Below are 60,948 nucleotides of genomic sequence, written 5' to 3' on the forward strand. Positions count from 1 at the left end.
TTGTTGCAGTTTGGGGAAATTTTTAATTCTTCTCAAATTAAAAGGCCTTCTGGCACTTGACAGCAGAGTGGTAGTGGCAACTATCAGTCGACACCCTCCCATTTCAAGAATAAGAAGAGGGGTGTCAAGAAGGGGTACCAACCTTATACTTACAGTTCAGGCAACAGTGGTAGCATCTGCAGTTTTGGGCGTGGTAGTAGTGGAGGTGCTAGTTTTCCTTTCTGCCAAAATTGCAGACGTCGAAATCCAGGTGAGTTTCGTTTAGCACCGGGCGGTTGTTTCACTTGTGGCCAGTCGAGTCATTTTGCCATGGAGTGTCAGGCAGCTGGGCAGCAGATGTCGACGGCTAGTGTTGCTCAGCCATCTTATATGAATCAAAGACCAGCTTTCTCTTTGCTGGTGGGACTTTCTCAACCTGCCGCTTCTTTTGGTGGCCAACGGTGCCGAGTTTCAGGAGGGCGAGGTTTTGGTGGCCGTGGTAACGGTGGTAGAGGTTCCAACAGCTATAGTACCAGGCAGAGTTTGCAATTGCAGGGACAGGGTCAGGCCAGAGTTTTTTCCTTAATTCCTCAGGATGCTCGCGCGTCTAACGCAGTGGTGCATGGTACTATTCCAATTTCTTTTGTAGATGCATTGGTATTGTTTGATGCAAGTGCAATCCATTCCTTTGTGTCTACCTTCTTGTCTGACAAGTTGGGTGTATCACCCTCAAGTTTGAGTGAACTTTTATATGTGTCTACTCCCCTATCTGATAGTGTGGTGGTGGATGTTGTCTATCCATCGTGTCCCGTGGTTATCGATGGAAGGGATTTGTGTGCTGACTTGATTGTTCTTGATGTTCTATCTTTTGACGTGATTTTTGGAATGGATTGGCTGGCACGCCATTATGCTTCGTTCGACTGTCGAGGGAAGTCGGTTTAGTTTTGGATTTCGGGTGATCTACCTTTTGCTTTTTAAGGTGTAATAACCCGAATTTTTGGAGTTATTAAAGTAAGCTATATGTCGTAATTTGGACAATCGGAATTATAAGAAGGGATATTTAAATTCAAATGGAGAATTTAAATACGTAGGGAAGCCCATAAAAATATTGGAATCATAAGAAATTATTTTGGAAATTTTTTGATAAATATAATAATATGACAATTTTGGAATGACGAACTTCCAAAATTCATATCTTCCTATTCCGACATCGGAATTCGATGATCTATATATCAAATCGAAGCTATCGACGTCCTCTTCTTTTTTATGAATTTGATTTCATAAAATATGAATGAAAAATAGTGCAGAAACTTAAAGAATAATGCAGCTCAAATCGAACCGCTGAGTTCGTCAGGATTTAGATAACCAGAATTAAGAAAACGTATTATTTAAGTTCAAATTGAGAATTTAAATAATCGAGGAAGCTTATTAATATATTTGGAGTCCAAGGAATAAATTTGAAAATTTTTGGACGAAAAAATATATTTTAGCCGGACTGCAATTCGACTGCAGAATTAATAAAGAAAATTCATTATTAATTAAAATAGACGTCCCGAGATAATAATTTGGAAGTTATTATTCATGAAATAATATTTGGAAATGTTTGAGAGAATTAAATATCGAAAATGGTAAAAGTCAATTTTACCCTAAACTTCGATTTATTTACGAAATTGCCACAAGGGCAAACTTTTAATTTTGCCTAGATTAATAAATATACTAAGTCTTCTTTCCCACTTCATTTCCAGCAAATTTATTTTACCACCATTGTTGAATGCTCTCAACTCACCATTTACCCTTAGCTATATTATTTATTTGTTATTTCTCAATAATTCCTTAACGAAAAACGTTGGAAATCACCTGCTAATTACTAATCTACAATTGCATGTAGGATCAAGGTATAATTGCTAGTTCAAAACTTTGTGTTTATTTTCTGATGTTTAATAAGCCTAAAGTATGTGCTTTAGTTGTTGCAATTTGTGGTTTAATTGTGTTTAATTCGGTTTTTGTGTATAATTTTGATATATTCGGTTTTAATTAATTTTTATATGTGTGAAATTAAATTAATTTTAATTTATGGGCTTATGTTAAATACTATTTTTATATATGTTTAAATATGTGATATTCATGGATTAAAAGTGTTAAAAATGGTGGGTAATTAGTTTAAAGAGATGGGTTTCGGTTTTTGGTAGTTTTAAAACTCAAAAATTATTAAAATATGGATATTTAAGTTGAACTTAATTTTTGGGCTGATATATGTTTTTGATAAATTAAATATATTTATTGGTTAAATTTTCATGAGATTTAAGTGTTAAGGTGATGAGTTTTGGTGGTTTAAATATCAGTTTTGATTATTAATTGTTTAATCGGTTTTAAATTATTAAAACCATAAAAAAAAATTTTGATTTAGGGGCTGCTGTTTCTAAAATATTAAATTAAAATATTTATTGGTTGATTTTTGGGTGATTAAAATTGTGTAAAAATGATTATTGAACGTTTTAACGGTTTTAAAGCTCATCGGAACTTGACCGGAATCCGGTGACCGGAACTTGGTGACAGGAGTGATCAAACCATAGTTGGGATTCTGAGTTTGAGATTTGATGATTTATTGAATTTGGTTAGATTTGGACTTGAATGTCAAAATTTAAAGTTTAGGGGTTAAGTGTAACTTTTGTAAAAATAAAGGACCAATCTGTAATTTAATTATATTTCCAGATTATTGATGTGTATGATCTGATGTGAAATGATTTTGAAAATTTTAAATAATTTTGATGATTTTTGAAAGAATTGGATATGTTTGCCGAAAACTAGAGTTTTTGAGTTAAATTGTACTTTTTCCAAAATTAAGGGGCTACATGGTATGTTAGCTAAAGTTTCCAGATTTTGAAAGTTAATAATATGAGATAAAATGATTTTGTTGATTTTGAAATTTATTGATTTACGAAAGGACCTAAATGGTCAATTTTGAAAAGTTTGAGGGTATTTTGGTATTTTAACCAAAAGCGGAATTTAAGCTTGTACGAGAATGTTTTAATAAATTTAAATAATAATTGGAAAGTTGAAAGTATTATTTTGATATAAAGAAATATATTTTATATATAGTAAAGTATATTCATGGAAAATGAAATATCTAGATGAATATTTCAGAAAAATGGTTTTATGTGTAAAAAGAGATAAGTAAAGAAAAATTGCATGAATAAAAATATAGCCTTATTAAATAGGAAATTATTTGGGAGTTGGAATTAATTAATTAAATTAAATTAAGATGGTATAAAGTTAATTCTAGAGTTAGGATTTTATTAATTAAGAGAATTAATATTTTGATCCTAACTAGATTCGACAAGTTGTCGAGCTATCGGGTCGGAGGACCAAGGGAATTAACGGAGCATTGACGGAGTAATACCGTAGTTAAATGGTTTCTGTGAGTACATGTTTTTACATTTCGGTATTCATAAAGTCTCCTATTTTAATATACTGTGTGATATATGTGTTGCGATGTTATATGTTTACATGCCTTGTATGGATGTATGTTTTATATATATACTATATGTATATATATTATTTTGATATACAAAGATACACACATAGTTTTGAGAATTATTATGCATTTGCTTATGCTGGAATGTGTGTTACATCGGTTGGCTTCGCTATCGATGTCAGGATTGTGTGTGTGTGTGTTACATCGGTTGGCTTCGCTATCGATGTCAGGATTGTGATCGGTTGGCTTCGCTATCGATGTCAGGATTGTGTGTGTGTGTGTTACATCGGTTGGCTTCGCTATCGATGTCAGGATTGTGATCGGTTGGCTTCGCTATCGATGTCAGGATTGTGTGTGTGTGTGTTACATCGGTTGGCTTCGCTATCGATGTCAGGTTGTGTGTGTTACATCGGTTGGCTTTGTTATCAATGTCAGGTTGTGTGTGTGTCTGTGTGTTACATCGGTTGGCTTCGCTATCGATGTCAGGTTGTGTGTGTGTTACATCGGTTGGCTTCGCTATCGATGTTAGGTTGTGTGTGTGTGTGTTACATTGGTTGACTTCGCTATCGATGTCAGGTGAATATGGTTGATCGGTTGGCTGTGCTATCGGTCCCATATATTTATGTGTGTTATGAATAAGCTTGATCGGTTGGCTGTGCTATCGGTCCCTTAAGTTTTATGTATGTTGTGGATATGGTTGATCGGTTGGCTGTGCTATCGGTCCCATAAAGTTTATGTTTATTGTGAATAAGGTTGATCGCCGGCTGTGCTATCGGTCCCTTAAGGTTTATGTATGTTGTGGATATGGTTGATCGGTTGGCTGTGCTATCGGTCCCATAAGATTATGCATGAATGACATGTTGATTAGTTTCGCCATCAATGTAGATGGACGAATTTAAGAAATGTGGTTTAATTTAAAGGTCAACGTGTATAATTGATTTCCAATGATATGGAATGTCTTGTCAAAATATGTTATGTACGAGTTCGAGCTTCAACTGTTTTTAAGACGTTTTCAAAGGATTTCGAAAATACATAAGTTATTTTAAATATAAAACGGTTTTCACTTTATGTAATATTTATTTGTAACAGCATGAACTCACTCAGTTTTATACTGACCCACTCCTCCCAACATTTTCAGGGAAAGCTGGTCCGATTTTGAAGGAGGCTTTCGAATGTTTATTTCTTGGGAGTCTATTTGGGCAAAAGACTGTATAGAAGGTTTTAAGTTCTAGTTGTCCGCAGTAGATTAGTATAGTTTTATTGTATTCAAATGTTATAAAGCGCATTTAAACTCTGATGTTTTGTCCCATCAGTTATTTAATAAATGTTTCATATATTTCTATTTTCAAAGCAAAAAAATTATAGTGTTTTTCAGGCTTGCTACGGGTTTCAAAGCAACCACTCCCATTCCCTAGCGCCGGTCTTGACTCTAGATTTCGGGTCGTGATAAGGGGAGAAGGCGGAGACATCCAAGAATCTTATATCTGCGATCAACGCAAAGCGTATGATGAGCAAGGATTGTCAGGGATTTTTAGCAGGGGTTTGAGATGTAGATGCAGAAGTAGGTAGTGTGAACAGTGTTCCGATAGTGAATGAGCTTACTGATGTTTTTCCATAGGAGTTATCTGGATTACCACCTGATTGAGATATCGAGTTTTGCGTTGATTTTGTTCCTGGAACATCTCCTATTTCAATACCGCCATATCGGATGGCTCCTGTGGAGTTAAAGGAGTTGAAAGATCATTTACAAGAGTTGTTAGACAGCGGGTTCATTAGACCGAGTACTTCTCTATGGGGTGCTCCTGTGTTGTTTGTCAAGAAGAAGGACGGTTCCTTTCGACTGTGTAATTGATTACAGACAGTTGAATAAGGTAACTGTCAAGAACATATATCCTCCTCCTCGCATCGATAACTTGTTTGATCAGTTGCAAGGTGCCAAGTGCTTCTCTAAGATCGACTTGAGGTCCGGGTATCACCAACTTCGGATCCGTTACTTCGATGTGCCTAAGACTGCCTTTCGTACGCGTTATGGGCACTTTGAGTTTCTAGTTATGTCTTTCGGGTTGACTAACGCACCATCATCGTTTATTGATATGATGAATCGTGTTTTCAAGCCGTTATTGGATCAGTTTGTCATCGTATTCATTGATGAAATCTTGATCTACTCTCGGAGTGAGGAGGAGCATGCTTACGATCTTACAGACTTTGCATGAGCATCAATTGTATGCTAAGTTCTGCAAGTATGAGTTTTGGCCGGATCAGGTTACCTTTCTAGGACACGTGGTGTCGAAAGATGGGATTAAGGTTGATCCGAAGAAGATTGAGGCAGTGATGGATTGGCAGAGGCCTAGATCAGTTACCGAGATCAAGAGTTTTCTTGGGTTGGCTGGCTACTACCGTCGGTTCGTGCAAGATTTCTCTTGAATATCTGCACCGTTGACTAAACTGACACAGAAGGGTGTGAAGTTTGAGTGGACTGACAAGTGTGAGGCGAGTTTTGAGAAGCTGAAGGAGATTCTGACTACAGGTCATGTTTTGGCGTTACCTTCTGGCATTGAGGGTTTCACTGTGTAATGTGATGCTTCTCGGATTGGGTTATGTTGCGTATTGATGCAACATGGACAGGTGATTGCCTATGCTTCCCGTCACCTAAAGAAGCATAAGGTGAATTATCCTACTCATGATTTGGAGTTGGCAGTTGTAGTTTTTGCCTTAAAAATTTGGAGGCATTACTTATACAGTGGGAGTTGTGAGATTTTCACTGATCACAAGAGTCTGAAATATATCTTTGACCAGCGAGAGTAAAATCTGAGACAAAGGAGATGGTTGGAGTTACTGAAAGACTATGACTACATCATTCAGTACCATCCGGGTAAGGCTAATGTGGTAGCCGATGCGTTGAGTCGCAAGTCTTCGGGCAGTTTGGCCCATGTTTCTGAGGTTGGGCGTAGACCCATGTTTTGAGAGTGGCACAGTTTGATAGCTTCAGGTTACTATTTTCATGTTTCTCAGGGTGGTAGTTTGTTGGCGCATTTACAGGTGCAACCGGTTTTGATTGATAGGATTAAAGCCTTATAAAACGAGGATCCACAATTGAAACGGATTATGGACGAGATCCATCTTGATGGGAATTCCGAGTTTGTGTTTGTGGACAGAGTTCTCAGGTTCGGTTCTAGACTATGCGTTCTGGATCCAGACGGTTTGAGGGACCAGATTCTGGAGGAAGCACATAGGTCAGCTTACAGTGTTCATTCGGGATCTACCAAGATCTACCATGATCTCAAGGGTACGTACTGGTGGAGCGGAATGAAGAAGGATGTCGCTGAGTATGTTTCCAAGTGTCTGACTTGCCAGCAGGTGAAGCTGGAACATCAAAGATCTTTTGGCTATCTGCAGCCACTGCCGATTCCAGAGTGGAAGTGGGAGCGAATTGCCATGGATTTTGTGGTTGGTTTACCACGTACTCCGCAGGGGTACGATTACATCTGGGTAATAGTCGACCGTATGACTAAGTCGGCCCATTTCCTACCGATTAAGGTTTCGTATTCTGCTTCAAGATTGGCTCAGTTGCACATCGACTGGATTGTCAGTTTGCACGGTGTACTAATATCGATTGTTTCGGACAGGGGACTTTTTTTCACTTCGAGATTTTGAAAAGCGTTACAGGAATCCTTGGGTTCTCGGTTAGACTTCAGTACAACTTTTCATCCTCAGACTGACGATCAGTCTGAGAGGACTATTCAGACGTTGGAGGATATGCTCAGGATGTGTGTTCTAAGTTTTGTGGATACCTGAGATACTCATTTTTCGTTGATCGAGTTTTCCTATAACAACAGCTATCATGCGAGTATCGATATGGAACCTTACGAGGTCTTGTATGGTCGCAAGTGTCGATCTCCGATCTGTTGGTAGGAGGTTGGCGAGCGTAAGTTGTCTAGTGCTGAGATTATTCAGATTACCTCTACGAAGCCACAGTTGATCAAGCGTAGATTGGAGACCGTGTTTAGTCGACATAAGAGTTATGCTGATCCGAAGAGGAAAGACATCGAGTTTCAGGTTGGTGACTTTGTGTTTCTTCGGGTTTCGCCTATAAAAGGCGTGATTCGTTTTGGTTTTAAGGGAATGTTAGCACCGAGGTACGTTGGTTTTTACGTGATTTCATAGCGAGTTGGAGCTGTGGCTTATCGTCTGGTTTTGCCACCAGATATGTCTTTAGTGCATCATGTGTTTCATGTTTTTATGTTGTGGAAATGATGTTAGTGATATGCACTAGGTCAATCATGTTTGACCATGTTTTGACTTTATCATTTTGTTATCTATTGATTGGCAGTTTTTATCATTTTATATTAATGATTAAAATACTTGAATGGTTAATTCTTTCTAAGGTCATCAAGTATGTGACTTGATAGTAGAACCCCTAGGTTTTATAAAAGAATTATATTCCATCTATCCCTAGTCTTAATAGAACATTAAGACTAGTATGATGTTGACTGATGATTATGTTTTACTAATCATGTATATGAGATATTAAGTCAAATCATAGGTGCTACTGGATGACCCACTATGAGAATACTACATAGATGACTGTTATAAGTAATTCTCATTACAGTTCTATTAGTATAATCCTTTGACCTTGAAATCATCATGGATTTCTACATAGCTATTTCATATTTTGATACAGTCTTACATTATCTTTAACAGGATAATGGAAAAGATTGATTTTCATTGGATATGCAGGTAACTATGTGAGAAATGTGAGTGACTGAGAAGGAATTTTTCCCTCATTTATTTGAGAAAGATATCTATGGGGCCCTTGAAGAAGATAGACTGAAGGAAATGCATGGCCATGCTAAATGAATTGATAAGGAGTTATCATTTCCAGTCTACTTAGAATCAGGAAACTAATGATTGAATATTATAAGGATGACAGGACTATGCCTTATATTCAATATAGATATCGAGAGACAAAGGGATAAAAATATTATTGTAAATGGTTAAATCGGATTGTCGATATTCGTATAACTTGGATAGTCATAATGTCTTGTTAGAGGCCACTTATGACTTGTGGGCTGAAATAGGAATTTCGGGCCTACTGCCAACGTTATATGAACCTACAGGGTCGCACACTAAGAACAGGCCCAAAACAGATATGGGTTACAAGCCCAATGTGATTAAGTGATTAATTATTATATATATATATATAATTCGTAATATATATATATATATATAATTCGTAATATATATATATATATATAAATATATATTAATTCAAAATTTAAGGATAAGTGTTTTCCTTAATTTATTATTTTTTGAAGATAATAAATATAATAAATATAATAATTAATATATATATGGATGATTATCAAAAAGGAGTTTTTGATAAACATAAACTTGTAAAGTTGCAATGAGATTGAAATACGAATTTGTCTCAAACCCTAATGTTGTTGTATGACTACAAATACACATTAAGGAATGGGTTTGAGGATCACGGAATTCATTATTCACTAAATCACTAAAATTTGAAATTGCTTGTGAAGCAATAGTGCTGGCACACAAGCACTAGTTTTGGCTAAGGTCTGTTCGTGTGCATACTCGTAGAGGACGCATTCTTTTGGAGGCGTTTCTGATCTGAGGCCAGGTATCACCAAAGTGAACCACCTCCTTCCTTCCTACATTGCTGCTGAATTCGACATATAAGTAAGTATTAATTATGTTGTTAATCTATTTATTCAAATTACATGGATCTTGGTTTGGGTTTTAGATAACATTTTTGAAATTCCGCTGCGTTATGAACCTAGAAAACCCAACAAATGCATCTCTGATCCTTCACACGTTACTGTGCCTCAGAGCGTTGAGATTGACCAAGAGTTATCATATGAGGAACATCCAGTTGAGTTTGTTGATACGCAAGTGCATAAGTTGCGGAACAAGAAGATTCTGATGGTCAAGGTTCTGTGGCGTAATTATTCTGTTGAGGAGTGCACTTGGGAGACGGAGTCCGATATGCGAAAGCGTTACCCTTTCCTCTTTCCTTAAGGTATGTTGACTTTATTGCTTATGTGTTTATCTTTGGTTGTTTATGTGTGCTTTTTGTGTGGTTATGTTTTATTTTGGTTGCATTTTAAATCGAGGACGATTTTATTTCTAAGTTGGGGAGAATGTAATACCCTGTGTTATCTATTCGTGTTTTCGTTGAGTGTTTGGCCGTTTCATCATCCGTATCTCGCGTGCTTGGGCTTGATTAGTCCATTTTTGAAGTTCGGAATAAGATTCCCATCGTCGCCGGGTTTGGGCCCAATTTCGGGCCCGTTTTGATATTTTTTTGCCTGCAGGGCGCGACAGGACTGGCGCGCCTCGCGTCGTGCCCTGTCTTGAAATTTCGGTGAAGGGTACGATGGCCCGTTGCATCTTGCGACGCGCCTGCCATCGCGCCCTATTTCAAAATTTTAGCTTGGGGTCTATAAATAGACCTCATAACTCGACCAAACCCTTTTTATTTCGTTTTTTGAAAACCCTAGCCAGCTTTCACTAATAAAGACACTCTGAGATCATCACTTTTCATTCCTCTCGTTCGCTTTTGGATCAAGTAAGTTCTCACGTTAGTTTTCCTTATTATGTTCAATACCGTCACTACCGTTCTTAACTCATAACTCTCTGGTTTTAGCATCGAATCGAGATCCGTTTCGTCGCTACTCCAGCTCTTACCGTTCTCAACAATCCTAAGGCATTAAATCTGAATTTGGTACGTTCTATCTTTCGTTTGAGTGTTTGGTGATCTCCGATTTCTTCATTCTTTGGAGGTTCTTTTTATTTTCAGTATAAATGGTCGAACTGTTTTAAACTCTTAGACCACAATAGTACTAGATGTCTTAGCTAGGTTCTAGACTTATGCTTTTATGTTAGACTTGTACTTTTATTGGAGTGGTCCAACTGTTTTATTATTGTATTGGCATGTATACGTTGTTTATGGATATTCTATATATTGCCATACTGTAAGAGTCTCAGAGTTGAGCCGAACATACTTTGGATATATGTTGTTTTTATATACTGCTAGACTAAGCCGGAGTCTCGGTTTCCCCCGAGCATGTGGTTTTATACAGGTACAATGTTATTATTCACAATTGTATGTTATCCGCAAGGTTAGCTACGGGTTCGGTAAAACCAGACCCATACCCTAGCGCCGGTCACGATATATGAAAATGGGTCGTGACATTCTAAGTGATACCAATAAAATTGTAAATACTCGTTGCTCTCCATTCATCACCATAATGAGGTTGTAGTCTGAGGATCCAAGATCTGTAATTAGCGGCAGATAGAGGCTAGTTTTTGAAGGTTTCACACACCCAAATAGAGGCTTGGTAAGGTTTGGAGAAATAAAGGGGAGCAAAGTCTTGAAAAGGGACAATTGTTTCACATAACTCACAAGGAGAGGTGATAATCGGCCCTGTGACATGATGATCGTCATCAATTTCAGTTATTACCTCTAGAGTTAACGATGATGCTTCAGATCGGTAGGTTTCAATCTTTCAAACTTCCTTGGTGATGGCTTCATTAACTTAAGACATGATGCAAAGCTGAAAAAGGAAGAGATGTTAGAATCGCCAGATATGGACCTGAAGGTAAGGCAATTTGAAAGTTTGAACAACAATAACGTACCAGTTGAAATCAGCGGGAAAAGACGATTTAACAGAGATCTTTGGAATGTCAAAGATTCGAGTAATCCAAAAAAAGAAAGAAAAACGTATATTTACACTGTGAAAGTGACAGTTGCGGTGAATCTGAAAGGTAAATGGACGCTGACCGAGTGGAACGAGAAGAAATGGAAGGAAGCCTAATCTGATTCAAGGCTGAAAATAATAAGCCCAAAGCTTACACTTTATACTTGTTAGGGCATTATTTGCACCGATTCAAGAGAAGACTGGTGGACTCAAAATGTGAAAAGACCTAGAAGATGGTGAAAAGAATTCAATAGGCTCAACTGAGATTTCATCCCAAAAGGGATTCGTATATATCTTTAGTTTTTATTTATATTTAATAAGAGATTGAATTTCATTAGTATTAAGATTCTTGATTATGATTTATTCCTTATATATAGCTAATTTTATTGTATTTTTTTTTATCAATAAATCATTAATAAAAAAAAACTTAAATTTTTTATCTCTCAATCTCCGAATTGAATCTTAATTTAGAATTAGAATTGATATTAATCTCTTCTGAATTTTTGGATTCCCATAATAATGCTCGTAATTTTAGAATAGTGCATGCATCATTTAAAGCTCTGTCACGTTTTTTTTTTAGTCTGAAACAGTTAAATATCTGGACCATATGTTACTCACATATAAATTCAAAAAGTTGAAAATAGACGTATTTCCCCGTGAACAATTACATTAAGTCAGTTAAAGTAAATATAATAGTTCCTTCTGTTACGTTCTTATATTTATTATTAGTTAATATTTACATAATATTTTATTTATTGAATACTGTTAACTTGTACTTCCTCTGTCATTTGGAGCTGTCGTTTTATGCAAATATTTTTATCTATTAATAGTTGTCACTTTAAAAATTTTCTGTCTTTTATAATTGTACTTCAAATATAACTCTCTTATTAAATTATTTCATTAAATAATAATTTAATTTTCAAAATTAAATTTCTTACTAATGGAATTAATAATCACATTTGTAAAACTGAATTTCTTACTAATGGAATTAATAATCACATTTGTAAACCCGTCACTCTAATGTACTCAGTGAGCTGGAAACGCAACTCAAGTCTGATCTTGATGTGATTCTTCTTAGAGAGGAGTCTTTATGGGTTCAAAAATCTAGAAGCGATTGGATTATGCTCGGAGATAAGAATACCTCTTATTTTCACGCTAAAACTATGGCTAGACGAAGGAAAAACCGCATTAGTCTCCTAAAAGACCTTGATGGAAACTGGTGTGATAATGAAGCCTCTCTCCGTGACATGGCTGTCAATTTTTTATGGACTTATACTCCGAAGATCATGCTTCTAGGCCTGTTTACCCGTACAAAGGTTATTTCCCTTCCATTGCAGCTGATATGATTGAGAATCTGTCTAGCAGCGTGAAAAATGAGGAATGTCATCAAGCGGTCTTCCAAATGCAGCCTTGGAAGGCTCCGGGAGCTGACGGAATTCCCGCAGCTTTCTACCAAAATCAGTGGGCTGTTGTGGGAAGTTCGATTTGTTCCCTGGTTCAAAATATTTTCTCGGATGGCGTCATGGATGCGGATCTTAACAGGACTTTGATTTGCCTTATTCCCAAAGTTGATAAGCCCGTAACTATCAAAGAATTCAGGCCTATTAGTTTGTGTACTGTGGTTTATAAAATTGTTACCAAAATTATTACCAACAAACTTAAGCCTGTCATGCCTCTTATCGTTAATCCTACCCAAGTCAGTTTTGTTCCTGGGCGCAATATCACAGATAATATTATTATTTCCCAAGAGGTTATTCACTCTATGAGAAGGAAGAAAGGCAAAGTGGGTTGGTTTGCCATCAAAGTAGATTTGGAAAAAGCTTACGATCGGTTTAACTGGAACTTCATAGAAGATACGCTTCAAGATGCAAACATTCCTAACAACTTAATTAAAGTTATTATGCATTGCGTCTCTTCCTCGCATATGAATCTTCTTTGGAATGGGTGTACCTCTCAAGAGTTTAAACCTTCTAGGGGCATCCGTCAGGGGGATCCCCTATCTCCTTACCTTTTTGTTTTATGCATGGAGCGCTTGTCTCACCGTATTGATCTCGCTATTCAAAACGGTGAATGGCTGCCCATTAAATTGAATAAGCTCGGTCCTAACCTTTCTCATCTTTTTTTTTTTGCAGACGACATGGTTTTATTCGGAAAGGCAAACGAGAACCAAGCAAGAGTCATTAAGGCGATCTTTGATGAATTCTCTGCTAGCTCCTGTCTCAAAGTCAGTTTGAATAAAACTAAGATTTTTTTCTCTCCGAATGTTGATGGCCAGTGCGCTACTACAATCAGTTCTCTTTTAGGGTTCCAAAAATTGACGGATCTTGGGAAGTATTTGGGCGTGCCTCTGTTGCATTCCCGTGTTACTAAAGACACTTATGCATACATCCTTGATAAAGTTAGATCTAAGCTGTCCGGGTGGAATGCTAGTTTGCTCTCTATGGCTGGCCGTCTCACCTTAGCTAAGTCTGTCCTGTTGGCTATTCCCGGATATACCATGCAAACTAATTCTCTGCCAAAGAACCTTTGTGACCAAATTAATCGTGTGGTTCGCAACTTCATTTGGGGTAGCACGGATAGCTCTAGGAAGACTGTGCTTGTTAACTGGTCCGAAATGTGCACCCCTTCCACCCATGGCGGTAGCGGCATTCGGGACATCCGCAAGCAAAACAACGCTTTCATTATGAAAATTGGGTTCTTAGTTCAGACTAAGCCTGAGCTTCTCTGGGTTCAGGTCCTTCGCAACAAGTACGGTTGGTCCCGTCATGGTAACACTTACAAATCCAACGGCTCTAGTTCTAACCTCTGGAGAAATATTTTTCACATATGGAATAATGTCCTCTCTGGCATTCACTGGGCAGTTGGGGATGGTGATAATGTTAGGTTTTGGGAGGATAGCTGGTTAGGTGATCTTGGTCCCCTTAAGCTGTGTGCCTTAACTCCTATTCCTGACCTTATCATTCAAGAGAAAGTTAATGACTATGTTAGCAATGGAACTTGGAATTGGGATAAGTTGGATGGTTTAATTCCTAATGAGGTCCTCTTACATTTGGCCGCATTGAAGCCTCCCTCTCCTTCCGACGGTAGTGATCGGCGTTATTGGGGCCTCACAAGCTCAGGTAATTTCTCGGTCACTTCAGCTTATAATATGCAGGTAAACCATCTCGGTGGAGAAGAAGATACCAAGTGGAAGAGTATTTGGAGCTGGCCAGGTGCTCAGAGGGTGCGAACCTTTTTGTGGCTTGCAACGAAGGGTAAATTCCTAACAAACCATGAACGGAGACGCCGTCATATGACAGAAGACGCTTCTTGTATTCTCTACGGAGCTGCTAATGAAGATATTAATCATATCCTCCGCTCATGTACTCTCGCAAGGGAAGTTTGGCGAAAACTGATTGAACCCAAGTTTTATCAGATTTTCTTTAATATTCCTTTTCATGAATGGTTCTCTGGGAATTTGCAGGAAATCTGCAGCTGGGAGAAAGCAGATTGGAATCTTTTGTTTGGCATCTCTTGCTGGTCCCTTTGGTCTCAAAGGAATGCTTTTATCTTTCAAGATGTCAGACGCAGTTCAGTCGAGATGATTCATTCTATTCGAACTATGGTGCTCGCCAATTCAGCCTCCTCTCTAATACTGGCGTAACCTCGAGAAGTACTTTTCTCATTGGTTGGTCCCCTCCTCCAATCCATTGGATCAAAATCAATACTGATGGGGCAGTGCGTTCGCCTTACAGTAATGCCTCATCCGGGGGTCTAGCGCGGAACAAGGATGGAGATTGGGAGTTCGGCTTCAGCAGACACATTGACACATGTTCCGTCCTTCAGGCAGAATTATGGGGTGCGTTAGATGGTCTTGAGATCGCTTGGAACAAGGGATACCGTAATGTAATTCTTGAGATGGACAGCAAAACTGCTGTGGATGCTATTCGAAAGAATGCAAATTGCATTAACGCTAACACGAGCCTTTTTCGTGCCATCAGATCCCTTCTTGACAGGCCTTGGCAAGTGTGTGTCTATCACACATACAGGGAAGGCAACCGTTGTGCGGATTGGATGGCAAACCATGGTTTTTCCCATCCTATTGGAGTTACGCTTCATGATCAAATGCTTCCGGACATCGCTAATTTCATGCTTGAAGACATAGCCAGTGTCTCTATTCCTAGAGCTTGTATAGACTCACTTAATTAGTTTTCTTGGCTTTGAGCCATTCCTTTTAGATCAAAAAAAGAAGTAGTAGTAGTAGTATTATTATTATTATTAGCAATTCAATTTAAAGATACAATTAAATAAAAACGGAAGGAGTATTGCTTTAAAACATAGTATCAGTTTTTACCATTTAATATCATCCAATTTTTTTTTTGGTTAAATGATCAATGGATTAGCACATCCACAAAAGATGGATGGCAAAAGAAGTCAAATACAAGACAAAAGGCTAACAAAAATTACAGAAAAACTCCAAACTCCTATAAACATCATTGCCAGAGTAAGAAAATCTTTTGTTGTGCGTCCTGTGAAATTCAACTGCTTTGCAAACAGTCAAGAAAAGCAGAGAAGTAACATCTGTAGACTCGTCATCAAATATCCGTTTGTTTCTAGCCTTCCATAAGTGCCAAACTCCATAGAACCAGAAAAGCTTCCAGAGCTTGCGGTATCTGCCATTTGAGAGAGTAACCCATTGGTTGAAAAAATCTTCCAAAGTACCCGGAGTAACCCAAATAACGCTGCACTTCATAAGGAAAAGAGACCAAAAATTCCAAGCAAAACGGCAATGTAACACAATATGGATATTTGTTTCTTCCTCTAAACAAATGGAACATGAAGAAAGATCAAGGGGCAGAATTCCTCGCCTTACTAAAGTCGCTTTTGAAGAAACACGATCTCTTGCTAGTAACCAAACATAAAATTGGATCTGGGGAGGAATAATGTCTTTCCAAATCCGCTGCACCAAAACAGAAGCTGGCCGGCGATAGTTAAAGTGCAGAAGATTATGCATGGAAGCTGAAGAATACGATTTGTCCCCTCTCCAAGCAGGTCTGTCCTGCGTGACCTGAATGTCTGTCATTTGCGGGAGCTGCTGAATCATGTTCTGAAGCCGTTGCTGTTCTCCAAGACGAAGCCGACGAGACCAGGTAAACCCAGTGAACTGCTGAATATATGTATCAAAAAGATCAGAAACCATGGCTTCCTTGTTGCGAGAAAGCCTATAAAGATCAGGGAAAACATCATTAAGCCGACCCGTCGTCCAATTATCGATCCAGAACCGAGTATCACTGCCATCTCCTATAATCATTTTTGCCGAATCCTGAAAGCAGCTCCAAATATCATGCTTCTTAACACAAGAATTTATTATTCCTTTCCAAATGTGTGAGAGGTTTAAAACATTCACTGTATCAAGTTCATGCCAAGAATAAATGGACGAGCTACCTGAGATCACAGCAAACCACATCGAATTCTTATCCGAATCCATTAATTTCCAAATCCACTTCAACAAAAGACACTGATTTTTAATTCGTAAAGGCGTAATATTAAGACCTCCATAAGAATAAGGAACACAAACATCCACCCATGCCACTTTACTGAAACCTTGCTTATTAATATTACCACTCCATAAAAATCTCCTCATAATCCTCTCAAGAGAAACCACCACAGACTGAGGAATGCGAAAGGAGCATAAAAAGTAAACAGGTAAACTACATAAGACGGATTTAATAAGGGTTAACCGCCCAGCCGGCGACAAAAGATTACCTCTCAAATTGGACAATTGAACCGAAAAATTGGAAATAACAGGATCCCACAGCTTAGAACCCACCGCCCTGTCAGAAAGAGGAAGCCCAAGATAAGTAATTGGAAGCTCTTCAATTTTACAATTGAGAATAGCAGAGGCTTTCGTAATAGAATCTGAATCCACATTAATACCAATAATAGAAGATTTTTGATAATTAATTTGGAGTCCAGAAATCAGCTCGAAACAACGCAGAACACGAAGCAAATTTTCAACCATTGCCAGATCACAAGGAATGAACAGAAGAGTATCGTCTGCAAACTGCAGGATGGAAAGGTCGTCCACTAGACCGTCCACGTGAATGCCAGAGAGCAGCCCCACGTTACATGCTTTTGCAAAAATAGCTTTCAAACTCTCCACAGCTAAAACAAAAAGCATAGGAGAGATATGATCTCCTTGACGAACTCCTTTCTCCATGAAAAAATTATCTGTAGGGCAGCCATTAAGAAGAACAGATAACTGAGCAGATTCAAAACACGCAGAAATCCAACTGATCCATTTACTATCAAAATTCATCCTCCGAAGCATCTGCAAAATAAATTGCCAAGAAATAAAATTGAAAGCTTTTTTGAAATCAAGCTTTAAAAGAAAGCATTTTTCCTTGCGCCGCTTAACAAGATGAATAATCTCAGAGGCAATCATATGGCAATCATGAGTACTCCTTCCCTTAATGAAACCAAATTGGTTCTCTGAGATAACCAAAGGAAGAACCGGAGATAGTCTGTTCGCAAGAGCCTTGGTGATTAACTTAAAAACTCCATTAATCAAGCTGATCGGCCTGAAGTCTTTAATATCATTTGCTCCCTGGAATTTAGGAATTAAAACAAGAAAAGCGGTATTCAAACCTGTCGGGAAGGCTGCTGAACTAAAAAAATCGGCAAACAGGGAAAGAAAATCGGCTTTGATTGTCTTCCAAGCATGCTTATAAAAAAAATAATTAAAGCCATCCGGCCCCGGAGCTTTATTATCAGCACAACTCATAAGAGTAGAGAAAATCTCTTCTTCGGAGAAAGGAACTGAGAGCGATTCAGCTTGGGTATCTGATAATGACTTAATAGGAAGTCCCTCTAAAGAGAAGCTGACATCTGGATTCTTTTGATACAAATGTTTGTAAAAAGAATGCACCCTTTTCTTAATATCTGCAGGAGAAGTGTAACAAACATCATCAATAAGGAACTCAGTGATCAAATTATTCTTAGAGTGAATTGATGCCACCATGTGAAAGTATTTTGTATTTCTGTCACCGTTTAGATTCCAGTTAACCCTTGATTTTTGATGCCAAAGAGACTCCAAATGCTTGGAGATATTATCGAACTCAGATCGAAGGTCATCAAGTCTTGACCCATCCGAATCATTGAGGTTGCCCAAATCAGCAGTAGCTTCCAATACCGAAATATTTGCCTGGACATCAAGCAATCTGTTATCCAAATTTCCGAAGATATCATGGTTCCAGACTTTTATAACTTTCCTGAGCTCCCTCAATTTTATTACCAAATTGGCAGTTGGCAACCGATAGGTAATAGAAGACCATGAATGCGCGATAAAAGAATTAAAATCCTTATGACTCCACCAAGCATTAATGGATTTAAAAGGTTTAGGACCCCAATTAGTAAGCACCTCTGAACTGAAGAGAATAGGAACATGATCGGAGAATGATCTAGGCAACGCTTTCAGGAAAAAATTCGGCCAAGAAGACATAGCATGAGGAGACACAAAACATCTATCAATCTTTGATCTGGAAATACTATTCTGCCACGTAAAAAACCTGCCTTGGAGAGTAGTTTCAATTAAATTTGAAGCAGAGATAAAAGCTGAAAACTCTAGCATAGAAGGAGAAAAAGCATTGCAGTTCAAGCGCTCCGAGGGATCCAAAATTTCATTGAAATCACCCACAAGAATGCAAATAAAATCAGTACAAAGTTCCGGCAAAATCTCATCCCACAGAGAAGCTCGTTCTCTAGGGCAGTTGCTAGCATAAATCAAAAGAAATCTGATATTCAAGCCGCACCAAATAAAATCCATACTAATCCACCTATTAGCTTTCACAATCCTTGACGGAGAAATAAAATTAGGGTTCCAAATACATAATAAACCTCCCGAAGCTCCAATAGAAGGAACAAAACTATAAGCAAAATCCAAGTTAGGCCATAATAAACGGATATGAAAATCATCAAACAACTCTTTCTTAGTCTCAACAAGACCCAAAAGAGAAAGATTATTAGAAGAAACTAAGGAACGAATGAAACGCTGTTTACGAGCAAAAGACAACCCTCCTCGACAATTCCACGAAACGAAATTAAAATTGTAAGACATTAAAATGAATATTAACCTGGATAAAACCCCAACAAGATGAAAGCTAAACCTCTAACTCAATCCTCTGGGAAAGCAGCTGAAGAATCTCTTCTTCTTTCTCTGTTGCAAATAATCCCAACTGTAATCCAACTTTCAATGTGTTTCTAGCTTCTAAATCCTTCCTCTGAATTTTAGCCGCTGCAGAGTTCAATTTATTCCTATTCCTGATTAAGCTGTCCGAGAATGAAGATGCTGGGCTGCCTGTGTCTGAGGTCGTATAATAAACGAGACCAGTGTTGTCCAAATGCTTGGATTTGCGCCTCTGCTCAATAAAACCTTTGAAAACCATCGGTGTCTGATCCGAAGATAAACAAAGTTCAGGTCCAGATTCTGCCATCTTAGATGCCGCTGAAGTACCTGCACTGTTGTGGATTACCAGATTGGATTGAAAATCAGGAGCTGAGGCTGCTGGAAGAATAATAGCATCATGTGACTGAGATAAAGCAGGATCAATGGAAAAATCCTTAGCTGAAAAGGAGTCATTGGAGCTGCTCGAGGTATCAGAATTAGATTCTGACGAAGAAAGACTTTCCCATTCCCCCAAAACAATAGGAAGGTCAGATTCTGAAACATTAATACAAAATTCTCGACCATCAAGAATCAGAGGGATTGATTCAGTAATAGAAAGCTTCGTAGTGGAGATCAGAATCGATCCTGTATCTAACCTTTCTCTCGACAACACCATAGGATGAACTGTAATTGGGTCTCCAAACCTTTTGGCAATAAGCGTGAACAGGTCCTCATGCCATGCACCAATAGGGACTCCTGTAACGTTAAGCCAAACGTATCTTCCCTTACTCAAAGTAAACGAATCAAGCCTTTTAAAGGAATCAAAAAAATCCATCAGGGATGGAAAAGTGATCGTTTCAAAGGCAACTCTGACAGCTTTTGAACGAAATCTGATAATAATCTCTGCACCCCCTAGGAAAGACATAGAACCGTAATCAACTCCTTTGTTTTTAAGGTAAGACAAAACCTGCAACAAAAGAGACATATTTTTGACAACCAAAATCAGAGAATCTGAAAAACCAACTGCTGGAATAGGTGCAACAATAGGATCGTTGCGCACTGCTTGCACATAAGACCTAGTATCCCGTAAAGATGGATGCTCAATGGGTTTCTGAACTTTCAAGACGCGGGAAGAAGGACCAGTATAAGGAACTTGCGAAACCCTAGAAGGATATTTTGCATCAAAAGCCTTGATCCTGTAGTAACCGATGCTGACAGCGTTAAGTCTTTCACGAACAGTTTTGAAATTTTCCTCCGGATTAGGTCTGAAAAAACCAAATCGTTTGTTCCTTACGTTTCTTTTGCGAGCTAAAGTAACTCTCCCTGCGACTCCAAATCTGAGAAAAGCTTGTTGAAGGTTAACGTAGTTCCAATGATCGGGGTAATTTTCAAAGTAAAAAACTGGAATGGCTATGGAATTAGGGTTAGGGTTTTGGGTGTTTTGAGAGTTCGTGGTTACCATTGTAGAACTCAATTCCTCAACTTCTTTTTTATTTCATGCAGTTTTTGGTATTCTTATTTTTGAAGAACAATAATTTGATCCACTAATTTTTTAGATTAATTTTTATCTATTAACTCTATTAAAAGAAGCTGCAAATATTTAATAGCCTTTTGGAAAAAGTTATTAAAGCATTGCATGTTATATTTTTTATACTATATTTAGCAAAAAAAGATAAAATGCTAAATATAGCACATATTATTAATTTCACTCTATTATAAAATGCTAAATAAAATGTTAAATTTATAATTTTATAACTATTTATCATTGTTAATTGTAAATTTGTAAAAAATACTCTTCCGTATCTAATTATCAAAAAATATATAATTGTAGCTGATAATTAATATAAAAATTTAACTAGTTTAAATGACATGGATTAGTGTGATTTGATGCAAATGATCACATGAGAGGACCATAAGCTGAGGCTTCAATTCTAAGCTAATTGTCTTTTGAATCTAGAGGTTGGAAGTATTGGAGAACGTGTAGGGCTGCCGACTTCCAGTGGACCATCCCATAATCTGAACCTGACCAAACTAAGTTATATTTACCTTGGAATTCAAGTCATCTTTTTACCATCAAAATAGTGACAAAAAAATTGAAAAAAAAAAGAAAACATTAGAAGAAGGTGAGAAGTGGCAATCAAAAGCCAGCTCATGCTAATGCAAGAATGGAGCTAGCTAGCTACACTCACAATCCAACTGGGTCCCTTACCCCCAAACCTTCTATATAACGACAATATTGATGATTACATGAAATTCAACGTCCCTTTGCCACTTGTTTTCGTCTCATTGGCTTCAAGCTGTACGGATATAGTATTAAAATATTCTCTTATTAAAAATGAATTGTATTGGGGCAAACCACCTTAATCAATGAGTCTGTTTCGTTTACGTTTCTCTTTGGTTTCAGTTACATTGCATTCTAATCAGCTAAGAACACAGCAGCCTCTCATTTTATCATAGCCATGGGAGATAAGGTATAGTTTCTTTCACCTGTTTTTTTTAGTGGTGCCTATTATTTTGTTCTGCTTTAGAATATTACATGTCAGAAAAAGTTTCAATTATTCCATTCTTTTTGGCTTTATTGAAACAGAAAGTTACTATAATGGTGATCAAAGTGGATCTTGATTGCGAGAAATGCCGCAGGAAAATCAAGAAAACACTCTGTAAAATTCCTCGTGAGTGTATTTATTACCTCTATCTCTATATCTAATTATAATCTTGATTAGTTAGTGACTGAGTTGTATATATTCTTGAATTGGTGTTTGTGAACAAGATTAGAAATCCAGTCCCAAATTTATGATGAAAAGGCCAACACAGTGACAGTCACTGTAGTGTGCTGCAGCCCGGAGAAGATCAAGCAGAAGATATGTTGTAAAGGTGGTGAATCAGTTAAGGGTATTGAGATCAAAGTGCCGGAAAAACCTAAACCGTCACCGCCGCCGCCGGAGAAGCCGAAAGAAGCGCCTAAACCTAAAGAACCAGAGAAACCTAAAGAACCTGTAAAGCTAAAGGAGCCTGAGAAACCTAAACCTCCACCAGAAAAGCCTAAAGTGACATTTGTTGACCCACCAAAACCTAAAGCTCCTGAACCGGCACCAAAAGCTCCTGAACCGGCTCCTAAGCCAGCTGCTCCAGCTCCCAAGGCACCAGAACCGGCTCCTAAGCAACCTGAACCTGCACCTAAGCCGGCGCCACAGCCGGTCCCATCTCACCCTCCTCCGGTAATGGTAGGTTGCATGGACTTTTATGGAGGACATGGTGGTGGCCCTGGCCCATGTTGGGAAGGGTATGGAAGGCCAGCCCCCCCGTGTTATGGAACCCCGGCACCATGTTATGGAAGGCCAGTGTACGATAGCTGGGGCGGCGGCGGCAGCTATAGCTACGGCGGTTGCCGGAGAGGATGCTATGTGGGGAGATGTGATTGTTTTAGCGACGAAAATCCTTCAGCATGTAGTGTCATGTGAAAATGTTGGTAATTGTCAATGTCTAAGGCATGATTTTCTGGTTGATTTTGTTGAAATGCTGAGTCATATTTCGTCAACTTGCACATGAAATGATTGAGGGCCAGGGGCTGCATCGTAAAATAATCGATATTTTATCTTACAGGAAAAGATTAATAATAAGCTTTTGTAATTTGGTGGACAATTAATTATTGTTCATTTTAAATGGGTATAGACAAAGGTTGTTAGAATATTTAATTCATAAAAGTTTCTTTGTTAATCCTTTTTATATCCATTGATTATAATAATCCATCTCTTTTCTCTAACAATCTCAAATTTGTTGGTGTGTATGATGAATGCGTGATGCGTGGATAATGCAACCGTTCTGTTTTAGGTGTAGATCGTGATGATTTGCATTCTTCAACTTTCTCTTTAACAAAAAATTAGATAATACTTACAAGATAGAATTTTTTTTATTTAAATGGACTAATCTCGTTTAATCCATCCATATTAACTCACCTTTTTATACAATACTACGTATCAATAAAAAAGTAAATCAATTTAAATGAAAAAATTAAAATATATATTTTTGAATAACATTTAAGCAAATAAAAGCATAAATTTTCATTATAATTAGACTCCATTTTAATTTTAAAATACTTTATAGTCACTCCCTCGTTAAAAAACATCCATTAAATATTTTAGTTTTTATTTCTCTTTACTTTTTAATTATATGGCTTTAGATCACCTACCGTATCTAACTTTAGGTCCTCCCATCACGAATGTCCCTAAATATTATTTTCGGTCTGAAAACCCCCTGACTTTTAATTTAGCGATCACAAAACTCTTTTTTCCCAAAAAATGCTAAAATACATAATTAAAAAAGGCCTAATTACTTAAAAACCACCCACCTTATAACTTTTTTTATTTATACCATGACTTAGGAAAATTTTCAATTGTACTCTATTTTTGATTTTTATATTTCATCTCTATCTTAATGAGTTGAATTGACCTTTTTTTTTTTGAAAAAGAGTTTAAATTAGTCCTTCATTTTTAATCTATGTTCTAATAAAACGTTAATGTTCATCATTTATATATCTTATTTTTAATATTTTCATCTTTAAATCAATTAAAGTATCAAATTTTTTACTTTTGGGATACAAGTGAAACATAAAAATCAAAAATAGGGTACAATTGAAAATTTTCCTAGGTCATAGTATAAATGAAAAAAAAATTACAAGGTGAGTGGTTTTTAAGTAACTAGTTTCGCATTACGTGTTATGCACGTGGCTCGTAACGTAACTCGTCAATGAACATATTAGTAAATTTATTATACTTATATCAATTTTTTATTTATAATTAATATTAAATTAGTTAAGAATTTTTGTAAAAGTAAATATAATATATTCGATTATTAATTTTTTTTCATACTTAATTTATTCTTCTTTTGGTTTTATAATAACCATAATTAAATATTTAACTTAATTTTATTAATAATATCTTTAAAAATAATAAAAAGAAATTTAAATAATAATATATCGACCAAATATAGTATTTTAATTTTGTAGTTCAATCAAACTAAAAGATAGGTATTCCTACTAATTTGGAGACAATTTAGTTATTTTTTACATACTAAAAACTAAATTGGAGATAATTTATCTACCTATTCTAATTAAGACTTTAATTACAATAGTGATTAATTAAATAACTAATTAGTTAATGACTATAAAATCTTTATTTAGTAGTAAAGTGAAAAGAATTATTCAGAAATTTGCCTGTCCCCCCCTCCATCCGTGCTTTTATATATAGTATAGATTAGGCCTTAAAAAAATAAAAAAATCTAATCAAACCAAATTCAACCCAACCAAATATAAAACTACCATCTCGATGCTCTAACCGCCACCCATTCACCAACTCAACCTAACTGCCGCCATCCACCGAACTCCACATGCCACTGTCGCCTCACCCACCTAATGCTCAAGCCACCATCGTCGCCTGAGGACGAGCAAACATGCTCGTTCTCAAGCGAGATGAGGAGCAACCTGTTTGTCCTCAGGCGAGCAACCCGTTCGTCCTCAGTCGAGAAGAGCTGCTCGTCTGAGTGAGCAGATCTGCTCAACTCAAGGTCGACAAGCAGGTCCTTTAGGGGAACATAGCTGCTCACCTCAGGGAGTAGATCTTGAGTGATTTTAAGCCTAATTATTTGGGCTTTTTACATAAATAACCAACTTCCTCCAATTTTTTACTTTTATACGGGTCAAATTTCTATATTCCAAAAATATGTTACACGGGTCAAATTATATCTTTTATACAGTTCATATATATACCCCTCCTCTCAAAAAACCCTCATAATTATAATTATTTTCTCTTTTCTCATATTTTCCTCTCCTCTCTCTCTCTCTCTCACATTCTCACACTTCTTTTTTTCCATCATCATCTCCATTCGCTTTCAACTCAATAGATCGGCATCTTCAAATTTGATTTTCGCACTCCGTCTTTGCCGTTCCATCTTTGTCTCGCCGCTCGAAGTCATTTTATCAGATTTGAAGTTTCTTCTTCTTCTTCTTCTTCTTCTTCTTCTTCTTCTTCTTCTTCTTCTTCTTCTTCTTCTTAGATCTATAATTTCTTTTCTTTGTTTACTTTATTTATATAACAGTAATTTTTCATCATTAAACATGTATACATATTATCTTTTCATATTATATAAAATAATTTTGTGATTTTATAAAATAAAAATATGTTATTTCTGCATTTTTACTATGTTTGGTTGTATTTCTGCGTTATTTTATTTTGCAGCACGATTTGTTGATGAAGGTTGATTGATGAATTATTATAATATTACAGTTTTGTTGATTTTATGTTGATATTATATTGATAAACAGTTGATATTTTCTTAATTTTAACATTGGCAAATAAGATAATATTGTCCGTGAACTAAATTTAAAAATAAAAATTAAACTGAGACTAGATAATAATATGTTAGTATTGGAAAAGAAGACAAATAATAATGTTGAATTATTATAATGCTATAGTGTTGATATTGTGTTGATTTTCAGTTGATATTTTGTTGATTTTAGCATTGGTGAAGAAGAGAATAATGATATTGAATTATTATAATGTTATAATGTTGATCTTGTGTTGATATTTAGTTGATTTTAGCATTACAGAAAAAGACCACACTATATGTGAAATAAAATAAACAGATAAAAATTAAATTAAAACAATGTTGAAAAGATAAAAATTAGTATAAAAAAAGATTTAAAAATTAATATTATAAGTTTATTAAATGTTGTTGATATTAAAACTGACGACCACACTATATATGAAATAAAATAAACAGGTAAAAATTAAATTAAAACAATGTTGAAAAGATAAAAATTAGTATAAAAAAGATTTAAAAATTAATATTATAAGTTTATTAAATGTTGTTGATATTAAAACTGACGAAAAATGTCGACAGTTAAAAAAAGTAAAAATTTAAAAAAAGTCAAAAATAAAAAATAAAAAATAAATAAATAAAAAAACTAAAACTAAAATATATGATATATATTAAGTGCATAAGTATAATGGTGAAAAAAATTGAAAAATAATGAAAGAAAATGTTGAGAAATGAGAGTTAGTATAAAAAGTGAAAATTTAAAAAAAGTAGTATTAAAGAGAAAAGAAAGTTGGTAAAAATTTAGAAAAGATAGTATAAAAATTAATATTGTAGAAAAAACAGTATTTTATTTAAAAATTTCTAATTATTTAGAAAGCTTTAGTTGCCGGTAAATAAATTTCAAATCAAAAATTATAGCTATATCACTTCAACATTTGCATAAAAAAAGGATAAATCAAATTTAAAAGAATTAGAATTTAAAACTTTTGAGCTTTAACAAATTAAAATATATTTATAAATGATATTATACAGTCCAAAAAAGATATAATAATTCAAAAAAAAAACCTTTGCACTTTTATTTATTCTAGCTAAATTTTATAATTTTATTTTATATTATAATCAAGTCTGCTTAATAAATCAATTAAATTTGATTTTACTCATATAACAACAATTGAATGATCATTTTTTTAGTATGCAATTGAGTTGATTTATCTTTAATAAGCCATTGTACAATGCATGTCAAGCTCAAAAATTCTCAATTTATCAAATGAGGTAAAATAATTATATTATATAATTACAGTTAAATATTTTAAATCAAATTATCACTAATAAAATTAGAAAGTTAGAGTTGATAAAAATAATAAGAGAAAATTAGAGGGAGCACTTAACTTTGAAAAATAATCCCAAAATTACGTGCTTCTTTAAATTTTTTGAACTAAAACCTATTCAAAGTTTGTACATGTGTTGAGTTTTATTTCTTTTGACCCAGCATGTGATGGCCCAAAGCCATTTCTTTCCAACACTTATTTTTCTTATACTTTTTTAATTCCATTAATTTTGTTTAACAATTATTTTATTTTTTTTTCTTGAAGAAATTAGAGTGAGCTCTTATCTTTGAGAAATAATTCCAAAATTACGTACTCCTTTGAATTTTTTGAACTAAAACCTATTCAAGGTTTGTACATGTGCTGAGCCTTATTTCTTTTGACCCAGCACGTGATGTCCCAAAGCCATTTGTTTCCAACACTTATTTTCCTTATTCTTCCTTAATTCTATTGATATTGTTTAACAATTATTTTATTCTTTTTTTTTAGGAAATTAGAATGAGCATTTAACTTTGAAAAATAATTCCAAAATTACGTGCTCCCTTGAATTTTTTGAACTAAAATTTATTCAATGTTTGTACATGTGCTGAGCCTTATTTCTTTTGAGCCAGCACGTGATGGCCCAAAGCTATTTCTTTCCAACACTTATTTTCCTTATTCTTCCTTAATTCCATTGATTTTGTTTAACAATTATTTTATTTTTTTTTCTTGAGAAAATTAAAGTGAGCACTTAACTTTGAAAAATAATCCCAAAATTACGTGCTCCCTTGAATTTTTTGAACTAAAATCTATTCAAGGTTTGTACATGTGCTGAGCCTTATTTCTTTTGACCCAGCACGTGATAGCCCAAAACCATTTCTTTCCAACACTTATTTTCCTTATTCTTCCTTAATTTTATTGATTTTGTTTAACAATTATTTTATTCTTTTTTCTTCTCATTCATTTCTCCTTTAAACCCGCTTCTGAATTTCAAACTGTTGATCACGTCAATTCTCTTTTCTTCATTTTGAAAACTACCCATTTCGTGTTAAGTAATTAAGTATTGTTACCAAAAATAATTAACAATCCGTATTTTTCTAATTATTTTGTAATAATAGAATATTTTTCAAAAAAGCCCATGTATATGTTGAATATTTTTGAATTATTGAGCAAGAACAAATCAATATTTTTACTGATCCACTTTTATTTAATTGCCATTTTAAAAAGTATAGAATAATTAAAGAAATAAGAGCAAAAGTAGTTGTTTACAATTAAAAAGTAGTCGTCCAACAGTTATATAATGTGTATGCATAATTTTTTTTTTCTCAGTTTGATACACGGGTTAATAATATGATGATGTGTCTGTCTAAAATGATGTCGTCTCAATAAAATTACACCAATAAATGAATATCATGTCATCATATGCATTAAATTAAAAAAAAAATTGAAAGTTCATGCATACAATTAATACGTTTTAAAGTACGTGATTAAATTGGGAAAACATGTATAATTTATAAGTTTATTTGACATTACCTCTTTATATAATTCCCTACTTTTTAAACTTCATTTTACCTTTTCAACCACATTTTATAATTTTTCTTTCTATCTAAATTAAAAATTTAATTTTTAAAATAACTTCTATTACTTAGAGTCTCCTTCCTTAACTCTCACACTCTCTCATTTTTTCTAATACAAAAATCTATTTCTCTTCTCTCTCTTCCTATTTTCTTCAATTTTCTTTTTCTTCTTTGCATCTTAGATTTACAATTTTTCTTTTCTTTAATTAGATCTGCAATCACAGCGTCGCCTTTGCCGTGTTTCTTCCGATTACTTCATTATCGTCGTCCTTTTTTAGTTCTTTTATCGTCGTTGCCGTCTTTTTTATAGGTTTCATTATCGTTGTCTTTTTTTTTCCAGTAGTTTCATCGTCGTCCCCGTCTTTCTTCCGGTTGCTTCATCTCGCCGTCCTTTTTAAAAAATTTAGGGTTTTTATGATAATTTAGATTTTTCTGTAAATAGATTATTTTAGATCTATTATTTTTTTTGTTTATAAAATTCTTTTATTGTTCATATAATTATTTTTTCTTTCTCTTATTCATAGATTTGTTCTTTTATTTTGATGTTACTGATTCAGTAAACAGCGAATGGATTTATGGTGTATTTACAATGTATTTATGGTGAATTTATGTTTTAGTGTATTTTTGTTGTTTTTTTTGTATATCTATAGTGTTTTTCTGGTGTATATGTGGTGTTTTTACTACTGATTTCGTACATACGAATTGATTTATATTTTTATGGCTAATAGACTCAGAAACTACCCACCTTTACTTTTTGTCATTTGCACCATGACATTGTAATTTTGTCAATGGCGCCCTATTTTATATTTTTACGGTTCAATAGCACCCTAAAGCATAAAATCAAACTATTTTAATTTGGATAAAGTTCAAAATAAATCCTTCATATTTTTCCAAAGTTCAAATTTCATACGATGTTTTAAATTATACAAACCCTTTTCTCCACAAAATAAAAAAATATAAATAAATAAATTAAATAAAATATCTCCATTACCGCCTCCCTTCAGGCCCGCCGCCGTCCTCTGTCACCACCGCTTCCGAAGCTGAGCTGTTCGTCTTTCATAAAAGCCCAGATCTGGTGGTCTTCCTTTGGAGAAGACGAGATAGTCTTCCCTAGAAAGACAAGATTTTGGGGAAGACGAGCAAATCTCGTCTTCCATGGGAAAGACGAGATCATCTTCCTAAGGAAGACCAGTAGAGCTCACTACTAAAAAACAGTGGTTTAGCGACGGAATATTCCGTCGCTAAACCCTTTCATTCCGTCGCTAATGGTGATTAACGACAGAATGACGACGGATTAAGTCCGTCGCCACAATGTTGGTCGCTAAACGAGTAGCGACCAACATTTTCAATCCGTGGCAAAGTTAGCGACGGAATTTCCGTCGCCAAATTTGCCAATCCGTCGCCAATTAGTCTCATTTGGAGACGAATTCTGAGACTAATTGGCGACGGATATAGATATATTAGCGACGGGATTATCCGTCGCTAAATGTGACCAGTTAGCGACGGAAATATTCGTCGCTAACCGGTCACATTTCGTCTCACTGTGTTCATTATAGCGACGGATATTTCTGTCGCTAAACCTGACAATTCCGTCGCCAATTTTGTATTATTTTGGCAAATTTCTGCCGTTTTCTGTTGTTTTTTTATTTCACTGATGTTTAAAACCTGCTAAATATAATAATTAAATTTTATTTTAGATTACACTTATTTGAAACTGAATAAAAGTATATATATATAAAATAAAATATCAAAGTATACATAAAACGTTGTCTGAAAAAAAACATCGTACATAATATATTTTAGAAAACAAAATAAACAGGAAACTACAAATCTGTAGTGTCGCCACCGTCTGGCGGAGGAGGGGGAAACTGTGGCCGATACTCTGGAAGCTCGTCTCTAGAAGCGGCAGTGACAGAGAGCGGCGACGGGTGGTGGCAGATTCGGTTTAAAATATTTATTTAATTTTCATTAAATAATTAATTATTTATTTATTTATTTAATTTTTTTGTTTAGAATTTATTTGAAAGTTTTTTAAGTTAAGGGACTTATTTGAATTTGTCCAAGTAGAAAAGGTATAAATGACCCTTAAATTTAGTTGTTTTGTAAAATTTAATCCTTATAGTAATAAAATCATCTATTTCTTTTAATTTAGGGTGCTATTGAAACGTAAAAATACAAAATAGGATGCAATTAACGAACTTACAACGTCGTAGTGCTATTAAAAAAAGTAAAGGTGAGTAGTTTTTGAGCATATTAGCCTATTATTATGACGTTTTATGTTTTTTTATAGTGCATTTACATTAAAACAATCATACAAAACATCATAAATACACTATAAGACACTATAATAAAAACACCATAAAAACGCTATAAAAAAAACACCACCAGAAAATACAAAAAAAAAAGCCCATAAAAGAAATAAATAAAATGTAAAATAAATAAAAAAAAAGGTATTGTGAGCGGAGCGGGGATCGGGAGCCACTCGCCCAAGGCTTATGGCCGACTTCTTGATCTGGAAATGGGTTTTGAAAATAGAGTCGTCGTCTAGTTCAACTAGGAAATGCCTTTTAAACCGACTAGATAACCTTACTTGCTTATGAGTAAGATTACCGTACATCTGACCAAAAGACTAGGTTCGTGGACCTACACAAGATTCGTGTGCTTGGCTTATCGGTTACCAGTTTTATTTATCGGACATATTTGCATTAATCTCATCTTAACAGTATATGCACTTCACATTATATGAATGCCGGAAATAACAAGTATGAAAGCGTGTAAATAGGTTGGACCCGCATATGACTCGATCTGGACTGACATTTGAGGCAAGTAGCATGTACTCATAAACATATATTTAACCTTAGAGTTTTCTAACAAGCAGCAAAGTCTGGCCGGTCTGGATATTTTACATGCACAAAACCTAAACGGAAGTCTAAGTTTGATTAATTGATTTTATTTGGTGATCTTGAAAAACTTGTACAACTGTTACTACTCATTTCATGGCAGACCTACGATGTCTAGGTGATGGGCTGGAATTGCATTAATTGGCTAATTTATATGATTAGTCCTCTAACCGGTTAATTGATATGCTTTTGGAAAGCGGTAAACATTGTTGGCATGCCCAAGTACACTTAGTATACATACAATGCCAGAGATACATTTTAATCTCGTTGACTCTGAGCGCTTGGCATTCGCGCGAGTTTTAACCATCGGTCTGGTCAGAACCGGCTCTCGGTCGAATCACGAGAGTTGTGCGTCTCGTCGATTTGATTCTATTGGTTCAAACCGCGGTCGATTCCGAGTCCTAATGAACCCAGAATCTGCCGGTTTATTGGGCCTCGGGCTTGTGGGTCCGGTTTATATTTTATGTTACATCGATAGACTTCTGGGTCTATTTTACATCGGGCTTGGCCCGTTACAAGGAAAAAAAAGGTAAAGTACATGAAAAACAGTAAATATGGTTCGAACTGGACCTAATTTTGAGCTCAAACGAGTCCGCAAACCTAAGTCAAAGATCTGGGATCAAAATCTGAAATCTGGGAAGCATTTTTGGGAAGGCAGGTTGAAAGAACTCGGCGCCGGTGGGACTGCCGGCGTCGGCACTGGACAACCGGCGGCGGTGCCACTGGTAGTGGCGGAGGCGACTCTGGACAATAGGTCAACAATTTGTTTTTCAACAGTTCACAACTCCGTTTTTAGCTCGATTCACACTCATTTCAGCTCCATTTTTCGTGCAAAAATAGTCAAGAACACATAAAATTGAACAAGGAATTCAAAAATAACAGTTTGAAATTGTTTAAAAGTGATTTGAACCCATAAATTGCAAATTTATAGCAACCTAAAATAGCTTTCATATTAAAAAGAGCAAAACATTACCTAGAAACATGCATTCTAGAGGTTTTAATTAATTTATTTGGATTTGAGCATAAAAACAGTTAATTACATCTAATTAACATGCTTATCAACGATTTCATGGAAATTTATTGATCTAGCTATTGAACCTAGCATGGCAATTTTATGACTAAAATTGGCAAATAAGCTAACATACACCCTAATCACATAAATTCAGCAATTAGCAGTGATTATGACATGCATATCAATGCAAAATCAAAGAGACATAATGATAGGGTCCTCAGAATTACCGGTCTAAGTCCTTGGCTCATTTGCTGGCGAAATGGATGCGGAATCCGGCTTCGAATCTAGTGCTTGTGTTGCGTTCTTGGAGAACCAACACGTGTTTTAGTGTTTAGGCTAGAAATTGGTGTGATTTTGCGTGTGTGGTGTATGAAAAATTCGGCTATGGCTATAGAAACCTATTTTCTGGACAAGTAAAAAGTGATAAGGGACTGAAGTGTCCAATGATGATTTCTAGAGAAATATGTCCAAGTGACAAGCTATTGATTTGCTTGCTGGAATCTAAGCAGGCGTAATGTGTGCATAACTGCAAATTTGGAGGATTAAAATGTAATTAACCACAAATAGCCTATAAACATCCAAAGAGATTGTAGTCTAAGTCTAGAAATTGGACTAATCGCAATATCTTGAAAGTTTATGGGCCAATTCATAAGTTTTACTGACTAAATTTGACCATACTCGAAGAGGGTCTTAGTAGTTTTTTTTGACACTTTTAAGCACCAAAGCTGACTTTTAGCACCTATTTGATTAGCCACAAAGTGTAAACCCAAATTTAATTGTAAAAATCTAAAGTAATTAATTTAAACCTAATCCTAATAATATATCACTTAACCCTTCTTTAACTTAAAAACAAACTCTAACTAGGTAAATAGTAATTTAAAACTAACTGAACCTTTAGTTAACCCTAGACTAGTCTTCACCCCTATAAATACCCTTGCTAGCTAGCCTAGCTAAAATGTCGAACTAGAGCACCAAAATCAAACCCTAAAAAATCGATCCCACTCTCCAAGAAAACCCTAATGGCCGAACACTATACATACACCACCAGTGGCGGATCTAGGAATTTTCTTCAGCCCGGGCTTAACAACTTATATAAATAATATATATATATATATATATATATTATCTACAAAAAAATTATATTAATAGAAAACAATAATAAATATTACAATAACTTTCTATATTAGTTTTGATTAATTTTCATCGAGATAATTTTTCCAAATATTCATGAAAAATTAAATAATAAATTCATTCATCAATTAAATAAAATTAATCATCAACCAAAATAAACTTAATCATCAACAAGATAAAATTAATTATAAACTAAATAAACAAAAATGATCACAAAATTTTAAAAAATTATTTTTCATTTTTCATGACTAATCAATTTAAATAACCTAAAAAAATTAGTACAGTTATTACACAATTATACAAATAGGATAAAAAAAGTAAAATGTTACTTAAAATTGGAGGTGGTTTTGGAAGAGAAAAGATTATAAATTATCAAAGTTAGTGATTTAAAATATTAGAAGTATTTAGGTTAAGTTAGAAAATGGCGTGAAATTTTTAGAGAATTTGATAGAGGATCAATAAATTGATTTGAGAATTATTAAATTGGCTTGAAAATTGTTGGGTTAATTAAATTTCTACTTATCATATAAGGATGCTTCAACAAACAATACAAAAGGTTAAACAATGTGGCCTTGTTTAAAGCTAAAAAGGGCCCAAATTTAAACCTAAAAAGTAAAAACACAACACAATTTTTTTCCTTTTTTTCCCTTTCTTCCTCCTTCAACAGCGGCAGCCATGGCTATCTAACCAAAAACTTGCAAATTCACCATATGCCCCTCCATCGCTACACGGTCAACCTATGTTTTCCAACAGCAGCCCAGACTTAAGCCTACCCTAGCCTTAACATAGATCCGCCCCTGTACACCACATAGAAAAACCAGTCGATTCTAGACCAGAAAAAACACCTAAATACCCTTCAATTCTCCAAAAAAGTAAGCCCTACACAGATTCAAAGCTGGATTCCACATCCACTTCGCCAGCAAACGAGCCAAAGACTCAGAACGGTACCTCTTAGGACTCTAATCTTCTTTCCATTACTTTTGTCATGCTAATAATAAATCGCTATATTATTTGCTAATTAGGATGCATGTTAGGTTATTTTCATTACTTTTGCCATAATTGCCAAATTATGTGTTTTTATAAAATTTCCATGAAAATCGATGAGAAAACATGTTAATAGCTAGATTAATGTGTTTTAAATGTTTATTTCCAGAGATCCAGACAATTAAATCAGTTAGGAACACGTCTTGTAGTGTACAAGTGGTTCATATTGGGAAGTACGATTCATTCAGTCGCACTGTTGCTCAACATTATTAAACCTTTCCAAAATTGCTTCGAACTCTTTAATAAGCGGGCAAACCTCCATATTATGGCTAATAATCACCCACGGACCCTGACTTTAGGAGTACTTCACGCTAAACCCCCTGATCTAAAATAACCTGCCGTAAACCCCCTAAACTTTATCCAATAATTAGCTAAACCCCTTTTCGCATATATTGACCAAAATACCCTTCAAATCTGTAAAAAAATACAAACAAACCAGACAACTTCAATCTAACCACACTTAAAACCGTTCCAATCAAATCAAACCAAACAAATCTAATCAAACCTAAGTTTATTTAAAAATTAAATAAATAATTATTTTTAATTTAAATGAAAAAAAAATTATTTCAATCCGGCGAGCAGACCCACCGCGGTGGATCTGCTCGCCGGAAAACAGAACCACCGCGGTGGGTCTGCTCGCCGGATTGAAATAAAATTTTTATTTTTATTTTTTATTTAAATTAAAAATAATTATTTATTTAATTTTTAAATAAACTTAGGTTTGATTAGATTTGTTTGGTTTAGATTTGGTTAGATTAGGTTGGTTTGGTTTTTGTTATTGACCTTAGGGGTATTTTAGGTATTTTTGAGAAAATAAAGGGCTTGGGGCGGTTTTTTGGGGCGGTTTTAGGGTAAAAGGGGTTTAGCTGATCATTAGGTAAAGTTTAGGGGGTTTACGGCAGGTGTTTTTTGATCAGGGGGTTTAGCGTAAGATACCCTTAAAGTCAGGGTCCGTGGGTGATTATTAGCCCTACATTATTGAACCTGAATACGTGGGTTTTTGGTTCTCAAAAGTTGGCAGTAGCATGAAGAAATTCTTGATCTATCTTGAAGGAAAATAGAGATCTGATAACTCTTAGATGGAACTTACTCAACTTGATCCATTCATCGCCAATTAGACATTTCAAATAGCGCAATATTTGTGCCACGAACCAAATCGCATGGGCCGAGACCGGCGCTAGGGAATGGGAGTGGAAAAACCCGTAGCAAACCTAAAAACGTAAATAAATTTTTCGCGAATATCATACGCCATGCATGACAAACATAAACACATGTCATGCTATAAACACGCCAGGTATACATATCATCTTCTGGCAAACTAAACGATAAAATGCATCAAACATCATATATACAAACATAAGTTTGAAAATATCAGAGTGATAATTACAGACAACCTTAGATATAACAAAGGCACAACTTCTATCTACTGCAGCTCTAAGAGTAAAATACTGTTTCTTTACTTACTTTCAAAAATACTGGACTTCTGGATCAAGGATAGAAGTCCGCTGCTTCAAAACTTCTTTTACCTGAAAGGGAAAACTGTAAGGGGTCAGCATACGGGAATATGCTGAGTGAGTTCATACATTTACTAATAAGTATTCAGGTTAAACATAAAACAATGCAATAACGTTCCAATCACATGCAGCCAAGTACAAGATCCGATTAAAACCCTAATCCTCGAACATGTCAATCGTATATAATCAAATCATATTGATCCAAATGGTCCGGCCCGAGAGCAGTTCTCACTCAACCACGTCAGCCGCGACCAACCTCTTAATCCTAAAGTGTGAGTCCAACTCACTAGATACGGGGCTCAAGTTACTTTAACCGAGTTCTCGCTCGTATCGAATTTTAATCCAACTTCGAAAATTCATATTCATAATCAATTGTACAGCTGTATCAGATCAAAACTGGTGATACACAGTCCTATTGTCGCCAAATAGGTAGCACGTTCCATCAGATCAATACTGGTTTCAAACCAATCATATATGTATTTCATGTCAAAACATTGCATTGAAAGCATCCAATTCAAATGTAAAGCAATATAGAATATTTTTCTTATGTAAATACTTTAAAAGTAAATTATATAAACTCACAAAAAACGCTTATCCAAAAATACGTCAGTCCTCAGAAACGTAACGCTTCTCGAGCTCCTGGTCCAGCTGCTTCTTGCCTCGCCGGATTTAAAACGATTTAAAACAATTGACTCTCATTAGAATCCTATTATAAGATTGACTCTAGAATCGAGAAACGGCACACTACTCTTATTAACCGTCGTGCTTCTCATGTGTTTATCCCGATAAACGGTATCTAACTCGCTTACGGTTTGTATCTCTTTTCTAACTCAATTCACGTTTAACCTCATTAGGTTAACATCTCAATTAAATCAATGACTAATCGATTCCGATAACCCCACACAAAAACGGACCGAGATTCAAAAATAAAACGGTCGGGTGAACTACTGTGCGAGCGCACGTCTGACTGTGCGTTCGCACAGCCTGTTTCAGACTGTGCGATCGCACAGTCCTGTTGTGCGTTCGCACAGTATGAACTGTGCTACGCACACTACGGGCTTTTAGCCCCGGCTCGATTTCCGACGTGATTTCGACGAATATTTCGCAACCCGACACTCAATCAATGCACAAACATGTCGAAAACACTAAATCTAAACTCAAAACACTATAAATCAATCCTATAATCGTTAAAACGATAAAATCGTTCCGTGGCCTAATACTTTAACTTGATATAACTTTAAATTCATCCATCCAAATGATAAAACGTTAAGCTTACCGCGATTCGCCTCTGAAATATGATTGATTCGAGCTATGGAACGTCAAAAACGGACGAGAAACAGAATCGTTCGATGAAATCGACAAGGTCGTCGAAGAAATGAAAAGAGATGAAAGTTTAGTTCCTGATTCTGGATCCTTCACTTTGAAGGTTATATATATAATAGCTAAATTTCACTTTGGTCCTTGAAACTTTTCAAAAGTTGAAATTTAGTCCAAAACCTATCCGCGTCTAAATTTTAAACAGTCTCCGATTGACTCGAAACTTTTATCATAAATATTATAAAATATTTCGCGGACTTTGACGAAATAATTACCGTCACGGGATTTATATTTTATTTTATATTAATTTTTAAAGTTATTTCTTTAAATCCCGCTAATTCGATCAATAAAATTTATTCAAAATTCCCGATATAATTAGAATAAATTCTTCTAAATTTAATTAATCGGAATTCACGACACATGCTACGACTTAATTACTTTAAAATATTTAGGGTGTTACAATCTGTCTCCAGCTTCCTCTCTTCCCTGCGCTTCTTCTCAACTTTCTCTCTTCTTTTAATCTCCTCAGTATAGTTGTTGATAGAGGCAAAGTTCGCTTATTTGGCAACAAACACAAGATCATTCTCATAGTCGACACTTGACTTGCCTCGAGCCTTCAAATGCTCGATGAGCCACTTCTTTATCTCATCAGGCTGCTTCTTGATGAATTATAGGAGTTCATTACTTGGTTGATCCATATTGACCATAACTACTGTTGGCACCTCTTCGGTTGTTTTTGACATACTGGCTTAATTGACTGATCTGGAGATTTTTCTAGAGGAGGATCTTTTAGAGGAAGAGTTTCTTAATTGTTCATATATCTATCTGCCTATCTTTATCGTCGATGTTGGATTCGTATGAGACTTGGTAGGACTGGGTGGTTTGAAAAATCTTCCCTCTTGTCTTTTTCAAATAGCAGTCAGACGAACTTCCTAGTGGCTGCATCCATAAAGGGTTATAGTGATGCATGGCATAAAGGTTGCATGTTATAAATAATATGCATGCTTATGAGATGTTTTGTTAGTTAACACGTAGCACATAGAACAGTTTATATTATAAAGACATGTTGCTCCTTCCAACCTTATTACTCCCACACACGCTTTCGAGCGAGGCATGATTCTTAAGATATTTGGTATGGATTATCGCATCTAAAAGGCTATTGTCGACATCATGCAAAATCTTTAATAATAGTTCTAAAATAAATAAAAGATATTGTCGGTGTAAGAGTTGTTAACCCTTAGTTAAATGTGTTCAAAAAGAAAGGTGGACCATGGATGCAACAATTTGAAATCTAGAATAAAAGGACGACCATGAAGGTTGTTTGAAATCTGGAATAATTGCAACCTTAAAGGCCAAAGTCTGGAATTTGAATAGTTGTGACTTAGTTACAAAAAAGAGGATGATCTTAAAGGACGAAGTTTCAATTTGAAATTGGTAATTGAGCTTTGCGGCTGATTAGGTAAATGAGCTTTACCTAATTAAAACTCGATTGGTGTATTTTTTAAAATATATTAAAGTTGTTAGGTCCGGCCTGAAGAGGTATAATTTATGAAATGATGTTTGAAAAAATTGGTTGAATGTTGTTAGGACTGGCCTAAAAGGTGAAAATTTTGAAGATTTTAATTTGTTTCGAAAAAGATGGTTTTTTTGAAAATGTTTGCACTTTAGATTTTGAAAATAGGCTTTGGTCCCTTACATTATATTGGATATTTAACTAGAGGGAAGTGAATAGGCTAAAATGCATGTGGACTGACTCGAAGGATATTGTAGTAACTGGCTTAGGTCCACAAAAAATATACCTTTGATGAGTCTCCTTAATCACGAGTACAAGCAATAGAGGTAGGAGTCTGTGAGTGATGCTACTTTGAATAACATACCATGGGCATTGGTATTCAACGCCAGGACATGAGATTGGCTTTGAGCATCGGTGCTTATAAAAGGGACTCCTAGAGTAAGATGAGGAGAAATTTCTAATGTAATGCAGCAGGTGTTGGTCTGTCTGGTAAATTGATAAGATTAATAAATCTCAAGCCTGTAAGAATGTCTAGAGAAAATAATTTAAAAACTTTTTTTGGTTATGAATGTTTTAAAACAGTTGGAAAAATCCTCAATAGAGTCGTTATTGTGATAGGAGCGTGAGTATTACTCGCCTAGGCTTATGGAAACCTTGTTAGTTTAGTTTGAAAAATGGAGTCATTAGTTTAGTTTAAAAAATGCACCTATAGATATGATCTCGTGCATCAGAACAAAATATTTGGGTTCGTAGACACAACCAATTCTTGTGATTGGCGATTTTATCGATTTATCAGACATATCACAAATAGAAATAATCATCTTATCAAAGTAAGAAGTCTGAAAATAGAATACCGAAAAGTAAATGTCTGGAAAGATAAGTGCATACATATAAACATGCATTACGTTTAAGACTCGCATATGACTCGATCTGAACTGACATGGTGAATAAGAAGCAGGTACTCCTAAACAAGCTTCTAACCCTGGGGTTTCTAACTCATAATAGACAAACATGGATTTTATTTTAATTACATGTATAAAGCCTAAATCAGATGTAAAAAAGTGAGATTGATTTTACGAATTACAATCTTCAGTGCCTATACAACCACTAATTAAAATTTTCATGACAGTCCTACGATTTCTATGTGATTTGATTAGTTTGGAACTAAATTAACATGATTATCTAATTAAGCATGTTAATGATGGATATGGATAAACATTCAAAGCAGTAAACATTGTTACATATCCAAACAATATTTGATATCCAAACAAGATTAAAAATACTTTTAAACCTTATTTTGGAGTGTCTGGAGGTTGTCTGTTGTTTATATGTTAATACAGTTAGATTTAAGATCTGGTCAAAATGTAGAAGTTGTTCATATGGTCAACACAAGTCCACTGGTTAAAACCGGGGTTGATTTCGAGTCTGGATGAAGTGGGAATCACCATTCAAAGTTGATGGGCCGGAGATCTGGCTTCAAGGCCCACGATGACATGGAATACATCACTGTTCCTAACATGGCACATGCATGCTATCCGGGACTGGCTAAGAAAATTATAGAAAACAATCTTACAACTAATTACATTGCCAATAATTCAAACATGGAGCCATTTTAAGTCTAAATGAGCCACGAAATGCAAAAAGAAGATTAGGGTTGTAGTGCGAAGATCCGAGAGTGCTATAGGACGAAGAACTGTGGCACCAGAAGGACCGGCGGTGGAACCACAACGGACCGGCGGCGGTGCCATAATGAACAGGCGGTGGCACCACAACAGAGTAGCAGAGGCGCCATAATTACCAGATTCAGCCCGAGTACGAGTTTTGTCCGAAAACACGTGCAAAAGGGATAAAAACGACCATTTAAAATAATGGAATTCAGATATAATCACAATAACATGTAAAACTAACTAAAAAACTGTAAACATGGATTTAGAGGCAAAAATAACAATAATCATGGCAAATCATGACAATTTGCTAAAGAATGTTAAAAACACTAATCATGCATGTTAACCAATAAGAATTAAAACAACATGCATATAATACAATAAGTATGAAAATGGAGATTGAATAGGTCCTCGGAAGTACCGTTATAAGTCATGTGATCGTTTTGTGGAGATCCGGGTGTAGAATCCATCTTAGATAATATTGCAGCAGTTTTTTTGAAGAATAGGAGCGTATTAGTTCGATTTGATCAATATATATGGCTGAATTTTGGTGTTTTTAGGATGGAAAATTCGGCAAAGGGTGTGCCAAATTAGGGTTTTTTTTAACTATGCGTGCCACCCGTTCTTAGAATTTTTAATTATACTATTTATAGAGGTAGGATTAGGGTTAGGTTAACGTTTAGTATAGGTTAAAACCGTTTTTTTTTAACTAATTAATTATAATTTTCGTATTAATTAATGTGTGCTCTGAAAAAGGTGAAATGGGTTATTTTTGGTCCCTGAAAGTGTCAAATGGGACCTTCAAGGCCACTAAAGTTAGGTTTTGGGCAATTTAGTGTGTCAAACCTACAAATTTGCCCATAAACTTCTGAGGTATTATAATCAGTCCAATTTATTAGGCTTTATTACAACCTCTTTGAATTTTTATTGATAATTTACGACAATTACGCTTTAGTTATTCAAGTTTGCCGCTGCGCACGCTCTAGGCCGCTCGAATTCTAACAAGCGGATCACTAGCTTATCATCCAGACGAATGTGTTTATAAATTATTATCGGACGGTTCAGTTTCTTATCATTTTTTTACATGTCCAAATAAGTGTCTCCAATGAGTTTTTGAGCGGTTTAAGAGTTGTTTCTAAGGCTGACATTTTGAGAGGTTTTACCAATATTAATTAATTTATTTATAAATTAACATATCCTTCAATAATTATGAACTAGCGTTTATATAGCTTTTCTGCTGTGGTTTATGATTCCCGTTAGGTATAAATAATTTTATCTTAATTTTTTAATTGACTTTTGGAATTATTCACACTAGCATACTAGTCAAGCGTTGCTTTGATTTTTTTATGTCAATTAAATAATTAGTAATAAATTAATATATTATTTTGAAATAAATAATTTGAATGAGTGTTGCATTCTTTTATGATAGAATATTAATTTTAAAAGATATACTATTTTATTAGAGTACAATTCACAAATAATAAAATAATTTAAGAATGAATATAGATTACAAATTAATTTAAAATTATCATGTATAACATTGTTATTGTAAATTAAATATTATAAAATTTTAAATTCTTTTATCATGAAAATAATTGTAAATTAAAATTGTTAAAATTGTATTATAAGAAAAGTACACTATCTATTTTTAAAAATTATTTGAAAAAATAATGTAAAAAAATACATTTGATACTTGATCATTTATATATTTTGTACTTAATTAAAAATAATTCAACTGATTTAAGAAAAACACTACAAACATCAAATTCTAAAAATAGGGGAGCAAAAAAATTTAGTATGGGAGTGCAAAAGCTAATGTTTTTTTCAATTCGACATTTTTTAAGTTTTTGATAAAAACTTCCACTTTTATATTAGTATATTTTATACATAAATAAATACAAAAAAATAATAAATAAAAAATTAAATTTTTTATCGTTTATACTTATGACACGCTATCATATTTAGTGATGTTTCACATTTAGAGATGAAGATGAAAGTTTAATGTTTGGATCTCACTTTACCATTTTTTATCTTAAAGTTTACATATATAGAGAATATTTTATTTTTATACAATACGTGTAGTAAAATTAAAATACATATAAAAATATGTATGTATATTATAAATATCTTTATAAAATTTAAAATAAAAAATTATTCTTAGTTTATAATTTCTAAAGTTATAATAGCATTATTTTTCTCCATAATTAACAAAATAAATAAAATGTGATCATATAAGAAAGAATATTTTAAATAATTATTTTATCATGCTATAATACTAAAATATATTCATTTAATAATAAATTAATAGGAGTGATAATTTATCAAATTATTCAATTTAAAATTTAATTTTAAAAAATTAAATTTAAGGACTAAAGTGTAATGTTAATATATGTAAGATGCAAATAGATTATATTTTCATCTTATTTTAACTTAGTACGCGGTAGAAGAGAATATTATTTGCCAAATTTTTTATTTAATTTTTTTTTTTGGATTTTCTATCATTTGTGCCGACATTATTTTATTTTGTCTAACGATATTTTTTATTTATGGGTGAAGAAGAAAGCTTCAAAGAGCTCATTTGACTATCTTTGAATTTAAATTTTTCTATATGTGAAATTTTAATTTTATTCTCATAAAATATGAATTTAAAGTAAAATAAATATAAATCATGCATTTATATATGTATATAGAAAATATATATTATTTAATAATCTTAATTTTTTAAGCCACTAATATTTTTTCTTTCTATCCATAATTAACAAAATGAAGTATAAAAAATTATTTTATTATTCTGTAGTGATAAACTAAATTATTTTATTATGCTGGGAATTCAAGAATACATATGGAACTAAATGCTAAACATTGGCAATTCTTATGGAATTTACATATCCCTCCTAAATTACAGATTTTCATATGGAGAGCTTTATCAAAAGACTTACCTTCTGGCATTGCTTTAGAAGAAAAAACAGGCCAATCATTTCCTTGTATTCATTGTGGTACAGCAGAATCCATTGAACATATACTGTTTTATTGTCCTATGGTAACTCAAGTTTGGTTTATCAGTCCATTAGCATTGAGAGTGAGTCAGAATCCTGCACTTTCTTTTTAACAACTTTGGATTCTTTATTCTTCTCAGCTTGTCCAGATGGACTCATCTAAATATAGTTGTACTCTATTTTGCTTCCTACTTTGGCATATATGGAAGGCTCGAAATGAGGCAATTTTTAAGCAGAGTATGCTCATACCAGCTATCGTCTCTAATTGGGCTGTGCAAGCTAGCTTAGAATTTGCATATTGCTATAAATTGCTGAATGTAGAAGAGCCTATTCTTGCTAAGTCCTCTGCTATTCATAATCAATGGAAGCCTCCTCCAGAAGGTACATTGAAAATTAACTATGATGCTGCATCTTCTGCTAAAGGCAAATTTGGTACTATAGGACTTATTGTTTCGGATTACATGGGAAGAATTATAGCTCGACATACTGCACTTGTACGACATATATAGGACCCTGGAATATTGGAATGGTTTGCTCTTCGAACGGCTATGTCTTGGGCCATTTCAAACCGTTGGTTAAAAGTAATTTTTGAAGGGGATGCCTTACAAATACCACAAGTCCTGAATCATACACAAATCTGTCCAACGCTTGTTTGGGGTATTTGTTTGGATATCTTGCATCTCCAAGTACAGTTTGAGGAACTTACTGTAAGTTATATTCCTAGAGCTAATAAAATAGCTCATAATCTAGTTCAAGCTTGTAAAAGGATGGTTTTAGCTTAGTTTTTTATTGTGACAGTATTATATATCCAGTTGCTTATTTGAATACAATTACTCCTTGACAAAAAAAACAATAAATTATAAGATTTCATATTTTAATGAATTAACTAAAACAATTAAATCATTAAAAAACTTTAAGAATTGAAGTGTAACTCTAAACAAATATAAGGAGCAAAGGTAATACTTGTCACTCTTCTTTCTGCTTGTCCTATTCTTGCATTTCATGCATTTACTCTATTAACTTATTGTCGTTTGGTCTCAATGTCGTTTGACTCTTAGGTTTAATGTATAGTATAATAGGGCTAGAAAAATGGTAAAAGTTTTGTCTTGATCACTAAAAATATGAAAAATAGCTTTTAGGGCTATGTAGTTTAATTTTTGCATATGGTCCTATATAGCTCATGCAATCTCTCAAACTGACCCATAAACTTCCAAAGTTTTGGGATTAGTTTGATTTTTCATATTTACATCTGCAATTTTTTTAAATTTTTATGAATTATTTGTGACAATTATGATTCAATCCTTCAAATATGTCGTTACACGTCAATCTAATCTTTTGAATTTCTTCAACCAGATATATAACTCATCAATGAGACGAATTTTTCTGAAAATCATCATGGAATGCTATAGTTCCTTATTGCTTCTATGATGTTCAAAAAAAGGCGTTAACAATATATACTATTCGGTATAAAATGTGTTTTGAATACTATTCGGTGGCACTCTATTTCACTCATGATCACCAAACTGCCATAAATCTGAGCAAAACCGAACATCTCAATTCACATACTGCTCGCCCCGCTTTCACTATTATTTAAAAGAATATTGATAACAAGAATCTGAATTTTGTATGATAACAAGAGTAATTTTCCAACTGCTACTCTTTCTAAATTTATTGTCCTTTTACGAACTTCACATATATAGCAAAATGCAGAAGCTTAGAATCTTTAAATGATTTAATAATAGCATGGTCTTAATTAATAGGCCTAATGGTAAAAAAAACCCAAACCTTTACGACTTGTTGCAATTATATCCAAACCTTTTAATTTTTGTAATAATATCCAAATTGCATTTTTTTGTTGCAAACCAAATTGCATTTTTTTGTAGCAATAATAGTCAAATTGATGGCTAAACTTGTTGTTTTCAATTAATATATTAGGCTATTATTATATTTTGATGTATAATAATATAGTAAAAGTCCCAAAAAGTGCCAAAAAACTTAAAAAAATTCAGATAAAAAATGCAATTTAGATATTATTGCAACAAAATAATGCAATTTGGATATTATTGCAAAAAATTAAAAGATTTGGATATAATTGCAACAAGTCGTAAAGTTTTGGATTTTTTTTGCCATTAACCCTAATTAATACTCCCTCCGTCCCGTTTAAGAAGGGACAAATGACTTTTTCACATATATTAAGAAAACATTAACTACTATAGTCTTTTCTTATTTTACCCCTATTTATGATAATGTTGTATATTGTGTATAGACTAATAGTCATTAATTATGGAAAGGGAAAAGGGGGTAAAAAAAGAAAATTCATATAAATTGGCACAAAAAACACGATATGGCCTTCTTAAGTGAGACAAATAAAATGGGATATGTCCCTTCTTAAATGAGACGGGGGGAATATATTTAATTTCCTATGTTCTTATTCATTAATATCTGGAGAACTTCTATAAGATGATCCAGATGGCTGGCTGACAAATATATTTCATGACAACATGACTAGAAGCACCGACAAGCGTACACTAGCAATTGGTATTATCAGACACGTTCTGAAATATTCCTTGAATATTTACATTTGTCGAATATAATTAGGAATATTATAACCAGAAAATAAAATTTAAAAAATATATATTATTTTTTTAAATAATATATAAAATTTAAAATTTATTAAAAATTAAGAAAGTTAATATATAAAATTTAAAAAATATATTTTTTCATATAAAAGCCCTCCTTATTAATAAATTTTATATAAAAAATCATACTCTTTTAAAAAAATTAGAAATTTTATCATTCATGTGGCTTAAACAACTCAACATAATGTATGTAAATTTTTTTACATATAATTGGAGTAAATTATTTTAAAACCATCCACGTATGTTATAATTCGCAGTTTGATACTTCTTATTTGAAAATCAAACGATTTGATACTTCAGTTTTGATTTTACAAACACTTTCCTTCTTTTAAATGTAGATACCAAATCGTTAACGGAATTAAATGTGAAGTATGAAACCGTTTGAAAATGAAATACCAAATCATTAACATAATTGAAAGTAAAATATCAAATTATTAATATAATTCAAAATGAGGTACTAAATTGTTTGAAAGTGAATACCAAAGTATTAGCAGAATTAACAGAAATCCCTAATTATTGACGGATTTGAAAGTAAAGTATCCAATTGTTTGATTTTCAAATAAAAAAGAACCAAATTGTTAATTATGATAAATATGAGGGGTTTTAAAATAATTTGTTCAATAAATTATAATAGCGTTCTATTTTTATTCTAATTTGACAAGATGTATTGATTATTATAAAAGGCTTGTTTTGACAAGGACACTAACAATGACATTTTAAGACTTTTTGCATTTGCATTGGTCAATTGTCCATTAGTGACAGCAATTCATCTGGTTTTGATGTATTTGAGTGATGAAATTACATATTCTTTTTTTGGTAGAGATGCTGCTTAGCTAGGGTCATATGCGGAAATAAGTAATAAAGAAAGACTATGACTTGTTACTAACCAATAAATTTCTCTTCTATATCATTCACATTTAATGGCTATATTATCAAAGAAAAAAACATCCTATCATTTTTATTTTTATTTTTTTGTTCAAAACTTTCAAAATCATCAAATTTACTCATTTTTCAATTTTCAGTTTCAATTTTACACTTTTCTTCGAATTTGGAGTATTTCACTTAGAACGGTTCAAATATATCCTTTATTTTTACATATAATCCCACATTTAAGTAATTTTTTAAAAATTAAGAGTTTATTTAGATTACGTGTCAAATATGAAGGACATATTGAAATTTTTTTAAAGTGAAAAACTATAATTTACAAAAAAATAGATATAATTAGAGCTCAAAATTGAAATATTGGATAGAATTTACAATTTTAAAAGTTTGGGATACAAATAAAAAAAATAAAAAATTATAAAATAGTTTTGAATGACTGGACCTTTAATTTTATGTAAAAAAATTAATTTTTATTTCAGATAATTATAACTCGTCAATTTTTTTTCATTTGATACTGCTAAAAGTACATAGTGAAACATATTCATAGTAATTATTGACACGTCATATAAATTGCTATTTGATGTGGCGACTTTCATATATGATAACATTATTTTTAATATATTTTGTCACCGGCTACATCATAAATTAACATCAATCTAAAAATATAAACTAGTTTGATATAAAATGAAATTAATTATTTAGGTACCATTTTGATAATGAAATAATATTTTAGTTTCAAATTGAAACATAAAATAATAATTTGAGCCACTCAGGCCACGTTGTCAAGCTTTTAAAATCCAGTTTCTAATTATTTGTTTTTTTGTTTCTCCAAACCCAATTTAATAAAATTCTTCTTGATCTGTCTTTTTGTTTTGCTCATTTGTAACCACTAAACCTCATCATTTCATCAGATTCGGACAGTTATGGCAGACAAGGTACTTATTCATCTATATTTTTCAGTTTTATTTTTTAACATTCATATATTTAGATCTCCTAGTTTTGTTTTATTTGTGTTTTTGTAATAATTAAGTATTACCGTGACAGAAAGTTACAGTAATGGTGATTAAAGTTGATCTCGACTGTGTAAAATGCCGCAAGAAAATCAAGAAAGTTCTGAGTAAAATCCCTGGTGAGTTGCTCATTAATTCTTGTATATTAGATTGATTTATACCGGAAGGAAAATGACCGAGTTACCACGTAAATTCGTGTTTATGTACAAGAGAAATCCAAAATCAGATATATGATGAGAAGGCGAACACGGTGACAATCAGCATCGTTTCCTGCTGCCCGGAAAAGATCAAGAAAAAGATATGTTGTAAAGGTGGTGAATCTGTTAAAAGTATTGAAATTAAGGTAGCAGAGAAGCCTAAACCGCAGGATCAGAAGCCGAAAGATCCAACACCTGACAAGCCTAAAGATGCGAAACCTGAGAAGCCGAAAGATGAAAAACCTGACAAGTCTAAAGACTCAAAACCTGATGAGAAGCCTAAAGACATAAAACCTGACAAGGCAAAACCGCCTGCCAATCCTGAACCAGTTCCAGTCCCGGCCTACCCGCCTCCAGTAGGGACGAGTTACGGAAACTGTTATGAAGGATATGGTGGCCCATGTTATGGAACGCCAGCACCATATTACGAGCCTTATGGAAGGCCGGTGTATGATAGCTGGGGCGGCGGCAGCTATATCTATGTCGGGTGCTGCAAAGGATGCTATGTGGGGAGATGTAATTGTCCTTGTGAAGACAATTCTTCATCATGCAGAGTCATGTAAAACTGATTATATTTCTGATTAGATGTATTAGCAGTACCAAACTTTTATTGTATATCTCAGTTTAAACTTTTATTATGTACTTCAATTTTCAGCATAAAATAATAATATTGATTACATATCGGATAACGGGTGACATGATGATTGATCTAATAATTTTATAAATATATTTCACGTGATCATAGTATTAGATCGGAAAACGATGAGACTATCATCATAAATAAAAATAAAATTTTTAATTTTAGTACTATTAAATAAAAATATGAAATAAAAATTTGGTTCATTCGTAGTTTTAGCTATCATTTTTCAGTTCCATTCAAGTATTAAAACAAATAAAATATTTACGCAAGGTTGATTATGTGAAAATAAAAAATGAAGATTGCTAGTTTGGGTAGTACTCTATTTATTATTGTATATGGTGAGATAGCGAAAGATATCAGTTTTTGTAGAAATTGTTGTCTTTAAATAGTTTGATGGTTGAAGCAAATGAATGTGTGGTGTTGGGTGTATAAATGACACAATAAACATATCATTTTCTTATTGTTAATATTTAACTCTTAAATGTTTGTGGGTGTCATATGACATTGGGTTGCGTATTTCAAAGTACATTCAGCAACAGCATAGGCGTGAGTTACCCACTAGTTGAAATTGCTAAACCGGTATGGCTTCTATGACTATTAGCAACTAGACAGATTTATAATACAAATGAGCTTTTATGAGATACTAGTTTGTTGTGTACGTGTGTTGAATGTGGTTTATATCTTTATTTATTTATTGATGGAATCTGTCTTCTGATCCGGTGAATTAACCTGCAAAATAGGATAGAAGCTAATCGGACGGTGGTTGTTCGATTAACTCTCTGATGTTAAAGTCGGTATTGAGTTTTGAGCAGCGTTTTGAGTATATGAATATAATTGTGCGTTTAGGTATACCTCAAACTCTTTATATAGTAGTTGAATGTATAGCTTGTAGTCTTGGAATAGGAAAGTGATTCCTATTTATTAGGTTTGACTCTGATTCGGAGTGTAGTTCTTTATTCGGATAAAAGTCCTATTCATGAATATCTTCTTAAATAATCTCATCTTCCTAAGTTGGAGTTTATCTTTTTAAGTTGGATTTTGTATCCAAATAGGAAAGATCTTCGTGGATTTGGCTGTTTGGCCGAATCCCTATATCGTCGCGCTTTGTCTGAGTTTTCAGGGGATTCGGTTTGTATTTATGGATTGAAGTATTATTACAGTCAAGGCGAATCTCATGGATTCGGTTGTTAGTTTCGTGTGGCTTAGCCCTTTGGGCGGGAGTTCGATATCGTCTGAGGATGGATCTCCTGCGACTCGGCTCCATAGTACTTGTGATAGGATTCGGTATTCATCATTAGCCCCCGTGCAAGTGAGCTAAAGTCATGGTACTTATGCCTTGGTAAATTTTAGCTCTGTTTGAGGCGAGTCGATTCGTATTTCGGCGTGTTGTTTCACTTGTTCAACAAGATTTTCATTTTTTATTTTTCTTCCATGTATCAGTCATCCATTCTTTGTTGTGTCTGGATTTAAGACAAGTGTATGTTTGTGTCTGTTCGTGTCTTCTCATATTCTCTTAATCTCATATTTAAATTGTTGTCTCCCTCTTTATGCATTTCACTTTATTTTGCTTTCATTTTCTTGATATTGCTTTGCTTTCTTCTCTTCTTCAATCTCCACGATCTATTTTCCAGGTAACCTTTGAAGTAGCTTTAAGGATTCTTGTGTCTTGTTTTCGTCATTGTTTAGATAGCTGTCATCTTTCTTTTTTTTCCTGCACTTAGTGTTCTTGATATTTTCCCGTTTCTGGGTAATTTTACTCGTTCTTGGTGTTCTTCATTTCCTGGGTATTTTCACTCGTTTTGATCTTCTTTTTCTTTAGGACTTCTGCCAATAGTTTTCTGTGTAGTATCGCCTTTAGATGGCAGATAGGAGGGCCAAGACAGAGTTTGCCTCTATGGCTATTACCGATTCTTGTCTTAATAAGAATCAAGTTGTGATATTTATTACAAGTATAATTTCCTTCTGAGTATAGAGTTAGATTACCCGGTTATCGGATGCCTGCTTTTGGGTCCCCTGGTTCATCTCGTGAGGCGGTTGTTTTTTAGGAACAGCTCGCCGTTGGTCTTCGGTTTGCTTTAAATCCTTTTTTAGTATAATTATGTAGGAATTTGAATATTGTTATGAGAGCTCCATCCTGGGACTATCCAAGTTATTCTTGCTTTTGTAGAAGCGTGTAGGCTTCAGGGTCAATCTCCTCCTCTTAATGTCTTCAATCATTTTGTTGAATTAAAAAAGTGTGATAGCTATTTTGTCTTTACTATCTGTAGAAGGGGTCGATCTTCCATTTATTTGCCCTGTTTAGATAACGGTTGGAGGAAACGTTATTTTATAGTCATTCACGAGTTTGCCTTTTCCCGATGGTTTCTCCGTTTTTCGCGTTCATAATTATCCATCTCCTTTGCGTTTGTCAAAGTCTATTCTTGCTTTTGATTTGTTTTTTCATAGTATTTTCCAGCGTCATATTTTGGCGATTTTGGTAAATAGCCATATTCGATGTCGATGGTCTCCTTTGAAGGGTCCTTCAAAGGGTTTGGCGGATCTTCACTATGAATATATTGGAGGTATTTATTCTTGACTTTGTTTTTGATCCTTTTTCTTTTATAGGATGTCTTCTTCATCTGATGATTTGTTTTCAAGTTTCAAAATAGATTTGGATATTCCAATGGGCGGAGTAGCGATAGATGCAAATATTCCGGTTGGCAAAGCTGAAGGTGAAGTTGCCCTAGTTCCTGCTGGGGCGATCTTGTTAGCGGGCGATGGGGTAGTCGCTATAGCTGATGAGGCTGCTGATGCTGCAATTGATGGCGAACATGTTGATGTCGAGGCTGCTGTCCCTATTCCCCTCTAGCTCTGGCGGCTCTAGCGGAGGTGACGGAGATTATTGATCTCGATGTAGTTATTGTGCAGGATTCAGAGGAGATTTCTCCAAGCACGGATATTGCTATTAATGATTCGCAATCTCAAAAAAGACGACGTGTCGATGAGGGATCTTCCTCGGAAGGAGCCCATTCTGATCGTTCAGCATCTGATCTGAAGTTAGCTAAGTGGGTTGAAGATCATAATCCGGCTAGTTTGTTGAACACTCGGGTTCTAGCTGAGTATATCAGGAGTCTGGCGATTCTTGAAGATATTACTTGGTTCGCTTTCAAGCCTGTGCATGAGCTAGCCGATATTGCTTGTTTCCATGGTTTTTCGGTGAGTCTTCTGACATCATAAGTTCATTCATTCACTCTTTCTGGCGATTTACTTATCTTGATTTTTCTTAAGATAGGCCCTTCATGCCGTTTTAGTTCTGAATGACCGCCGACAATGTGCCGAGGAGGAGGCTGAGCGTCAATCTGCTCTTTTGGCAACGTCCTAGTCTGAGAGAGCAAGCTTGAAAGCTTCTCCGGAGGAGCACGATTCGCTTCTTTTGAAGTTGAAGCCTCAGGATGCTATTAATGATCGTAAGATCATGGTCATCGAGAAGAGGACCACCGATCTGACTCGGGAGATTGAGGATCTCATAACTGCCAATACTTATGTCGGGGAGGAGAGGAATAAATTGAAGGCCGAAGTCGAAAAACTTTATATTCGTCTTCTTGATACGAAAGCCTTCTATTCCGCTTTGATTGGCGAGTATCGTCTCGCCGTTGGGAACAAGCTGCTAGAGCAGAACCCTAATATTGATCTTTCTGGTGTGAATGGATTGGACCCTCAGGTCATAGCAAAAGCTTTAATGGAGAAGATGGCGAAGGATAGCTCTTTAGGGAAATAGTTTTTGTTTTTTTTTTCTTTTATTGTATCGCCTTTATGCTTTTTGTACTTTGTACTTTGTTTACTTTTAATGAATGATTCATTTCTCATTTTGTTAATTTTTCCTTTTGCGTTTATCCGTTTGAATATGTTTGATTGCTAGTTTAAGTTGGGCGCTTTTGCTTTGGATAGCGTTGTGTTTGAATTCCTGCTTTTGATTTTGGCGTTTCGCTTATCTTTTATTTTGTCTGTTTGCTTCGTTAAGGAGTTACTCCAAACTCTGTTTGTAGTTTTTGGCGTTTTGCCTTATTTGAGAGTTAGTCTAAACTCTGTGTTTGTTTTGGGCTTTCGCCTTATTTGAGAGTTAATCTGAACTCTTTGATTTTTGGCGTTTCGCCTTATTTGATAGTTAATCTAAACTCTGTTTGTTTTGGGTATTTCGCTATTTGAGAGTTAGTCTAAACTCTTTGATTTATTTTGGATGTTTCGCCTTATTTGAGAGTTAATCTAAACTCTTTGATTTGGGCGTTTCGCCTTCTATATCCAATTCCTTTTTTGGCATTTGTGCATCGTACGTTATTTGGGAAAACAAAAATTTTATTGATATAAATGGATTTGCTTACAAAAAATAAAGATAGTTATAACACCATCGGGTATGACACACGGTCTCTACTGGCGATGGGCTATTTAGCTCTTACTACTCTCCTTCCTTTTCATGCTTGCTTCCTTGAAGATCGACGATAGACTCGTCATAGCATTTTTTGGCGATTTTTTGATCTCCTCTAACTGTTACTACACCCTTCTCAGTTGGCACCTTCATAGCTAGTGCTCTTATACTGGTGACTGCAGCCGAATCATGGAGGAATGGCCTTCTAAGAATTGCGTTGTATGTCAGCTCCATATCTATTATGTTCTATAGGGACATGACCTTTTTGTTGATTCCTTATCTCTAGGGTTACAACGCCAAATGGGTTGATAGAGGGTCCTCCGAGTCCTGATAATGGAATTGGGACTCGGCGCAGTTTTGTCGCGGTTCCCCCCAACATTTTGCATGCGGCATTTGTCATAAGGTTTAAAACACTTCCTTTGTCTATGAGGATTCGCTCCATATTCCAGTTTTCAATGATGGTAGTTACTACCAACACGTCATTGCGAGACGCTTTCACATGTTCATAGTCTTCGACATCAAAAATCACCGGTGACATATGGGTTTCCCTGATGTTCATTACTTCTCTCCTTTGCTTTCTTCGAATGGTTGAGCTATTATGCCCTCCTCCGTTAATCATGTGTATCATCCCTAGAATCTTGGACGATCTCTCTTCTTCCTTTTCTTTGCCCCTGTCATTCCTGCTTCTCTTTTCTCCCTTGTCACCGTCTTTTGTGTTATGGGCTATGAACTTTCTCAGTTCGTCAGCGTCTATCATCCTCTCTATTTCGATTTTCAGATCTCTACATACGCCCGTTTCGTGCCCATGCTCGTCGTGGAATTTGCAGAACTTCCTGGTATCTCTAATTTTGGATTTCATTTTTGGTGGCCATACCACATTTTTCACATTCTTTTTAATCCACATGAAGACGTTGGTCCTGCTTGTGTTTAACGGTGTGTAGTTGCGCTCGTCGTCTCGGGGATCATGCCTTGGTTCATATCGGCTCTGGGGGCAAAACGCCTGCTTTCCTCAGGCCTCGATCGTCTATCGTCTGATCTTGATTTTGGTCTCTCTTTTGACTTCTCTTTTGAGTCCTTCCCTTTTACCTCTTTTCCTCTGGTAGCTCTCCGTCCTTCGTCCATCTCAAAGTATTTATGGGCGATTCCCATCAAGTTCAAAAAAGTGGTCGGTTTGTTGACCAACAGCTTGTCCACCAATTGTTTGAATCTTGTTCCTTCCCTTAGTGCTTCGGTCGCAATGTCAACATTCAAGTTGTCTATTTTCATAGCTTGTTTGCTGAATCGTTTGATGTAGCTTCTCAGCATTTCTCCTTCTTCTTGGATACATGACCTCAGGATGCTGGTGGTCGTTTTGGCCGAGATATTAGTAAGATATCTATTAAGAAATTCTGTCGACAAAGAAGTGAAGCTCTTGATCGATCTCGGCTTGAGTTTATTGTACCATCTTTAGGTGGTTCCTGTCAGGGTGGTCGGGAATACTCGACACATGATCGCGTCCGAGACGCTCAAGAGGCCCATAGTTGCAGTAAATCTGGATGTGTGGTCCCTCAGGTCTCCTTCTCCGTTAAATGTTGGCAAGGTGGGTAGCTTCATATTGTAGGGGATTGTTTCCTCCATGATTCTATATCCAGCTCTTCAGATTTCAGCTTCTTCAAAACTTTGGCTATCTTCTCCTCCAAGTCTTCTTCTGCTACATACGTGGTTTTGCTATTCTGAGGCGATTCGAACGATTCGCCTTCATCTTCCTGGTTCTTTTTCCTGGACTGTGCCTTTCCCGTATCTTTTTCTTGCCTCTTGCTCTTTGCTGGGGAATCCTCTCTATCTTTTTCTCTTCGTTCCTCTCTCTTGGAGTTAAGTCCTCTTTGGGCATCATCTTGATTTTCTCCATTCCTTGCTGCATTCCCTTGATTTTCCTCTTCTGACTCGTTGTTCCTGTGCTCTCGGTACTTTGGGTTTTCTCCACATTCGTTTCTTCCTTCGTTTCTCCTTTCGTTTCTTCCTTCGCTTCCCATAGACGGTGCTAATTGATGGAGTCCCCCTTCTGATCCGGTGGATTAACATGCAAAACAGGATAGAAGCTAAGCAGGCGGTGGTTGTCCGATTAACTCTCCGATGCTAAAGTTAGTATTGAGCTTTGAGCAGTGTTTTGAGTATATAAATGTAATTGTGTGTTTAGGCATACCTGAAACTCTTTATATAGTAGTTGAATGTATACCTTGTAGTCTTGGAATAGGAAAGTGATTCATATTTATAGGGTTTGACCCTGATTAGGAGTGTAGTTCCTTATTCGAATGAAAGTCCTATTCTGGAATATCTTCCTAAATAATCTCATCTTCCTAAGTTGGACTTCCTAAGTTGGAGTTTGTATTCAAATAGGAAAGATCTTCGTGGATTTGGTTGTTTGGCCGAATCCCCAGGTCGACGCGCTTTGTCCGAGTCTTCAGGGGATTCGTCTTGTCTTTGTGGATTGAAGTATTATTCCAGTCAAGGCGAATCTCATGGATTCGGTTGTTAGTTTCATCTTGCTTAGCCCATTGGGCGAGAGTCCGATATCGTCTGAGGATAGATCTCCCGTGACTCGGCTGCATAATACTTGTGATAGGATTCAGTATCCATTATTTACTATGATTTATATTTGAGATTGTTAAACGTAATTTTTTAATTATATATGTATCGTGATTATATTTGAAATTATTGCATGTAATTTTCTTTTATATAAATATAATAAGTTAATATTTATAATCATATAAAGACGGCAACGTTTAAAATGTACTAATTGTGTATGATTTTTTAAAATCTTAATTCTTGCAACCCCAAAAAATTAAGTTAATTATGGTCGTAAACCTATTTGTAGCAATTTATTTTTATTTACTTTTAGTGTAAGTGTGATGCACATGGTTAATTAATATAGTGATTGATAATTTGATCCTTTGAGGTATTGTTTATAATAATAAATATAAAAAGATAAATTCTTAATTTACATGACAGATTAAATGTATAAATATTTTCAGTTTGTTAATTAGTATTTTATTATTTACATTTAAAATTGTTGAGCATGATTTTTAATTTTAAAAATGGTTACTTAGGATTAGGAAACCTTTTGAATAGTTAAAGTTGAGATACCATGTAGAGAAATTAATTATTTCTATGAAAGTGGCAGTGGTTGATTAGAATTAGAAAAGATTTTTAATAGTTTAAGTCAATAATCATAGAGGATATTCTTTTCATGAATGGAAGTGTTATAGATATAGATTTGAACATTCAGTACAAGCATAAAAATAGATACATAGATCTATAACTAAATGAGTATTGTAAGAAACTAAACTAGTCATTATCTTTGCATTTTTTCATAAATATTTCATAATTGTTTTATGATATTTTTATAACCGTTTATTGAATATTTTATAATTGAAATTTTATATAGAAGCTTATATATTTAAACTATTCGAAGTAGCAGCTTATATATTTATTATTATTTTTTTCCAACGATAGAATAGTTAATAGGTCATATTAAAGATGTTGAGGCCCGAAGTGCAGATGCCTTATGAACTTAGCTTTAACTTCCTGGGCTAAACTATGAGCTTCTGCGTTGTCCTTTCTATTTATGTGGCTAAAAGTGGAAAATTCGAAGAGAGTGGATAGGTGCCGAGTATTGATAGGAGTAGAATTACTCCTATATTACCGTTGTTTTACGAGTTATTTACGTGTGGTTAGTGATCATTTTTATGCATATTGGGTCTCATTTTTTATTTGAGCGTTTCAGGTACTACCACGTAGATTTCACGGAGTTTCGGACCTAATCGGAGCTATACGGTGAAGTTTAAGCAAGACCGGACTTGGATAGGCATTTCGAGTTAGTTTCAGAACTGTTTCTGAGATTTTGCCTGAGGGAAGATGGAAGGCACGATGGAAGCAACGTGCCTCGCATCGTGCCCCTAGTTTTATTCATGTTTGGTGGAAGGCGAGATGGAAGGCACGATGGTGGCATCGTGCCTCGCATCGTGCCTCTGTTTGTTTTCTTACTTGAAAAGGAGGCGAGATGGAAGGCACGATAGTAGCATCGTGCCTTAGGAAAATTTATGCTGAGATTTTAAGGCACAATGGAATCAACGCGCCTCGCAACGCGCCTCCCATCGTGCCTAGCTGCTGAGTTGTCCAAAATTACGTTTTGACCCCGATCTTTCATTCCGATTCTAAAATTGTGAAGGGGCGACTTCGGGACTTCACCAAAATACGAATCTAAGGTTGACAACGGGTATATATAGTGGTGTTTACAACCAAATTAGGGTTGGCTTAGTTCGACCACCATTGTATTAGACTAAAAACAATAGATTAGCTTAATTTCAGTATTAGTTCATCGTTCTTCGATTTGATTACTTTTTGAGCTGGATTTTATTCTTCGATATTATATTGGGATTTTTATGCGATTAAGGTACGATAATTCAGAGAGATCTTTTTCATTGTTTATCTTATCAATTATGAATTCTATATATTATATTGTTGGTTTATCTTTGATCATGAGTAACTAAACCCATCGTCGGGGATTATTGATTGAATTTATGCTTTGTTAATTAATTGGTTTATTGGGTTTTTGTTATAATTGCGTATTAATTACTGTTCTTAATGCTTAGTTTAATTTGATCACTTAAACTATTGGCTTGTGTTTTAATTATAACTTGAGAGAGTTGAATTGAAATAGACCGTGTAATCGATAACACAGGAGTTAACAACACGAGAGTGAATTAGCGAATGTGTGTTCTTTAGGTTTGCTTAACAAACATCAATCAATTAATTATTTAGGTTAATTATAACACGAGAGTGAGTAGTTGCCTATTAATTATTTAATTGACTGTTTTTGCCTGTAGCGACTTGAGAGAGAGCTGTAGGTGCCTTAGATCAGCCTGAACCACAATTTGATAACGAAATCCATAAACCATGAGATTAATGGCATAAAGTAGATTAATAATCTCTGATCTTTCTCATTATTGTTTAAATCCTATTTAATTTACAGCCTTAGTTTACTTTATTCTTTAATTGTTTAATCTTGCTTTTAAATTTACATACTTCAATCCAAATTATCCTTTTAACTATCCGAATCGAGTCTCCTAATTGGTTGTCTTTAGAAGCTTTCTCTGTGGGTACGATATCCGGACTTTACAGTCTATATTACGAGTTGACACTGTACGCTTGCAGTATTTTGCCAACAAGTATCTTGACAGATACCCCAGCTAGCACTCAAGTAAGAAACTCCTGAGTTTATAGACTGAGATACCAGAACAACATCTCCTTCGAATCTAACTTTTGACTAGCAGTTATTGAGGCTCCATATCATTTCTTCGCGGAGAGCAAGGAATTCTAAAATACCTAGATCCCAGATGTGTCTGAAGACTACCGAAAATGTTCCAATCTGTTGATCCAGACAATTCGAAGCTATACTTGCAATGGAGCCAAATTTGAACTGAGAGCAAGTTCCTGCATCGTAATTGATGAGAACTATGTCCAAAGGATGAGGGGAAGGTCTTCTCTCTGAATCCTCTCTGGGAGTGGAGGCAGGCAAAGCAGACAAATTCTCCTTAGGAGGTTCATTGGTTAAGTCAAATTCCTGCCAAAATGCAGAAGCATTTGCCACTGTCTCCTCTACTGACCAACAACTATTTTTGAATATGAGTGAATTTATGGCCTTCCATATGGACCAAAGAAGGTAACAAAATTGCTTCTTACACGAACCTGACTCATCTAGGTCTCTCAGTTCAGACATAGCAGAGACCCAAGCTCGGCTAAAGGAGCTTAAAGCTAATGATCCTGATTGTAGAGATAAAGGGTATAGAAACCAGACTCTCTGTGCAAACTCAAAGAGGAAAAAAAGGTGAATCCTAGACTCCTGGATGCCACATCTAGGACAAACTAGAGATACATTGACCCTTATGTTCATATTCTCAGGTGTAGGGATACTGTTGACCTGGAGTTTCAATAAGAAGACTTTGAGTTTTGATATGCCTTTATTTTACGTCAATTTCATGTCATTTGTATAATATATTTTAGCGTATTATTGCGTAAAATAGAGAGCTTTATAATCATTTTTACTCTTTTGTAGTTTTTAATATAAATTGTGAATACTTAGTATTTTTGGAATATAATTGAATAAACAGAGCTTAAATGAAGTGAAAGCCAAGCCGGATAGATTCTATCAAGTCCAAGAAGAAGAATAATGGAGAATCAAGTCTAAATGCAAGCAACGTAGCCGCTAAATCATTCTCTGAAAGTTTAGATCGAAAAGCTGAAAATTCGGACATAGTTCCGTATTCGGATCATATATGGAGCTAGGAATATCCAAATCATATTATTTAACTTGTAATGCAAAGATAGGAGATAGATCTATAACTTTTACGAAGCAACCAAGTCCAAATTCGGGCTTGAACCGGCTCAAACTCGGCCTCCAAGACGGAACCCGTGCGAACTAAGAATCGAATCGGCCAAAGTCTATGGATTTGGGTGAAACAGCCCCTGAACCGGCCCGGAACCGGTCCACGACTTCAGGCCAGCCCAAGGCCGGTTCAGACCTCTGGAAACTTCATTTTTGGTCGTAAAATAAAGCTAAACCAGTCCTCGACCGGTGCCAAGCCGGCGTATGTACGGATTACGACGAATTCGACCGTTTTGGAAGGTTTTTGAAGTCTTGGTGAGAACTCATGGATCTTCGATATTGATCTACCTTTGGATCACACTCAAGATGTGATTTTCCTTGGCTTACACGCAAAGAAATGAGCTTTACTTCAATCATGCTCATTATGGAAATGAGATATGCAACCTTGACTTCAAGCTCACTATGGGAAGGAAAGAGAGACTTGATCACCACTCAAACTTGATCATCACTCAAGATTAGCTATGGAAAGAATATCTCCTATGGCTTGACTACCACTCCTCTTATGCCTATAAATAGGACTCATTTGTGTAGAGAAAGAGCACTCCGTTATTCACTCATACATACAATTGTGAATACAATTCTCTCAACCATTATTTTCTTTTCACTTCCTTTCTTACATGTTCTTGAGGTGTAATAATTTCATTGTCATTTTCAATATGACAATGGATTGCTATACCTTTAAACTAGGATTAGGGATGTAGCCTAGTTAGAGGGGAATTCTTAATTATTTATTAGTACATCTTATTAATGTTTTAAATAAGGTTTTTCTTATCTTGTAATGATCATGAATATTAAGATTGATCACCTTAATGTTTTTATCCTAGAATTCATGTGAAGGACTTAGCGGTGAAGCATGAATTTGGATCTAGAGATTAAACACAATTTACTTAAGAATAGAGATATGTCTAAGGAATTGTGATGGCGCTAATTGTTTTACTTAATGAGTTTAATTGATTAACATGGTAATTGAGAAATATCCAGAATTAATTAAACACAAATTTATGCCTCGAGAGAGAACAAACATATTTTAGAAACAATATGTCATGAAAAAGCTTTTGACATGTATTATTGAATATTATAGAATTTTCCCTCGACTTTGGTGAAACCCGAAATCCTAGTTGCTTTAAATCTTGATAATTTACTAAAAATATT

The 60,948-nt window shown here is 34.7% G+C and overlaps 4 protein-coding genes across 5 annotated transcripts; 3 read left to right on the top strand and 1 right to left on the bottom strand.

Moving 5' to 3' along the window:
* Positions 1-21,648: 21,648 nt before the first annotated feature.
* Positions 21,649-23,032, top strand: LOC126665571 (pollen-specific leucine-rich repeat extensin-like protein 1). Its single transcript, XM_050358401.2, has 3 exons — positions 21,649-21,786; positions 21,903-21,987; positions 22,091-23,032. The coding sequence occupies exons 1-3, from the start codon at positions 21,775-21,777 to the stop codon at positions 22,774-22,776; spliced, it is 783 nt and encodes a 260-aa protein (XP_050214358.1). The 5' UTR covers positions 21,649-21,774; the 3' UTR covers positions 22,777-23,032.
* A 20,416-nt stretch (positions 23,033-43,448) lies between these two features.
* Positions 43,449-44,111, top strand: LOC126665186 (uncharacterized). The gene is made up of 2 exons (XM_050357914.1): positions 43,449-43,646; positions 43,743-44,111. The coding sequence occupies exons 1-2, from the start codon at positions 43,449-43,451 to the stop codon at positions 44,109-44,111; spliced, it is 567 nt and encodes a 188-aa protein (XP_050213871.1).
* Positions 44,112-47,957: 3,846 nt separating this feature from the next.
* On the top strand, positions 47,958-49,011 carry LOC126664725 (protein PYRICULARIA ORYZAE RESISTANCE 21-like). Of its 2 annotated transcripts, none has more exons than XM_050357248.2 (3): positions 47,958-48,058; positions 48,168-48,252; positions 48,346-49,011. In XM_050357248.2, exons 1-3 carry the CDS (start codon positions 48,047-48,049, stop codon positions 48,891-48,893), a joined length of 645 nt encoding a protein of 214 aa, XP_050213205.1. In that variant the 5' UTR covers positions 47,958-48,046; the 3' UTR covers positions 48,894-49,011. The 2 variants fall into 2 exon arrangements, with proteins under 2 accessions (XP_050213205.1, XP_050213206.1); XM_050357249.1 differs by having other exon boundaries at positions 48,004-48,058; positions 48,172-48,252.
* A 4,391-nt stretch (positions 49,012-53,402) lies between these two features.
* LOC126665207 (uncharacterized) lies at positions 53,403-54,231 on the bottom strand. The gene is made up of 2 exons (XM_050357931.1): positions 53,634-54,231; positions 53,403-53,548 (listed from the first exon to the last, which is right to left on the bottom strand). Exons 1-2 carry the CDS (start codon positions 54,229-54,231, stop codon positions 53,403-53,405), a joined length of 744 nt encoding a protein of 247 aa, XP_050213888.1.
* Between the last annotated feature and the right edge of the window lie 6,717 nt (positions 54,232-60,948).

The sequence above is a fragment of the Mercurialis annua genome, linkage group LG1-X (genome assembly GCF_937616625.2).
Source record: "Mercurialis annua linkage group LG1-X, ddMerAnnu1.2, whole genome shotgun sequence".
Taxonomy (NCBI): Eukaryota; Viridiplantae; Streptophyta; class Magnoliopsida; order Malpighiales; family Euphorbiaceae; genus Mercurialis; species Mercurialis annua.

Excerpts from the sequence above, each read along its gene's own strand:
- LOC126665571 (XM_050358401.2), top strand. Across the intron at positions 21,988-22,090 it reads AACACTCTGTAAAATTCCTC|AAATCCAGTCCCAAATTTAT; the intron begins GTGAGTGTATTT and ends GAACAAGATTAG.
- LOC126665186 (XM_050357914.1), top strand. The coding sequence starts at position 43,449 with ATGGAACTAAATGCTAAACATTGGCAATTCTTATGGAATTTACATATC. Across the intron at positions 43,647-43,742 it reads TACTGTTTTATTGTCCTATG|CTTGTCCAGATGGACTCATC; the intron begins GTAACTCAAGTT and ends TATTCTTCTCAG.
- LOC126664725 (XM_050357248.2), top strand. Across the intron at positions 48,253-48,345 it reads AGTTCTGAGTAAAATCCCTG|AAATCCAAAATCAGATATAT; the intron begins GTGAGTTGCTCA and ends TATGTACAAGAG.
- LOC126665207 (XM_050357931.1), bottom strand. The coding sequence starts at position 54,231 with ATGAAATCCAAAATTAGAGATACCAGGAAGTTCTGCAAATTCCACGAC. Across the intron at positions 53,549-53,633 it reads GATAAGGAATCAACAAAAAG|TCACCAGTATAAGAGCACTA; the intron begins GTCATGTCCCTA and ends ATTCGGCTGCAG.